Here is a 72,089-nt window from a genome sequence, read left to right as displayed (position 1 = left end):
ACTCAGAACGTAACGGCAGACGAAATACCTATTTCTTTATTGTCCACAAGGGGCTAAACACAGAGGGGACAAACAAGGACAGACAAAGGGATTAAGTCGATTACATCGACCCCAGTGCGTAACTGGTACTTAATTTATCGACCCCGAAAGGATGAAAGGCAAAGTCGACCTCGGCGGAATTTGAACTCAGAACGCAGCGGTGGACGAAATACCACAATGCATTTCGCCCGGCGTGCTAACGATTCTGCCAGCTCTCCGCCCTAGCATCCTTGTTTCAGCTACCACAACAACTACGCCGTCACCGCAACACCACCATGCAGTTAGTTTGTTTCCAACAACTTGAACTAAAGAGGAAGTCTCGGACAAACGATGCAGGATCTCTCCCCACCACCATCACCACCACCAAATAACACTCTACCACTTTAAATAATACTACATGAGGCGCGTGTGTAGATGTGTGGTATGAAGCTTACCTCCCAACCGCATGGTTCCGGGTACAATCCCTTTGCGTGGCAGATCAGGCAAGAGTCTGCTACTATAGCCTCGGCCCGACCAAAGTCTTGTGAGTAGATTTGGTAGAGGGAAACTGAAAGAGGCCCGTCGTACATGCGTGTGTGTGTGTGTGTGTGTGTGTTCGTCCCACCACCGCTTGATAGCAGGTGTTGGTATGTTTACGTCCCCTTAACTTAGCGATTCGGCAAAATAGGCTAACAGAATAAGTGCCAGACTCCACACATACACACACACACACACCACCACCACCACCACCACCACCAACCACCACACAACAACAACAACAACAACAACAACAACAACAACAACAACAACAACAACAACAACAACAACAACAATAATAATAATGTTATGTACATTATTTTGTTTTAGTATAAGAGATGGGCTACAGCAAATATTCTGCTCAATACCACAGATTTGCTTGTCAGTTGTTTGACCTTAACCAGTTGACCATGTCCCTTAGTGACTGACGATATGTGCATCTCTGATCACGAGTAGAAGTAGTGGGGGAGCATCATAGCCATGTGCTGAGAGGAATTTGGGTGGGGGGGGTGATAATTCACCTCTGGAAATATGGGTGTTTTGTTCAACATCCTTAAACAACCCTTATTCACGAACCTTTTGAGTGGAATGGCTACTTGGTCAGAAGAAAATTCTAACTGGACCTCACCTGCAAGGTCATGCGCTGTTTATTTTGATGAGATCATGTCACGCACAGATGTAGTTGTGATGCATGTACCTGGTTTACCCTTATCAGACGGGTAACCATGATGGGTATACTGGGCTTCGTATATTAGTACCCCAGTGCAGGGGCGGACTGAACCGTCTATCAATCGGAGCTCTCAGGAGCCCGCACTCTACATGTTAACTCTACTTTGATATCAATGCTAAAGGGCATTGTCATGCCCCTTAGTTATGCCCGAAGGCCCTTTAAACTCTCAGTCCGCCCCTGCCCCAGTGTCACTTTGATAGCATGCACTGCTCCCTCACTCAATAATAATAATAGCAAAAGCACTCAGAGAGCGCAAACTTCCTCCAAGGCAACACCAACGTCCTCTCAACGATTAGCTAGAGATGATTATTAAAATGAGAATATCTGGAATAAACTTGACTGCTCTCACAAACAAGAATACTAAAAATGAACCCGTCCACTCTCAAAAATTAAGTAAAAAAAAAAAAGGGGTAAAATAATCCAGAATCCTTGTCCGGTACCGGATCGACCTCAAAATCTAATCAGTTCGTGCCAGTCACGAGGCCAAACATCCCTGAGAGTTTCATCGAACGGTTCTTGAGACATTTTGTCCATGGACAAACAAACAAACAAACACGACTGAAAACAATACCTCTGCCTTCACTGAGGCGGAGGTAATAATAATAAGTTATTGGTCGACTCATTCGACTAAAATTCTTGAAGGCGGTACCCTAGCATGGCCGCAATCTAATAACTGAAACAAGTGAAAGACAAACGATGAAAGAAAGATGAATCAACCAGGGAGCTTCTGCGCAGTCATATGACCTACTAGAAATAGCAGCCAAATTTCTTCGATTCGCACCTAGACAAAAAAAAAACCGGTTTGTCGTAGTTGACAAGTTTTAATCTTAAATCCCTTCAATAAGAGCTGACCTGAGCAACAATAACAACAACAACAAGGTTCACGACAACGACAAAGAACGTAGAGCCTGATACAAAAACATGGAATGGTAACGGATGGAATACATTTGATTATGCTTTGCTTTGGAGCCTCAAAACTTGATGGAGTTGTTGTGGTGCTGTCTTAACATAGGGCTTGTCATGAGCATCCGTTCAGTCTTCTAAAAGAGAGAGAGGGGGAGAGAGAGACAGAAGAAGAAGAAGAATCAACCCGAGTACAGTGGTATTTTACTAATCGACACCGAAAAGATAAAAGGCAAAATTGACTCCGGAAGTATCTGAGTATTGGTTTCATATTTTACCAGAAAGCTAATCATTTCGGGGGAGGGATAAAGTCGATTACATCAACCCCATGGCTCAACTGGTATTTATTTTATCAACCCCGAAAGGATGAAAGGCAAACTCGACCTCGGCAGAATTTGAACTCAGAACGTAAAGAAAGACGAAATGTCACTAAGCATTTCGTCCGGCGTATTAACGATTCTGCCAGCTCGCCGCCTTCGCTACCATGAATATTTTGGCGCAATGCCAGCAATTTTGGGGTAGTGGGTAAGACGATTACATGGACCCCAGGGTTCAATTGGTACTTATTTTATAGATCCGGAAAGAATGAAAAACAAAGTCGACCCCGGTGGTATTTGAACTCAGAACGGGAAGACGGGTGAAATGTCGACCACTAAGCATTTTCACCCAGCGTGCTAACGATTCCGCCAGCTCGCCGCCTTAGCTCCATTGAATATTGCAAGACAATCTACCGACGCTCGAAAGGTGTAGCCAATTCGCTGCCTATACTTTTGAGAATAACTCTGCTTGAATAGGCAGGCCCTGGGCTAAACAGCAACAACAGTAACAACAACAACGGAAATGTTTTGCTTACCTGGGAAATTGTTGGAATGGACTTGGCTGTAAGCAATGCTAATATATCACTGGCCATGGTATGTGTGGACGTTTGCAGGAATGAACAATTACTGCCAAATCAACCGCGGTATCCCGTAACGCGTGGATCCACCGTGACAAACTAGCAACAAGTCAAGAGAGAGAGAAGGTCGGCGGAGCTCGACAAACAGATCGGTGTCAAAGTCCATAATACGCTGAAGTTGACGTCATTTTTACATTGCCGCAGTGTAAAGCTGTGAAAAGCAGCTTAAAGAGTCCTTTCCCTTATCAAAGCACCCCCGCCCCCCACCGAAAAAAAGAAAAAGAAAGAAGAAAAAGAAAAAGACTCAAGTTATGTAATCATTCTTCAGTCTGTCTGCCTGTCTAACTGTCAGTCTCTCTCTCTCTCCTCTCTCTCACTCTCTCTTTCTATATATATATATATATAATTCAACAAAGTTGAATTTTCTGCTGCTTTGAATAAAGTATATATATATACACACACACACACATATATATATATATATATATGTGTGTGGTGTGTGTGTGTGTGTGTGTGTATGTGTGGGTGTGTGTGTGTGTGGTGTGTGTGTATTTACTTTATTCAAAGCAGCAGAAAATTCAACTTTATAATATATATATATATATATATATATATATATATATATTTATTTATACACACACACACACATACGAAAGTACGCATGCATACACACATACACACAAACACACACACACACACACACACACACACATATATATATATATATTATGGAGAGAGAGAGGTGGATAGGGAGGAGAAGAGAGAGAAGTGCGAGGCAGAAATTAGTTACGTTGGTATGTCCTCCTCTGTTACAGTAAACTGTTGGTGCTGTGTCCTCCTTTTTATGCACATTCGACATCAGCTGGATACTCGATATGTAACGTGGGAAGAGACAATTCATACTAACTCTTAAGGAGGAGAATCAAGGCAATGCATTGGATGCCGTTAAAGGTTAATCTTACTGAAATATGTTCTCCGATTCATGTTCTCCAAAGTTATTTATTTTTCATTGAATCTCTGTTTCGATGAAATCAGTTCCAGGGTTTCATCTATATATATAAAAGTGAGGTTGTGTGCTGTCTGTCTCCTACGATTTAGATTCCTAACTACTCCCACATTTTGCGGTGCAGTTTAACCAAAACCGGGTATCTTATAGTCGTGATTCATATCGAGCCCTTCTGGGTATTAGCGCGCGTCTACATGAGTCTACGATTTAAAAAAAATTACCATCATTTTTTTCCATTTTTAATGCATTTTCGCTATTATATAAGGGAAGTAACTCTCTAAAAATGTCTACGATGAGTCAACGATTTTAAAAAAAAAATTACCATCACTTTTTTCCCATTTTTGATGCATTTTTTTGCTATTTTTTGGCTATAACTCTCTAAAAATGCTTATATAGTTATTTCCCTTACAAACCCGAGCAACACCGGGCGATACTGCTAGTTATTTAATAATACTACTCTATTTGGTGGCATAAAAGACGTACGGGTATATTAGCCTCACTCCATCTTCAGCAGCGCATATTTAAGAAAATAAGTTTTTTTTTGTTTTTCTTAGAACATTGAAATGTATGTTATTAGCTTATGGCGAGCTGGCAGAATCGTTAGCACACCGGACGCAAATGCTTAGCGGCATGTCTTATGTTTTAACGTTCTGAGTTCAAATTCCGTCGAGGCTGGATCAATAAAATAAGTAAAAGTTGAGCACTGCAGTCGATTGTGGAGGCGCAATGGTCCAGTGGTTAGAGCAGTGGACTCGCGGTCGGAGGATCGCGGTGTCGATTCCCAGCGAAAATATTGAGCGAAAATACCTAAAGCTCCACGAGGTGTTGTCTTGCTTACATCCCCGCAAGTACCGTAAATCCTCGAGTATAATCCGCAGGTTTTTTCCAAAATTTAAAGGTCAAATTCCCTAGTGCATACTATATACGAGGTTGAAAATGAAAAATATTTTCTAAGCAATGTCCGAGTCTCTATTTGCTATCCGGCAATGTTTATTCAGACGCATTTTGTGATGTCAGACGCAAAAATACCTTAAGCTAAGCCTGAAAGCAATGAAGTCATAAAAGAATCATCCATAACTTGCAGTAAGCAACATTTATTAAAATAAAAGTATTCAGAACACAGAAAAACATCTAACAAAAACAATTTGCAAACATATTTACATTCCCATATAACAGTTAAGAACATCACCCTTATTGTAATACGCATGCGCGGAAGTGTTTGTTCGACTAGGTGCTGCTGGCTTAATTACGCATGACTCAAGTTAGAGAAGGGGTGCGTATTATACACAAGGTTTAGGTTTTTCAGAGGTACAGCCCCCTAAAAATCCCCTGCGTATTATACTCAAGGGCGGACTATATTCGAGGATTTACGGTAAGCGGTTCGACAAAAGGTTGAGAGGACGAGGACCAGACCTAAACAAAAAATAAAGTATTGAGGTTTATTCGTTCACCTCAACTCTTTAGAGCCCCAGCGTGCCCCAGCGTGCCCCAGCGTGCCCCTGCTTCATTTGACTTTTTCACAATTTTTTACCATTCACAGAACATCCAAGTTTTTAACTAAAACCTGTAATCTTAGTAAAATATCGATTTATGCATTGATCAGTTAATTTCGTGAAGAGCTACTAACATAGCCAATCGTGTAAGCCATTATTAGTTTAACTTGTTCCCAAACTTGACAAACCGTCTTCTTTTCCTTGTTTAATCAACGTTCATATTTTGAATTTTCTGGTTACTACATTAAATAAGGCGAATCTTTTGGACTTAACCCTGCAAAGATTAAAAACCGACATCTCTTATCTCATTCCTCATATAATTTCTCGTTATAAGTTCCCAGTACTGAATACGTCACCTAGTTTCGATTTTCCCGTTTAGTATTTCGTCTCTCAAAGGCTGTTAATAACTGATAGGAACGATACAAACACCAATGAATATCGTACAGTTTTATTATCTCTCTGCTATAAAAATGTGCCCCTCACCCTCACTTTATTTTAGACCAGAGAGAAGGCCTTTAAAGGACTTCTGATATATGTATGAAAGAAGGAGGAGTGTATTTTCAAGCCAGAGATTTAGTCTAAAATGCTTTTAACAGAGTGGACTCCGCTAAAGGCACACAGAATGAGAGGTTGTGTTGTTAAAGCGAACAAGAAATTAAGTCTACCACCCATATAATGGGATTTGATCCCAAAGCGCAAAGAGCCGGGCAAAAACTGCAAGGTATCCAGTCTGCCTTTTTCGCAGTTCCACCAATCCACGTGCATTGCACAGGTATTTTTTATTTTTAAAATTTTTTTTGTCGCAACCTCGCGAAAGTAAAGTTGATTTCGATAGGATTTGAACTCGGAGTGCAGAAATTCGGAAGAAATACTGCGAGACATCCTGTTCAATGTTCTAATTACTCTGCCAATTACTAAGGCTTAAGGGGCAGAGGGCTATATTTAAATTTACAAATGTCAGGCTTCTTGTCCAGACAGTCGTGAGATTGGTGTGACACTCGCTGTGATGCCCGTTGGTCTGTGGATGATGCGATACTATAATGATTAATTAGCAGTTTTTGATACGTCACATCTTTTTTGTTGGCTTCTGTATTTTAACAAACGCATGACAATTAAATGATGAATGTTACCGCTCTCTCTCCCTCCCTCTCTCTCTCTCTCTACTTATCTCCCTTATCTCTATATAACACCTGGTTCATCCTAACTGCAACACCACCACCAATAACAACTATTATGCATTATAAACACGCGCACAACTATATCATACATATTTGTTTATAAGTATGTATATATATATATATTATATATATATATATATATATATATATATATATATATATACTCATAAAGGTTTTTTTTAATGCAAACATTACCAGAAGGCACACATCTGAGCCTGTCAAGGTTCGACCAACACGTCAGAATGTAACTCCTTTCAGGAAATTCTCCCCTGATGAAATACCCAATTAACCAGTTTCAATATGAAAGTTTTAAATTAATTTAATTTAATTTCTCTAATTGAATTAATTGGACATAGAAACGGCTGTAGGGATAGAAATTTCATTTTATATTGATTTGAATATCTTTGAATAAACTGATGCTTGTATGTCAATTTCTTCAATTTCTTCTTTTTCTCATTCATAAATATTTTAAATATCAATATACATCAATGCAAAACTAACTTATTTAGTTTTTCACAGAACACTGGTACACACCGGAGATGCAAACAAACATCCCTTAAAGGATTGTAGGTCCTTGGTATGATTATATTTATATAGTTTTATTACAAATTTGGGATATTATAAATTTGTAATAATATTACATTGCATTAGAAAAGTATAAAATAGTAAATGTCCAGATAACCTGGAATACTTATTACTCCCTGATATCTCTTATTATAAAAGGCAGATTTTATCTGCCTCCCTTTGTAACTTATAGAAATCTACAATATAGGATTTCTTCAATTACAATTTACCTAGCATTTTTAAGAGTAGAATGCATCGGGTCATGCCAGGTTCAGTTTTTAAAATTTAAACTCCAATTAAGCAAAATTTACAGAAAACTCACATTCTGGTGTGTATGTCAAATGCTTTTCTTAATGTGGTTTACACCACACGCACACGCACACACACAGTGTGCAACGAATAAAATGAAAGTAATAGCGACAGAGTGATTTGAGGAAGACTAAACTGAAAGTATTTAAACCACTACTCAAAAAATAAAAAAACACAGCAAACAGAAACAAATAAATACATAACGATTTACTCCTCACACAATTTCTTCAATTAGAGTTTACCTAAGATTTTTCAAAGTACTCCATTCGGTCATGCCATAATATATTTCTTTCAATTTCACCCCCAATTAAGACAAAATTCGAGAAAACTCAATATTTTAACATTTCACTCCGAAAGCATTGATGTACATGTGTGCGTGCGTGAGTGTGTGTGTGTGTGTGTGTGTTTGATGGGTTGTGCGACACAGAAAGTGTGGTGTGTAAGTGAAGTGCTTTTGTTAGTGTGTGTAAAGAGACAGAGAGAGTGAAAGACAGAAATAACTGAACTTTTTTTATTCACTTTTTGTAGTGAGTGACTGAGAGAGAAAAGAGAGAGAGAGGTTATGTATGTATATATGTATGTATGGCTTCAGTGACACACACACACAAAAACACATACCTACGTACACCTAAAGCACGCACACACACACACTCAAGCGGAGCGCGAACTTCAAAATTTTGGTAGTATTAATTTGCGAGCGTACTTCTAAGCGCGCGTAATTGAAAGTTTTCACTATATCATCACGTGCGAAAAAATTCGAAGGGTTTTGAACAATTGAGATACAGATGTCACGCCTGTATTGAAACCATTGCTAAGCTGCCGTAATTGCTTAATTAAGACTTTGTTTAAATTGAAAGGGGCAAATATGTGACGAGGTTGAAAAAAAATACCCCAGAAAAAAAAATGTACTGCTGGTATTTATATAATTCACTACTATTTTGCTACAATGTCATGAAAAAGAAAAAATTTAGGTATGTAAATCGAATTCGCCACCCCCTTTTTTTATTTAAGTTTTAAAAATTATTTACTTTGTTCAAAAAATATTAATATTAATTAATTTTCAAGAATTATTTAATTTTATTCTGTAAAATAGTAATTAATTCATTTATCTGTAAATCCGCGAGGTTGTTACTCAGGCACCTAGAATGGTAACCTTCAACTAACACTATCTCCTCCGAGACCCTGCGGCGCAAGTTGACCAAAATTGAGAGTATGGTAGAAGAAGGGTTGCTCTTCCTTCCGTAGAACATAAAATTCAAATCGGACCATGTTAACCCCAAAAATTATTTACATCAAAAAGATGCTTTTTTCTATGAAAATCCATATTTTTTACGATTTTTTCACTGCTGTGTCGCCACTTTTCGGTGTATTTCGACCAGAAAAATGTTCACAAAATTTTTACTTTTCAAAATTACAATTCCAGCGGGTCGAAACAAACCCGAGCAACGCCGGGCGATACTGCTAGTATATATATAAACGGCAAAATGTCTGTGTGTGTGTCCTTTATACAAATCCATATTTTTTCAGTTAGAGTGTTCGCACTTTCTATGGTCATTCAAAACCGTCCAAGGGTGGTCGTGCACATCATTACATTTGCCCAGTCATCCCGCAAAGCCATTTAAAAGTCAATTGAAGTGACTTTTTTGTGATTTTTCTATCCAAAACCCAATAAAAATGCCCGAAACTTGATACACCAATTGAATGCCAGCTAGCTGTTTGTGATTGGTCGGAGATTTGGACAGTACTCGCGTGTATGTGCGCACGCACGCAGCTGTATATGCATGCACTAGCACTATGATCCGGCGTTGCCGGGTCATAGTGCTAGTACACACACACACACATATATATATGTATATATATCAAAGGCGACTCCAGGTCATCAGCATCACTCTGTCTCATCACAGATTTCGCATATGACACATGCCTGCTCGAAGAATTTCCCGTTTTACCGCTTTATTTCTAGCCCCAAATGGGTTTTCTTTTATATATATCAGCACTATGTCTTTCTCCATTTCTTAGTTAAGGGTAAAAATAAAGCAACCCTACAAAGCATAACGGATCTTTACACACAGACGCACCAAATGGCAGCAATTAAGTAACGAGTGCAGAGTGCACAACAGACATCAGCCATCTGACTGTCGCCTGTACTCTTGACAAGGGATGCCAGTTAGTTTTTTACACCTACAAGGCTCGTTCGTATCAGCCCGGATTACTGGATAATTTTTCGTTCCTTTAAGAATTTTGTAGAACGGAAGCTTTTCATAGATTGGAATGCTTCAAGAAAACATTGAATTTGAATTAGTTTTAATTTTTACGATAATAGATAACAACTCGGGCTGTGATTTCTGAGCCCGAGTCAGGCGCGTGTGAACGATGTCGAGAGAACGTCTGCTACGAATGATATGTTTTGACACAGGGCATCTCCAAGACGACCGCCAGACGCTGAACGAAAATAAGTGAGCTGCGACCAGGCTCAATAAAAGGAGCCCAAGTTACTGGCTGAAATTACATACGTGAAATCAGCTGGCAAATACCCGTTCACTTCACTAAATTTATACTCGGGCTAAGCCCGAACAGCCCGAGTGCTGGAGTCGCCACTGATAGAAATATATATTTGTTGTGATGGTGGTTAAAATGGTTCTGAAAGTTCTATAGAGAGATATGATGATTCCTACAGTAATGTGGTAATTGTAGTAGTCTCCTGGTTTTATTTATTAGTAGGTCTTTAGAGTGGTGTCTTGCCAGTAGTAATGATGGATAGCTTTAGAAAACAATAGTGAAACCATTATCCCTGCACAAATATGGAGAATCTTCATTACTTTAAATATTGAACAACCTTCGTATGGATAAGAACAAAAGTACAATATTCTGTGATAAGGTTCTGAACTAAGTAGAAACTCACCTGTAGTTTGGTAACAGTGTTGTGGTAGAGCTCAGCTCAGTGATGGAGTACAGAACTAGCTAAAAACTCACCTGTAGTTTGGCGATGTTACAGTATAGAGATCAAACTCTCCTCACACACGAGAATGGCACATTTTGCAATCGTTGCTCTGATATTTTCTATAATGATGTGAGCTGTAGCGAAGTTGTAATCGCATAAATTAAAGTATCTACAAAACTAGAAATAGTTAACTTACTTCATTAATAACTTTCAATAAAATATAAACATCACAAACTCCAATTTCACACTTTACTAAGATTATATCATTGAGACTGATTTATTTTCAGCTAAAGAAATGAATGCTTTAAATAACCGCTGTCTCTACAAAAGACTTTTTTCTATACATCGTCCTGTGATGCACCTGGGTACACCATCTGTCATGTTTCCAGGGGTCATTGGCTGTTTCGAGTCTTTCAACATAAGACATTCTCACCCAGGTTACCAGCCAGGGTTCATCAGGCCCCAGTTTATGTCCAGACAGCACTATACCTGGATACACTTCCCCTTCCAGGACTCGTATTTCCCCTTTCCACGACCCCCTTGGAGTAACTGACGCTGCTTCCACAGCCATCTTGATGGCCTTCCGCTTATTGGTTCCTATGATGCCGAGTGTGCTGTAAGCTCTGCAGAGGGACTGGCTACAAACCTCCAGCAATCAGTGAATATTCGTCGAGAATAAAAATTTATTTAACATACCGTAAATCCTCGAGTATAATCCGGATTTCCCCCCAAAAATTTAAAGGTCAAAATCCCTAGTGCGTACTATATACGAGGTTGAAAATGAAAAATATTTTCTAAGCAATGTCCGAGTCTCTATTTGCTGTCCGGCAATATTTATTCAGACGCATTTTGTGATGTCGGACGCAAAAATACCTTAAGCTAGGCCTGAAAGCAATGAAGTCATAAAAGAATCATCCATAACTTGCAGTAAGCAACATTTATTAAAATAAAAGTATTCAGAACACAGAATAACATGTAACAAAAACAATTTGCAAACATATTTACATTCCCATATAACAGTTAAGAACATCACCCTTATTGTAATACGCATGCGCGGAAGTGTTTGTTCGACTAGGTGCTGCTGGCTTTATTACGCACGACTCAAGTTGGAGAAGGGGTGCGTATTATACACAAGGCTTAGGTTTTTCAGAGGTACAGCCCCCTAAAAATCCCCTACGTATTATACTCAAGGTCGGACTATATTCGAGGATTTACGGTACATAATTTCGAAATGGATCTAAGATAGCTCCGCCAATTTAGTAAGCTTATACAAACCAATTCTTTAGAACCAATATCAATCAATCAATCATCATCATCATCATCATCATCATCGTTTAACGTCCACTTTCCATGCTAGCATGGATTGGACGATTTGACTGAGGACTGGCGAGCCAGATGGCTGCACCAGGCTCCAATCTTGATCTGGCAGAGTTTCTACAGCTGGATGCCCTTCCTAACGCCAACCACTCCGAGAGTGTTGTGGGTGCTTTTACCTGCTACCGGCACAAGGGTCAGTCAGGCGGTACTGGCAACGGCCACGCTCAAATGGTATTTTTTTTACATACCACCTGCACAGGAGCCAGTTCAGCGGCACGGGCAACGACCTCGCCCGAATGTTTTTTCACGTGCCACCGGCACAAGTGCCAGTAAGGCAACACTGGTAACAATCACGCTCGAATGGTGCTTTTTACGTGCCACCGACACGGAAGCCAGTTTGCTGCTCTGGCATCAATATATATCTTTTGCGATTAATTTGTAGTTACGCTATTTTGGAAGTTTCAGCGCGCATGCGCAGAGTTGGATTACTTCCGGTAGGCCGCCGGAAGTTCCCTCATGCGCATGCGCAGAGAACTGCAAACTGAAAGCGTTCCCACTAAATCTTTCTTTTTGGAAGAGCAGCCCTAACGAGCGCACGTGACTAAAACTTCTCTCAGGGAAAACCCTACGCATAGAGAAGCTCTCTTCGAAGCGGGAATGGAGACAGTATTCTTCTTGGCTCACACAAGTGAACATTTGTGAACAGTCTTGTGGACTTGGCTGCCGGTTCGCCCTTAAGAAATATACATGTATATATTTTTATCTGTGAAACCCGGAAAATAAAGTGTTATTTATTGCTATTGAAGACAGTCGGATTTTGGTTCTCCCTTCGACAATTGTATGTGACAAGATAAGACAGACACCCCTCAACTGTTCCTGAGACCTTCATCTTGTTACAAATTCTATGGCCTTTGTAGCGTGGAAGATACTTATTAGTCTTTTAAAAGTAACAAAAGACAATTAAATTCATTTAAATATTTATTATTTGATGTGAAAATGCCCGTCGCACCAGTTGCATCTCGGTCACTAGCATGATTGCTCGCCACGTCGAAGTTCATGCAGCGAAAATGTTGACACCAAATAATAAAGATAAATATTCAAGTGAAGTTAACAATCTTTGTGTGTTTGTGAATGGATAATAGGCATGCCCATCGGCAAGAGGGTGCCCTGGACGGCACTTACCCATCACTATTCAATGTGCGCCCTCAGATTAAGAAAATACAGTTTACAAGAATCTTCCCACAATACAAATTGGTGCTCACCCAGAATATTCTGAAGCATCCCCTGACACCAAAGTCTGGCTACGGGCCTGCTAATGCGTTTTATCCATCGTTTTAGTTTCAACACACGGTCTCAGATCAAATCACTTGTTTGGCAACTACAGTTCCGAAAATCCGTGGGTACTCAACCGATTCACTGGCTTTATGTTTAGACTTCGTACCAACCATAGCCACAAATCGTTTTTCTCTCGTCCCAATTCACATTTTTCTGGAACTTTATCTCCGTCCTTATCTTTCTCTCTGTCAATCTATCACTACACACTCACACATACACAGACATAGACAGTCAGACAGTCCCATCCACGCGCACACTCACATTCATTCATACGCCACACATACACAGACACATTCTCTTCCCATTTTCATATCTTATCTTTCTACTTATGCTTTAGATTCACCTACTAACGTACAATAATTCAAGACTGAACATTAGCCCTTTTAATCTATACCAGTAATTCCTGTGGAACAATGAAAAAACAAATATTAAGCATTCTTCCCAGTATCTAATATTCTTGGTTATTTTAAAGACAAAAACATTTATTTATTTAGCACATTTTCGTTATTGGTGTTCTTTGGCCCTTTGGACGCGTAGCTTAGTGGTTAGATTATTCGGCTCACGGTCGTTAAGTCGTGAGTTCGAACCCCGGCGGCGCGTTGTGTCCTTGAGCAAGGCACTTTATTTTCCGTTGCTCCAGTCCACTCAGCAGGCAAAAATGAGTTGTATCTGAAATTCAAAGGAATTGCCTTGTCACGTTCTGTGTCACGCTGAATCATTCTGAGCACTACATTAAGGGTACGTGTGTCTGTGGAGTGCTTGGCCATTTGCACGTTAATTTCATGAGCAGGCTGTTGCAGTTAGTCGGATCAACTGGAACCCCCTTCATTGTAACTGGCAGAGTGCCAGCTCTTTAACCCAACAGACCCAAGAATAAAATTTAAAACTTTAATTCCATTTTATTGACTATCGCAGTGATGTGGCTGATTTTGCATTACATATGTATTATATATGTGGGGGCATATGGCCTAGTGGTTAGAGCAGCAGACTGGCGGTCGAGGGAGCGTGGGTTCGAGTCTCAGACCGGGTGATGTGCGTGTTTATGAGCGAAACACTTAAGCTCCACGCGTCTCCGGCAGAAGGTAATGGCGAACTTCTGCTGACTCTTTCGCCACAACTTCCTCTCACTCTTTCCTCCTGCATCTTGCAGCTCACCTGCGACGGACCGGCGTCCCGTCCAGGTGAGGAACCTATACGCCAAGGAAACCGGGAAACCAGCCCTTATGAGCCAGGCGTGGCTTGAGAAGGAACAAACAATGTATTATATATATTATATATACATGTATTATATATATAAAGATAATTAGATAATATATTATGCACTTTGTTGGGTGCTACTTAGCGTCCGGTCTATCACAGTATCCTGTCTACGCTGTGAAATTACTTTTAGCGTCCGGTCTACCTTTTCTTACCCTCTTAATTTTAACCATTACAATGCTGTTAAGGGATTTCTATAGACGTAAGATTTGTTTGTGGCATTCCTAAATGATATACGATGTGTGTATCGTTGATTAAGATTTAAGTGCAAGTTATTAATAAATCATTATTCAACGTTATTCAATTTGCTTTTATTATCCTGTAGTATAAAGTTCTTCTGATGCAAGTAGATCGCACGCTCAGGTGTGTAAAAGAGTAAGAAAAGGTAGACCGCACGTTAAAAAATAATTTCACAGCGTAGACAGGATACCGCGGTAGACCGCACGCTAAATTAACACCCTTTATTGTGTTTTGTTATGCACGCAATTCCCCGGTCTGAGGGGAAATCGTCTTGCCTGTATCGATCTGTGATACAATAATAATAACAACAACAACAACAACAACAACAACAACAATAATAATAATAATAATAATAATAATAATAATAATAATAATAATAATAATAATAATAATAATAATAATAATAAAAGATGGTATAGGCACACGCCAGAAAAGGTCACAGAAAACGAGAAAGCAACCATACTCTGGGATATGCCAATACACACAGATAGAGAAATTAAGGCCAACAGACCAGATATAATTGTCAGAGATCATGAAGAAAAAAAATGCTTTCTAATTGATGTATCAATACCGGCAGATGACAACGTGTCTCTAAAAGAAATGGAGAAACTTTCAAAATACAAAGACCTGGAAATAGAGGTAACCAGAATGTGGAATCTAAAAACAGAAACAATTCCTATCATAGTAGGTGCATTAGGCATGATAAAAAAAAATATTCAGACAAATACATAACAAAAATACCAGGACTTACAAACACATATAACATACAGAAAATTGCACTACTAGGCACTGCACACATCCTACGCAGAACACTTTCCATACAATAACCATCAGAGCATCACAACAAATCACAGCACATACCCAAGGCATACAGAGCTGTGCTCGGTAGTGAAGTGAAAGCACGATATAAAAAATATACTACTGAATAATAATAATAATAATAATAATAATAATAATAATAATAATAATAATAATAATTATAATAATAATAATTGAACAGTGACAATATCTGGTGATGTAAAAATTTCATGTGGCATTTTCCAGGTGACTCACTATCACCACTCCTCTTTTGTTTAGCCTTAATACCTCTCTCAAAATTGCTCAATGACGCGCAGTACGGATATAAAATGTTTGATAAAAATATAAATCATCTCATTTACATGATGAATCAAAGCTCTTTGCAAAAAATGACCAACAACTCAAGGGCTTACTAACGATTGTTAAACAATTCAGTGATGACATCAGAATGCAATTTGGCCTCGATAAGTGTGCAAAAGCTACCTTTATCAAAGGAACAAGGACAGAAACATCTAACGTTAACTTTGACAAGCAGCATGTCATAAAAGAGTTAGGCCCAGCGGAGAGCTACAGGTACCTAGGGGTAATTGAAGGGGGCGGAATAAGGCATTCAGTGATGAAGGAAAGGATCAGGAGAGAATGTTATCACAGAGTAAGAGCAATACTCAAGACAGAGTTGAATGCGAGAAACAGGATCGAAGCGATCAATGCATTAGCCATACCAGTCGTGACATAGTTTCCATATCGTTAACTGGTCAATTACTGAAATATGTAATCTTGACAGAAAAATACGAAAACTGTTGACAATGCATAGAATGCACCACTCTAAAGCAGATATAGAACAACTTTATCTGCCAAGAAAAGAGGGAAGCCGTGGGCTTTTACAACTGGCAATAACAATGAAGGTTGCTACAATTGGCTTAGACACCTACCTGAAAAACTGGATGTTAAAACTTGTCTCAAAACATAAAAACAAGAAAGCATCATACTCAGTAACAAAACAGGCAAAAGAATATCTAAGTGAATTCTGAATACCACAAATTTCGGAATTAGACATACAAGAAACAAGCACAGAAAAAGCTAAGCGCATGAAAACCCGTGCTAAAACTGCTGCCTTAGATATTCTGAATGATAAATGGCAAGAAAAACCTCTCTATGGCAAATACCTAAAGAGAGCGAATAATGCAGATGTTGACAAAGCCCTGACCCATCAATGGCTAATGGCCTCTGGCATAAAATCTGAAACAGAAGGGTTTATCATAGCAGCTCAAGATCAATGCCTACCTACAAGGAACTACCAGGCCAACATATTAAAGAACGGCAGTAGCCCAACATGTCGTGTATGTCAACAATAAAATGAAACCATCGATCATGTTGTCTCCAAGTGCAGTCTTCTTGCACCTACAGAGTATCTCAACAGGCATGATAGAGCTGCACAATATATTCACTGGGTAATTTACAAAAGCCTGAACTTGCCCCATGAAAAAAACTGGTGGGAGCACAAACCACCTCCAGTGCTTGAAAATGACCACATCTCACTCCTCTGGAACTTCACCATTCAAACTGACCGAAAGATAGATGCAAATAGGCCAAACATCATATTGAAAGACTTCAGACAAAGAACATGCCTCCTCATTGATATGACTGTCCCAATCGATATAAACGTATCTGTCAAGACCTACCAAAAACTGAGCAAATAGAAATCAGCAAAATGTGGAACCTGAAGACTAAAACAATACCTGTTGTCATAGGTGCCCTGGGAATGATAGCAAAAGGGGATGATTGCTACCTAGCTCAGATACCAGGAAACCCAAAAATGGCAGAAATTAAAAAAAATAGTGCTCATGGGAACTGTTCATATCCTACGCAAAATACTTTCTATGTAATTTCAAGTTTTAAAACAAACATAATTTTCGTATGGTTTTTTAGACATTCACCAGTACAACACTAAGTACAAAACCAAATATATGGCACCCTAGGCATAACACCAGCATGAACTTCCAACTTGTTGTCTCTTGAGGCCTCTGGGTGAAACTTGGAGCCAGCTTGTGCAAATGTAAAGCAAAAGTCAAACATATAATAATAATAATAATAATAATAATAATAATAATAATAATAATAATAATAATAATAATAATAGTAAATGCCCTGATGCAGTACCAGGCAGTGGCTCTCGTGGCGTCTGATCTTAACTGATTGGAAGTGTTATCATGTACATTGTTTTGTCTTGGCCGTTGACAGCCTCGCCTGGCACCTGTGCCGGCGGCACGTAAAAAGCACCCACTACACTCACGGAGTGGTTGGCGTTAGGAAGGGCATCAAGCTGTAGAAACACTACCAGATCGGACTGGTGCCTAGTGCAGCCTCCTGGCTTCCCAGACCCCTGTCGAACCGTCCAACCCATGTTAGCATGGAAAACGGACGTTAAACGATGATGATGATGATGATGATATGTACATATATATACATATATATGTTTATATATATAAATATATATACACACACACACACACACACACACACACACACATATATATATATATATATGTGACCTCGTGAGTACCTCTGTCTTCCCTTCTCGGGATCTTTCCTTCTCCTATGTTTCCGACGAAGAGCTCCGCTCGAAACGTTGAACCCTCCTTCTTCCCTTCTTTCCTGAGCATCCAATAATACTTTATTTGTTCCACGTCCTCGCGTTGTTGTTTTTTTTTGTGTTTTCTTGTTTGGATTAACTTTATATATATATTATATATATATATATATATATATATATATATATATATATATATATATAATATATATATATATATATATATATATATATATCAGTAACAATAAAGGGTGAAATTAATTAATTTGGAATAATTATCAATTACACCAAGTAGATTTCGGCATGTAAAAGCCCCATTCGAGGAAAATTTAAGTAATACTAAGTAATTAAGGGTTTAGCAACGAATTTCGGTGTGTTGGTGAGGCAATTCGTTGCTAAACCCTTAATTACATATATATATATATATATATATATATGTATGTGTGTACACATGTATGTATGTATGTATGTGTGTACGCATGTATGTATGTATGTATGTATGTATGTATGTATGTATGTAGTATGTATGTATGTACGTATGTTTGTATGTATGTATATTATGAAGGTGCATGACCTAGTGGTTTGGCTGTTGCACTCACAATCACTAGATCACGGGTTCGATTCCTTGACTGGGTCGTGCATTGTATTCTTCAGCAAAACACTTCATTTCATGTTGGTCCAGTTCTCCTTTCAATCAGGGGCGAATGTTGGTCTGCTAGTCTAGCCAACGGGGTGGCACCATTTGAAGGCTAAAACAATGCAAGAAGCGCATTGTGACCAGCGATGTGTAACAACATCTGATCATGTGATGTATGTATGTATGTATGTATGTGTGTGTGTATGTGTTTGTGAGAGCAGCCATATATGTACATATGTGTATATGCCTGTATGTATGTATGTATATATGTATGTATACATACATACACACACATCATGCACATTTGTGCTCGTAGAGGTGAGTGTGTGGGTGCATGTGTTCTTCGATGTGTATGTTTGTGAATGTATGTTATCAGGAAATGCCTGGTTAATGGTAGCACTGACCTAAAACCTATATACGTAGAGTAGTTTTGAGCTAGATATCACTGCCATCACCACCACCACCACCACCACTGTTACTCCCCCCTCTACCACCTCCACTACCCCCCCCGTTGTACCCCCCATCACCACCACCACCACCACTATCAATACTACAACCGCTATTATCACAATCACTGCCATTATTATCACTGGTACCTCACCATTCACACGTAAACCATTGCCACCCGCCACTCACATCAGCACAATCTCTCTGCCTCCGCCCCCCCACACCATACCACCATTACATCACCACTGCCACCACTTCCACCGCCACTGTCACCCACCACTGCCACTGCCACTATCACCCACCACTACCCTCCGCCGCGATCATCACCACCCCCGCCGCCGCCGCCGTCGCCATCCCCGATACTACCACCACCACCACCACATCTACTGTTGTCATCACCAACACCACCACCACTGCCACCACTGCCGCCACCACCACCACCACCACCACCACCTCCACTGTTGTCATCACCAACACACCACCACCACCACCACCACCACCACCACCTCCGCTGTTGTTATCACCACCACCACCACCACCACCACCACCACCTCCACTGTTGTTATCACCAACACCACCACCACCACCACCACCTCCACTGTTGTTATCACCACCACCACCACCACCACCACCTCCACTGTTGTCATCACCAACACCACCACCACTGCCACCGTCATCGCCGCCGCCGCCACCGCCACCGCCACCACCACCACCACCACCACCACCACTGCCACCGTCATCGTCGCCAACACCACCACCACCACCCAACCACCCACCCACCCACCACGAGGCCCATTCATGTCAGATGTAATCAATCAAAACGATTTATGAAGCAGTGCCATTGATAACTAGTATGCTACCGTGATAAGATAACTAGTAAGCCATTGTTGTATAATACAAGCTGTGATGGTACATTTATCTTGGCCCTTGAAATTATGGAACACTTTCCACTTACATGCAGAAGCTATCATGGTTCACTGACTTGTCAAGAGTATCAAACATCCAACCGAGGGAGACTGCATTTTGTATCCTGGCCTGAGACAAGATTCTTAACTCTTAACAGTCTTGTATACCTTGCAGTAAGAAGGTGACACTTGTACTGCACTAAGAGCAAAACCAAGTCACTTAGCTTTCAATATCCCGCTACAACCTGCATTAAATAGGTACTACCACCACTGTACTATTTACATAACCACGAAAGGCCCTGGGTTCGATCCCCGGCATCTCCAGAATATTTTTTGTCTGTGGCCGTTTGCCAGCTCCGTCTGGCACCTGTGCGGGTGGCACGTAAAAAGCACCCACTACACTCACGGAGTGGTTGGCGTTAGGAAGGGCATCCAGCCATAGAAACACTGCCAGATAAGACTGGGCCTGATGCAGACCCCAGTTGAACCGTCCAACCCATGCTAGCATGGAAAGCGGACGCTAAATGATGATGATAAGGTAAAAACTCCCTTTTGGTCATGAATGATCATGGGATTGCACCTAGAAAGTTACCCTTCGAGTCATAATTCTGTGCTAGGTTGTTTATGGAAGACCCACCAGTCGCCCATGCATACTGGCCTCCCCTCTCCACACTACTGATGTTGCCCAAGGGAAAGGCAAAGGCTGATACAGCTTGGCACCAGTGATGTTGCAACTCATTTCTACAGCTGAGTGAAATGGAGTAACATGAAATAAAGTGTCTTGCTCAAGAACACAACACACAGTCCGGTCCAGGAATCGAACTCACTACCTCATGACTGTGAGCCTGATGCTCTAACCACTGAGCCATGTGCCTTCACCATGATGCTTAGCTTGTAACTGTTCAGCACATCTTGCTGCGAATAGATGGCATCAGTGTTGTACTGTGTCTACAAGTAAGATACTCAGTTTTCAACAACCCAGTCCCCTTAGCTCTATTTAAGCTCTACAGAACATTGCATTTGAATCTCCTTTATCTGTTAGTCTTCTTCATTACTCACAGTCCATAATGTATCAGTTACCACAGGAACAATCTTTACAGATCGCATGTCCTAAATCCTTGCGATCTCAAATTTTAATGGGTTGTGTTTTTTTTCCAACTTTATATCTCCTTTCTTCACAACCCTAGTATCAAATGGACTTGATGGATCAATCAATATGCAAATTCCATTTTCCTTGTCTATTACTATATTGTGGAGGCACATGGCCTAGTGGTTAGAGCAGTGGACTCACGGTTGAGGGATCGCAGGTTCAAATCTCAGACTTGGTGATGTGTGTGTTTATGAGCGAAACATCTAAGCTCCACGCAGCTCCAGCAGAAGGTGATGGCGAACTTCTGCTGACTCTCTCGCCACATCTTACTCTAACTCTTTCCTCCTGCATCTTGCAGCTCACCTGCAACGGAACAGCGTCCCATTCAAGTGGGGAACCTATACGCCAAGAAAACCGGGAAACCGGCTCTTAAGAGCCAGGCATGGCTTGAGAGGGAACAAACAAATATTACTATACTATCTAGCTTGTTATGTTCCAAATAGTTATCTGCTTGAATGGAAAAGTCACACGAAATCTTGCATGTGCTCAATTCTTTTTACCTGATGATTGCATCATTTCCTTCCATTTTCGACAAAGTTACCAGTGTAAAACTTTCACCTTTTGCTCATGTTTTCATTTCTTATATTCTCCCTAAGACTCTCACCAGGTCAACATGGGACATTCTGCAACAATGTGTGTCATTGTTTCATCCCAAATTCCACATACTCTATATTTTGCACGCATACTCTCCTCACACACACACTTACACAAGTTGTTTCTTTGCAGTATTATTATTATTGTTGTTGTTGTCATTTTCTTTTAATCTGCATGTTTGATGTAATCATTTGCTAAGACACACCCAGCGCCCCAGGGCAAGTGAAAGTTAAGAGATGTTGAAATATAACTGAAAGCTTGGTGAAGGGAAGTGGCAAGGGCAGTAGAGAAATATCTCCATATAATACAACACATACATTTAAACTGATAGGGTTTTTCTAAGGATGTGGGCACAATCTTTTGTCAGCACAATCTTTTGGATTTCTTTGAGACATGGTTCTCCTGAGATGTTGTCTGCTTCTGGCATCCATTTTTTTTCATACCTAGGGCACCTACTATAACAGGAACAGTTTTTGTTTTAACCATTTAGCATTTAAACCGGCTATATCTGACCAAAATATTCTACCTGTTCTATATTCAAACCAGTCAGATCTGGTTCCTCATACCTACCCTACAATGTCAATCTAAAAAATAAACAATCATATCATAAAAATCTCACAGTTATGAGATTATGCATGATTAATGCAAAACATTTGAATAATTAAGCATCATTTTTGACAGAATAATCTGAATGCTAAAGGGTTACGATTTCACATCTTTTGTATTTCAATTTCCAAGTCCTTATATTTACTAAGTTTGTCAAATTTCTTTACAGGTATATTTTTATCAATGGGAACATTTACATCTATTAGTCTATTATCTCTCTCTATATAAACGGCAGTTTGTCTATCTGTGTGTCTGTGTGTCTGTCAGGTTGTACCCTGACCCTGACCACGGTTTTCAACCGATTCTGATGAAACTTGACACACACATAGCCCAATGTCATAATTCAAAACTAACGCAGCGAAAATTTTGAAAAGTTCCCCCAGTTCTGAAAAAAATTGATAAATTCGACATGGGGTCGAGAATCTAAGCTTTTTATATGCAACACATTTCCTTTGTAGTTTTCGCAACTTGCAATCGATTTTCACCAAACTCATGGTGAAGCTTAATGTTACCCTAAGAAACTTAATTCTGACGTTAGTTTTCCATGCAATACCTTACCATCAGAAAAAATCGATAAAATCATGCCATTTTGGGAAATCGCGTTCAAATTCAAGATGACATATTTTCGACAATATCTTTCACAAATTGGCAGGAATTTTTTTTTAAATTCACAGCGAGCATCATGTCTGCTCCAAGGAGCTATATGGCCCTTTTTATTCCAATATGATACTTTATTACTGGAAAAAATCGGTTAATTAAATCATATGTGGCACACATAGCAAACCGATTTGTGTATTAAACACAAACCACAGACTGTCTAGGGGATGCAATTGGTTGGGTTGAATTATCGATAGCTGTTTGATAGTTATTTGGGAGTGAAGAGAAGACATTGCAACCTACACATGCGCCTTCGTTCCCTAGAGAGAAAGGACTAGATTGAGATTAGTCGTTGCCTACTAGGGGCTCTTACATACCCGGGCAACGCTGGGCTATGCAGCTAGTTATTACTATTATTATTATTATTATTATTATTATTACGATCATCATCACCACCACCACCACCATCATCATCATCATCATCATCATCATCATCATCACCACCACCACCACCACCACCATCATCATTTTATTATCATCATCACCATTATTATTATTATTGAGTGAGAGAGCAGTGCATGCCACCAAGTGACACTGGGGTAAATATTCGAAGCCCAGTATACCCATCATGACTACCCGTCTGATAAGGGTACACTAGGCACATGCATCACAACCATATGTGTGCGACATGGTGATCTCATATCAAGATAAACAGCACATGACCTTGCAGTGGGGTCCAGTTAGAATTTTCTTCTGGTCGTGTAACCCACTCAAAAGGTCCCTGAATAAGGGTTGTTTAAGGATGTTGAACAAAACACCCATGTTTCCAAAGGTGAATTATCCAAACCTCATAGAATTCCTTTCAAAATACGGCTATGATGCTCTGCCACTACTTCTGCTCGTGATCAGAGATGCACATATCATCAGCCACTAAGGGACATGCTCAACTGGTTAAGGTCAAACAACTGACAAGCAAATCTGTGGTATTGAGCAGAATATTTGCTGTAGCCCATCTATTATTCCAAGACAAAACAATATACATGATAACACTTCCAATCAGTTCACATCTATAATTAAAATTTTTATTATTATTATTATTATTATTATTATTATTATTACTATTATTATTATTATTGAATGACAGAGCAGTGCATGCCATCAAAGTGACACTAGGGTACAAATATACAAAGTCCAATATACCCATCATGATTACCTGTCTGATAAGGGTACACTAGGCACATGCATCACAACCATATGAGTGCAACATGGTGATCTCATAGCAAAATGAACAGCACATGACCTTGCAGGTGGGCCCAATTAGAATTTTCTTCAGGTCAAGTAGCCCATCTCACTCAAAAGGTCCCTGAATGATATTTGGTTAAGGTTGGTGAACAAAACACTCATGTTTCCAGAGGTGAATTATTCAAACCCTAAAGAATTCCTCTTAATACATGGCTATGGTGCTTCCCCCACTTCTTCTGTTCATGATCAGAGATGCACATATCGTCAGCTCAACTGACAATGCTCAACTGGTTATGGTCAAGCAACTGACAAGCAAATCTGTGGTATTGAGCAGAATATTTGCTGTAGCCCATCTTTTATACCAAGACAAAACAATGTACATGATAACACTTCCAATCAGTTAAGATCAGAAGCCATGAGAGCCAGTGCCTCATATCATCTCTAAAACAAAGATTTTGGAAATTGTTGCTTGTGAGATAAAGGGAATATTTAAAGACTGTAAAGTGTTTCATAGTAAATTTCTGACAGGAGTCTCGACAAGAATGCTTGTACTGTGAAACATTGTTAAAAGATTAAAAGACTGTTCATGCTAGCATTTAAAGGAGTATTACATGTTTAAAATTATAAAAAATCTACACATTGAGAGTGAGTGACAGAAGAAATCTAACACGAAACCTACAATCAATCAACCCCAGCAGCCAGCAGATATGGAGTGTCATTTATTATTTCCTGTGGAACGATTTACCCTCATACTCTTAGCATTGAACACAAGGAAACTGCATGTACAACAGTAAAAGACAAATATATTTTTGAGAAAACTTTTCAAGAAAAAGAACAATCACCAAATGCAAGCAAACCTCTGTTTCAACATTGCTACATAATTTTTGTTCAAATGCCTGGCACACAACAACCCAAAAGACTGTTTTACAATGAATTGATGGAATGCAAGAGCCCACAAGATGGGCAGAAAAAGCACTTCAAAGTTACACACAAAGTCTCACTGAAGTGCTTTCAGATCAACTCTGATGCCTGGGAAATGCAAGCATATGACTGCCTTGCCTGGCATAGCTGCACCAACAAAGGTACCACCTCCTATGAAGAGAATAGGTTCACAAGAGCACAAAGAAAATGTGAGCTTTGCAAGGCCAGAGCCAACTCTTTGTCTTCATTCCCAGCAGACCACCAATGCCCAACCTGCAGCAGAACCTTTTGAGCATGCATTGGCCTGATTAGCTACAGCTGGACACTCTGTGACCCATCTTCTTCTCCCATGTGATGTCCTGGTCATTGTCAACAACAGCAAATGAGCATTATTACTATATGTAACTTTCAAGCCTAAAGATGACAGTCTAATTTCATTATTCTGTTAGGTATTTTAGTTGAGCCAATTAGAGACTAGTAGCCTACCTGACATGTTTCAGTTTGTTAAATGGATTGCATAACCATTTTTTTTTTCTGTTGCCATGTGTACTATTTCAGCCAACCATTAATTTTAGCCAATCAGAACTAGCACCCTGTGGGCCATGAATTAACCTATTTAGTACTCCTGTCTCTGTCTGTCTTTCTCACCCTCTCTCTCTTTCTCTGTCTCTCTGCCTCTCTCTCTCTCTCTCTTCCTCTGTCTGTCTGTCTCTCTCTCTGTCTCTCTCTCTCTCTCTCTCTCTCTCTCTCTCTCTCTCTATATATATATATATATATATATATATATATATATAGGTAACCTGTGGAAAAGGTAAACCCAGGAAGACATGGGACAAGGTGGTGAAACAGGATCTTCTAATGCTGGCCCTCACATAGGTGATGTCAATTGATCGAGATCTTTGGCAATATACTGTGCATAAGAAGACTCGTCAAGCCAAGTGAAATTGTAGTTGTTGCTGTTGCCAGTGTCATGAAAATGGCACCCATGTTGGTGGCATGTAAAAAGCCCCCATTATGCTCTTGGAGTGATTGGTGTTAGGAAAGGCATCCTGCCATAGAAAATGTACCAAATCAAACTGGAACCTGGTGCAGCTCTCTGGCTTACCAGTTCCAGTGAACCTGTTCAACCCATGCCAGCATGGAAAGTGGACATTAAGCTTGCTTTCTAACCACATGGATCCAGGTTCAGTCCCACAGTGTATCACTTTGGGCAAGTGTATTCTGTTATAACCTTGGGCCAACCAAACCTTGTGAGTGAATTTGGTAGATGGAAACTGAAAGAAGCCCATCGTATATATATATATATGCATATATCTATGTGTGTGTGTATATCTTTGTGTCTCTGTTTGTCCCCCTATTATTGCTTGACAACTGGTGTCGGTGTGTTTATGTCCCTGCAATTTAGCAGTTCAACAAAGAGACCGAGAGAATAAGTACAAGGCTTAAAAACAAGTCCTGGGGTTGAATTGTTTGACAAAAACACTTCAAGGCAGTGCTCCAGCATAGCCACAATCAAATGACTGAAATAAGTAAAAGAATAAAAGAATAAATATATGCAGAAATATATAGAAGACCCAACTAGCCAAGTAGGATCATATCTGCAGCTGATGCCAGTGTCACATAACTGACCCATTTAAAAGTACCCTTCAATCGTTGGGCAATATGCTGTGCTTGAGAAGACCTGTTGAATCAAATGAAATCATTGTTGTGGCTGATGCCTGACTGGCACCTATACTGGTGACATGTAAAAAGCATCATTCAAGCGTGGCCAATGCCAATGCTGTCTGACTGGCTCCCATGCCAGTGACTTGTAAAAAGCACCATTCAAGTATGGTCAATGCCAGTACCACCTAACTGGTTACCTTGCTGGTGGCATGTAAAAAGCACCATTTAAGTATGGTTGATGTCAGTGCTGCTTGACTGGTTATCATGCTGGTGGCATGTAAAAAGCACCATTTGAGCATGGTCACTGCCAGTGCCGCCTGACTGGCCCTTGTGCTTCTGGCTTGTATATATATATATAAAATAATAGTTATCGCCATACTAATATGGCATTCTTATAAAAATAAGAAAAAAGCTGTCCGCTTATTAGCTCCATGAGGCCATCGCCTTAAGTTATATGGATACAGTTTGTGTATCAAATAGCTAACTTAAGGCGATGGCCTCATGGAGCTAATAAGCGGACAGCTTTTTTCTTATTTTTATAAGAATGCCATATTAGTATGGCGATAACTATTATTTTATATATATATATATATATATATGTATATACATACATACATATAAGCACCATCCGATCGTGGCCGTTTGCCAGCCTCATCTGCACCTGTGTCGGTGGCACATAAAAAACACCATCCGAGCGTGGCCGTCTGCCAGCCTCGTCTGGCACCTGTGTCGGTGGCACATAAAAAACACCATCCGAGCGTGGCCGTCTGCCAGCCTCGTCTGGCACCTGTGTCGGTGGCACATAAAAAACACCATCCGAGCGTGGCCGTCTGCCAGCCTCGTCTGGCACCTGTGTCGGTGGCACATAAAAAACCATCCGAGCGTGGCCGTCTGCCAGCCTCGTCTGGCACCTGTGTCGGTGGCACATAAAAAACACCATCCGAGCGTGGCCGTCTGCCAGCCTCGTCTGGCACCTGTGTCGGTGGCACATAAAAAACACCATCCGAGCGTGGCCGTTTGTCAGCCTCGTCTGGCACCTGTGTCGGTGGCACATAAAATCACCCACTACACTCTCGGAGTGGTTGGCGTTAGGAAGGGCATCCAGCTGTAGAAACACTGCCAGATCTGACTGGACTGGTGCAGCTTTCGGGCTCCCCAGACCCCAGTTGAACCGTCCAACCCATGCTAGCATGGAAAGCGGACGTTAAATGATGATGATGATGATGATGATGATTTCCCTCTTAGCTAGATGCCACCAGCCTTGGTCAAGCTAACAGATGTTCTTCAGAATAATTTCAACTAGTTTTAACACATGTACATCATTTGTTATTTTTCTTTACTGAAGGCTATTTATCTGCTGACACTTGTTTGGTACTACAACCAAGACAATAGACATGAACATGCTTTACAACATAAATTATACAATTAATTTTCTAAATTACAACTGCACATTTCCACATAAGTATGTAAATTTAGGATTGAGTTATCTTGTGAGTAAAGACCTGTTATATTCTTAGCTGAAACTCTGTGCTTGGGAAGTATGAAATTATTTCACCAACAATATCTAAAGAAGCCAATTTTTCGCTGGTGGTATAAAGGAAATAAAAGGTAATGTTCTATAATTGTTTTTATGTCTGAGTACAATATTACTTCTTGGCCTTTTGACTAAGATCAAAATGTGTTATATCTGACAGATTACTCTTTACTCTTTTACTTATTTCAGTCATTTGACTGCAGCCATGCTGGAGCATCGCCTTTAGTCGAGCAAATCGACCCCAGGACTTATTCTTTGTAAGCTTAGTACTTATTCTATTAGTCTCTTTTGCCGAACCACTAAGTTACGGGGATGTAAACAACCACCATCGGTTGTCAAGCGATGTTGGGGGGGGGACAAACACAGACACACAAACATATACACACACATACACACATATATATATATATATATACATATATATGATGGGCTTCTTTCAGTTTCTGTCTACCGAATCCACTCGCAAGGCTTTGGTCAGCCCGGGGCTATAGTAGAAGACACTTGCCCAAGGTGCCACACAGTGGGAATGAACCCAGAACTATGTGGTTGGTAAGCAAGCTACATACCACACAGCCACTCCTGCACCTATAAATAGTTTAAAAATTTTTTAAAATCAAGATATGAGGCAAACACTTAATATCTAGGCAATTTCTATTGTAGTAGACCTATTTTCAAAGGCATTCAACTGTAACCACTAATCTTTCTTTCTTCCTTCTTTTCTATAATAAATTTTTTTCTTTTCTTCTTTTTCTTATATAATAAAAATATTTCAAGAAAGATATAACCTTTACTTTATAAAAGTGGAGGCGCAATGGCCCAGTGGTTAGGGCAGCGGACTCGTGGTCGTAGGATCGCGGTTTCGATTCCCAGACCGGGCGTTGTGAGTGTTTATTGAGCGAAAACACCTAAAGCTCCACGAGGCTCCGGCAGGGGATGGTGGTGATCCCTGCTGTACTCTTTCACCACAACTTTCTCTCACTCTTACTTCCTGTTTCTGTTGTACCTGTATTTCAAAGGGCCGGCTTGGTCACTCTCTGTGTCACGCTGAATATCCCCGAGAACTACGTTAAGGGTACACATGTCTGTGGAGTGCTCAGCCACTTACCCGTTAATTTCACGAGCAGTCTGTTCCGTTGGTCGGATCAACCGAAACCCTCGTCATCGTAACCGACGGAGTGCTTCCACACACTTTATAAAAACAAAAAATCCTGAAGAGATTCTACCACATACTGTTTAAAATGATAACCAATTCTTAACATTGGATTTAACCCAAATGCTTCGAATTATGAATAACAAAGGGGCCAGAATAAAAATATATGTAGGTTATTTGAGATCCTTTTGTACTTTTTAAGATTTATTTGTATTTAAATTTTAACTTCAAACTATGATACAAATAAATTGACTATACATGCTCAGCGCTCCAGTTCCTTACCTAATTATTAATAATACTTATTATAAATAATAATCCCTAAAACATTGAAGAAATTTTCTTCTAATGTGATGGCGATTAAACCAATGAAATTTTGGATTTATTAATGAGGACATGAATCCTTGAAATGACTGTGTGTGTGTGTGTGTGTGTGTGTGTGTGTGTGTGTGTGAGTGAGTGTGTGTGTGTTAAATAAAATGAGACAACAAAACGAAGGCTATGTGGAATTTCTAGGACATTTATAAAGAGAAGGTGGTCTTACAACTGTTTCTGGGATATTAGAGATGTCCCTTCATCAGAGATGATACGAGAAAGTTAACTAGAGGGAAACAGTAGAGTTCTATATAAGGAGTTGTTTTGGGAAAGGAAGAATAAAGGGAAATAAGAGAATAAAAATAAAAATAAAAATAAAAGTAAAAATATATGTAGGATGCTGCAGTTGCAGTTCCATTATCCAAGGAAAGCGCTGTGTAGAATGGGTAGAAAGGCTTCTTGTCCATGATATGTAGATTCCGATAGGTGTTCATATTTTGTTATTATGAGTGGATAGTGTGGAGACATAAATTCTGTGTGCTGTTCATTCAAATGGGTCTTGTGGTGTAAATAAGATAATCATAATACCTATTTCTTTACTGCCCACAAGGGGCTAAACATAGAGGGGACAAACAAGGACAGACAAACGGATTAAGTCGATTACATTGACCCCAGTGCATAACTGGTACTTAATTTATTGACCCCGAAAGGCAAAGTCGACCTTGGCAGAATTTGAACTCAGAACGTAATGGCAGATGAAATAAGGCTACGCATTTCACCCGGCGTGCTAACGATTCTGCCAGCTCGCCGCCTTATAATCATAATACCTAGCATGGCTTTCAACCAGGAGGGAGCTGCCTGGCTCAGCTCCTATAGCAATATAAATGGGTGTTGAGGCAGTTACTTGACAACTCAAATGTAGACGTAATATATCTTGACTTTGCAAAAGCTTTTGATATAATTGATCATGGTGTGATATGTCACAAACTGCGTGAATCTTGGGATAACTGGAATATTTGGAAGTGGTTACATGACTTTCTGAAAGATAGACGTCAGGCAGTTTTGGCCAATGGAACCAGCACAAAGAAAACACAAATAGTGAGTGGTGTTCCACAGGGCACTGTCTTGGGACCACTGCTTTTCATAGTGGTTCTCTCAGATATGCCGTCAGATGCCTGGATAGCCACCCTTGCTAGCTATGCAGACCATACTAAAGTCTTGAAGAAAATACAAAACTTTTGCGATGTTGCACACCTGCAGCAGGAGTTGGACTCAATTAACAGATGGGCTGAGGATAATAATATGCAGTTTAATGCTGGAAAATTCCAAGCCGTGCACCCAGAACTGAACAAAACTGAACTACCAGCACCCAAAACTGAACAAAAAAATTACAGGGTACACTGGCCCATGGCGGTTTACAATCCCAGGACCTAAATCAGTGCGGGACCTGGGTATTGACATGAATGAGGCAGCAAGCTGGCAGAAACGTTAGTACGCTGGGTAAAATGCTTAGCAGTATTTCATCTGCTGCTACATTCTAAGTTCAAATTCAGCCGAAGTCGACTTAGCCTTTCATCCTTTTGGGGTCGATTAAATAAGTACCAGTTATGCACTGGGGTCGATTTAATAGACTTAATTCTTTGTTTGTCCCATCTATGTTTAGCCCCCTGTGGGCAATAAAGAAATAGATGTTACCTCTTTCCAAGTGCACATTACCAAGATGGTGACAAAGTGCAGACGGATGGCTGGCTGGATCCTAAGAATCTTCAGAACCATAGAGAAGGGAACGATAATGGTCCTCTGGAGGCCATTCGCCCTCAGTCGCCAGGACTACTGTTCCCAGCTATGGACACCCCACAGTGTAAAATTAACAGAAGACCTTGCAGCAATCCAGGGAAGCTTCACAAAGAAGATCGTTTCATTGCAACAGCTCAGCTACTGAGAAAGGCTGAAACAGCTAAGACTCTACTTCCTGGAGCAAAGGCGGGTGAGATACACAGTAATATATAAGGGATATAAGGGATTTTGTCAAATTTTGACCTTGAAACCTACACATATGCTAGAACGGGTCGCCACTGCACAGTGCCAAAGATCCCAGTAATGCCATCGTGCTTCAGGACCAGTTACAGCAACAGCCTGGGTTTCAAGGGCCCACAGCACAAAGAGCCTGAGGGACATACACAAAGTGGATGTAGCTGTTTTCAAATCAAAACTGGATCTCTTCCTGTCATGAGTCCCAGATGAATCTACCTCGCGGCAGGAGGCACAAATGAAGGCAGCAACATCAAACTCCCTTATTCACCAAATACCACGTATCAGAGGTGGCTCTCAATAATAACAGTGTAGCAAAACGGCGGTGCCCCTGCATGGACACAGCTTTGAGCTGAAACTAATAAAAAAAATAAGAAAATATTATTAACTTCCTTAACACCATTTTCTTTTCTTCTTTAAAATTTTTATACACACACACACACACACACACACATACATATCAATTTTCTTTCTTTTATATGATGACAGGGTATAATTTGAGGGAGATTTGTCTGTTATTTCTGAGGGGGAGGTTTCATTATTGTGCAGAACATTTAACTATTTTTGACATGGTGGTTTTAAAAGTGAAACATTTTAAAATAATACTATTTTTTGTTTCTAGCTTTTGTTCGTAAACCAAAGACAGGACAGCGTGTATGTGAGCATGTTAATAATTTTAAGCAATTTAACCCTTTCGTTACCAACCCGGCTGAAGTTTTGAATTAAAATCTTCCACCAAACCTTAGTCACAATTTATGTTCCTAACATTGGCTGAATGATAACTAAGTTATTTTACAAAATTCTTTGTAATATTTAAAGTACTTGAAAGAAACACAGAGCATCTCAACAGAAATACAGTAACAAAAGGGCTCTTTGAAATAAGTATAAATTAAACCCGTTCTCAAAGTTTAAGATCTTGTTTGAAGTCAAAATTTATGATGTTTCTCTCGTTTATTTTTATTGTCTTTGCTGGAAAGTTACTTCCCTTGAAAAATAGTTATCTCCCTTGGAGTGGCCTATAATTCTTTTATAGTATTCAAAATGGCGAAGGAACCTTTGGTGAACAACTTTGAAGTCCCGTCCTGGTTAGTAGAGAGCCTTTCTTTCTTGGTTTTACTTCGTCATTACAATGCTAGCTTAGAGGTGTTGCAAAGCACTTCTCATTGTGGAATTTAGTGGAGAGGCTTATTTGTATGCTTGCTCAACACGTTTCCCTAATTCAATGCATTTACCGGTCATTCAACAACTTGTATTCGTATATTTACGTGTTTTTGTATGTATATATATTATATATATATACATAGACACCTACACTGTCACCCATATGTGTGCATATATATATATGCTTGCGCATATCCGTGCCTGGTGGTATCTTGTATTATTGATCGCCCTACCAGATCTGTTGTTATGCTCTCTGTATTGTTTTGCTAGAGTCAAAAAGATAGACGAAGCAAATAGATGTATGACATGCACACGCTTGTTTTCTCGAATCAATTAACTTCACTGAAATATGTGTTGCATGTTTTACCCCACAACCTTTGTTTACACTTAATCTGCACACGAAATCCTCCAATTATTAGCAGTTACTCAGTCATGCTATTTCCTGCTTTGAGGGCAGGCATCTGCCTCAGTACCCTTCTCTCTGAAGTCATCATCATCATCGATAATTTCAATGCGCACAACTTGCTTTGGCACCCGCTCCTCCAACACTGACCCCACTTTTACTGAGGTCATATCGTTTACCTCTCGTCCGTATCCCTGGCCAACACAGCAACTCTCCGAACACTCTTCTTGATCTTTTTCTCACTTGTACAACGCAGCTGTGTCCATCTCTGCCCCATCTTATCGTCCGATCACACTACCCACTGGACCTCCAAACTGTCAAGTGGGTCAGTCACAGTTGCCACCGCTTACAACTCCTGGAGGAAATCACTCACCATCACAACTTGAGAAATGTTTAACCACCAACTCAACGCTTACGTTATGCAAAATAATTTGTGGCATGCATTGCAAGGTCTGAAAGTTTCCATATCTTATAAATAGGACCCTTACCAAGAGCGTCTCCTCTAACTTTGCATAATCTGAATCTTCTTATCTTCAGTTTGTCAACAAGATGCTCTGAATGCATACACAAACACAATAAAATTTTTCTCAAATTCTTTCCCACCATTTCACCTGTTTCACTTTCACGTGTGTTCACTTAACGTCTACAGATGCTGTACATGGACCCATCATCAGTGTTGTATCCTGAGAGTCATTGGGTGTTTTTTTTCCTTCTTAGTCTTACATTACCCCTTCATCTAGGCAACCTGATCGGGGTTGATCAAGTCAAGGCCTGTGTCCATGCAGCATTCTGCTAACTCCACTGATCAGCACTTATCATCCAGAGCCATCTGGATGCTCTTATAACAGCCTCTTTGTTGTTCTTGATGGCTCTTCTGCTCATTCCTTTAATGCTCAGAATTCCACAGGTCTTACACAGCTCATAACCTTCCCTGGCAAACAGCTCGTTCTTCACCAACTCCGGTTCTTCGCTCTCTTCCAATGTTATTATATTTCCAAACAATTAAGGCAGCAAGCAGCCAGAATTGTTAGTAGGCTGGAAAAAATGCTTAGCATCATTTCTTCCAACTTAACAGTCATCAACATCATCATCATCATCATCATTTAGTGTCTGCTTTCCATGCTGGCATGGGTTAGATGGTTTGACTGGAACTGGTAAGCCAGAGAGCTGCACCAAATTTCAGTCTGATCTGGCATGGTTTCTATGGCTGGATGCCCTTCCTAATGCCAACCACTCCAAAGTAAAATAGGTGCTTTTTATGTGCCACTGTGACATGGGTGTCAGTTTCATGACACCAGCATTGACCGAGGACTGATGTAATTGGCATCCGTGCCATGGCATGTAAAAAATCCCCCATTAGTCTGAGTTAAAATCCCGCCATGGTCAGCTTTGTCCCTCATCCTTTCATCATCATCATCATCATTATTTAGCGTCCGCTTTCCATGCTAGCATGGGTTGGACGTAGATTGGGGTCTGGGAAGCCAGAAGGCTGCACCAGGCCCAGTTTGATCTGGCAATGTTTCTACGGCTGGATGCCCTTCCTAACGCCAACCACTCCATGAGTGTAGTAGGTGCTTTTTACGTGCCAGACGAGTCTGGCAAACGGCCACGATCGGATGGTGCTTTTTATGTGCCACCGGCACGGGGGCCAGGCAAGGCTGGCAATGGCCACGAACAGATGGTGCTTTTTACGTGCCACCGGCACGAGGCCAGTCGGGGCGGCGCTGGCAACAGCCACATTCGGATGGTTCTCTTACGTGCCACCGGCACTTGTAACACAGCTGCAATTTCCATTGATCAATTTTGATTCTGATTCAGCGTCAATAAAATAAATGCCAGCTGAGCCCTGGGGTTGATTTAATCAACTTACCCCATCCATCAAAATTACTGGTCTTGTGCCAAAATTTGAAATCAATATATCCAAACAATGAATGGATCAACTTCAGTGGTGTCCTTTCTGTTACCCTCAACCCTTTAGCATTCAGGTTTCTCTGTCAAATCTATTCCTTATTTCTTCACATTATTTTGAATTAAGCATGCATTATCTCATAACTTCGTGATTCCGATGATGTGACTGTTTATTTTTATGATGATATTGTAGAGTTTTTGTGAGAGGCTGGATCTGGCTGGATTAAACATAAAACAGAATATTTTGACTGAATATAGCCAGTTTAAATGCTAAAGGGTTAAACAGTACACCCCTATCTTCAAACACCCCAGTTTTTCACTTTTTATAGAGACCTATCTCAATCAACAGAAATACGTAATGGCACCTCCTTCTCCGTCTCTAAAATCTCCCCTCATTCTCTTACAAAACATATCCCTATCCCTCTCAGTGCCACATATTCGCCCAGCCATACATTGTGTGTATGTCCCAATGCATCTCCAATACCTATTTCTCTCTCTCTTTCACTTTGTCTCTCTAACTCTCTCCCTCCTTCCTCTCCTTTCTTTTCCTACTAGCATAGCCAAGTATCTCCTCTATAGTAAGACACCTCTCTCCATCCCTTTATTATACTTTAACCTTTTAACTGACACAAAGCCACTTCCCTCAGTACCACTACCTCTTCCAGCCAAGGGTTTTTTGCCTGGCAACTCTGCTGGTGCTGATGCCACACAAGAAAGCACCCAGTACACTCTATAAGGTGGTTGATGTTAGGAAGGACATCCAACCATAGAAACCATGCCAAAGCAGACACTGGAGCCTGGTGCAGATCTCTGGCTTGCCTGCCCCTGTCAAACTGTCCAACCCATGCCAGTAAGGAAGATGGACAGTAAATGATGATGATGAAGCTAAGATGTTGATGCTGGTGCACAATTTAGGAGGTTGGCTAAAGGAGAGTAGATATTAGGGTATTAGAGCCTATGGATGAGATAGTGAGAATATAGGACTGTGCAAAGAGAACAGATTTTTAACCAATGTTAAAAAAAGAGAGAATTGATTGGAAAAAGTACAAGTGGGACAAAAAGTGAATTCAAATATCATTTTCATCCTTTAACGTCTGTTTTCCATGCTAGCATGGGTTTGACCAGAAATGGCAAGTTGGGCAACTGCACCGGACTCCAGTCTGATATGGCTTTGTTTCTATGGCTAAATGCCTTTCCTAATGCTTACCACTTTACGGCATGTGCTGGGTGTTTTTAATGTGCCACCACATGAGCACTTTTACATGGCACAGGACTCTTGCAGGCCAATCCTATTCGCCAGGGATGTGGCTTTGCTCCATATATTTGTAAATAGATGTCTTTGAATATTCTTTGGGTGTAATGGCATGGCAGACTCACAAAGCCTTGTGGGAAGAGGTAAACCAGCAACCTATTGAAACTCAGCTCAAGAGGAGGAAATGAGGTTGGTTAGGATACACCTTACAAGGCAAGCATTCTTGAGAAAAGCCACAGAAATTGAAGCACTAACAGGTGGTTACACCAGGGGACATCTACAATCCATTGTCAAAGATAAAGACAAATGGGCTTCTCTTATTGGTGCCCTATGTTCCATATGGAGTCAAAGGAATTAAGAAGTGATGATGATACAATAGCAGCCAGAGTGCCCTCAAATTGCATCCTACTGTCTTAAAGGATACACTGAACAATGTAGTTACTGATATACAAAATAGTGAGATGGCCATGGCCATCCCAACTGAGTTTCTGTCTTTACCTCTTGTATATCTCATAAGTCTACCTCCTGAATGCTATATCTTCAGCTCTTCTTATATTCACTTAAAATTTTTTTTTTTCTTTTACTGAAACTTATTCTGCATGTTCCATTCTTTCTATGTTGTTCTTCAGCAATGAAAATCAGGCCATTGGCAACAAAAAGTGTTCCTGTGACTATCAACTCTTTAGTTCTTATAATTGTAATGCTAGTGGCTATGGAACAGAGAAGAGGGAAGGGGACAGAACTTTGGAGACATTGACCTCTACACTGCCAAGCTGAGGAGCTGCACCAGACTCCAGTCTGATTTGGCATGGTTTCTATGGCTGGATGCCCTTCCTAATGCCAACCACTCAGCAGAGTGTACTGGATGCTTTTATGTGGCACTTCCACAAGTGCTTTACCCCACCCCACATAAATGTTTACCAGCCAATCCTCATTGGTTGGTATGCCACCAAATTTGGAGCCATATGAAGTCATTTGTTGGACACCAAAACCTTATGACCTCATCAGTAATAAACATTAGACTATTAATATTGATTTCCTGAAAATTGCCTACTTTGATGGAAATCCCACTTCTAACCTTTATTCAATTTACATAATGGACAGTTGATAACAGAATACAATCTAAGCCACTTTCAATATCCTCCACCCACTTACCAGTTCCTGTACAGACTATGTAACCAGCTTGTCATGTTCCTTAGCACAAGTACTTCATGAGTTTCACTGTATTAGTTGGAAGTGAAGCTTATGATCATATTTATAGGCGCAGGAGTGGCTGTATGGTAAGTAGCTTGCTAACCAACCACATGGTTCCGGGTTCAGTCCCACTGCGTGGCATCTTGGGCAAGCGTCTTCTGCTATAGCCCCGGGCTGACCAATGCCTTGTGAGTGGATTTGGTAGACGGAAACTGAAAGAAGCCTATCGTATATATATATATATATATATATATATGTATGTGTGTCTGTGTTTGACCCCCTAGCATTGCTTGACAACCGATGCTGGTGTGTTTACGTCCCCGTTACTTAGCGGTTCGGCAAAAGAAACCGATAGAATAAGTACTGGGCTTACAAAGAATAAGTCCCGGGATCGATTTGCTTGACTAAAGGCGGTGCTCCAGCATGGCCGCAGTCAAATGGCTGAAACAAGTAAAAGAGAGTATGTAGGCGTGGCTATGTGGTTGAGAGGTTTGCTTCCAGCTACATGGTTTCAGGTTCAGTCTTACTGTGTGACAACCTTGAGCAGGTGTCTTTTACTATAGTCCCAGGCTGCCCAAAGCTTTGTGAACAGATTTGATAGACAGAAACTGAGAAAGCTTGCTTTGTGTCTGTGTTTGTTCCACACCACTACTTCTTAATCAGTGTTGGTGTTTTTACATCCCCATAACTTAGCAGTTTGGCAAAAAGATACCAATAGAATAAGTACCAGGCTTAAAAAAGTAAATAAATACTGGTCATTGATTTGTTTGACTAAAATTCTTCAAGGCAGTGCCCCAGCCTGGCAACTGTCTAATGACTGAAACAAGTAAAAGATAAAAATGAAAAGATGAGTGTGTGTCCTTCTTCATTTTGACATTGTATGATAACTGTTAATTAATTTCACTATCATTAATTTCTAATATTCTGTGAAAACATGTCTGTATGGCCATGGGAAAATGTTAACTTATTTGGAAACAGGTGAAAATTGGTAAGAGGAAGTGCACCTGATCATGGAAAATCTGCTTCTATAAACTTCATTCAACCCATTGCAAATCTAGAACTGTGGATGATAAAGTGATGAGATGATGATATAATAGTTTTGCAACTGTCTTGGAGAAACTTGTATACCAAAGCAGACTGGAACTTGGTGCAGTTCTCCGGCTTACCAGTTCCAGTCAAACTGTCTAACCCATGCCAGCATGGAAAGAAGACACTAAATGATGATGATATCTTTGGTAGTTTACTATCTCAGAGCTACTGCCAAGGACTATTCCATTTATAAACTGACTCTGATATCTGAAAAGGAAATGTCGACTGAGTCTTTCCCACTTCTCTACTGATTAGCTTCACAGTCACATTACAATAGGGTAGGTTGCTTGCACATTGCATTCTGTACTCGGTGCAGTGTTTAATACATGGGACTGACATTACAAGTCTATTATTATAAATACAGGCTATATCATTACCTGTACTAACCAAAGAGCATTAATTAATTTTCTTCAATAGATGTTGCGTTACCATTAACATGGCATTATTATATCATGAACACATCATTTTTGTTGAAAGGACTCCATGGATATTTTGGGAAAAATCTAACATTAGATTTTCCCTCATGGATGACAGCTGTGAAGCAACACACTAGTGGACAACATGTAGTACTGTGTATAAATGTTCACGAGCATTGCTTTATTGAGATCTAAGCACCACAGATTGTGACATAGAATGGTGAGAACTTTGAACACAGTTTACCCAACTTCATGTTGTTGCTTTTGTTTTGTGATGCCAACACTTTAGTGTCTGATCAAGAACCTGTATATCATCTTATTTGCCGAACATGGTTATCATGCATTATATTACTAAAACCCCATTATGTTATTAACTTAACATTCTTAATTCTTTGCCAGTCCAAAGCATTTTCATAAATTTCTCCTAAACATCCAAGCTTGTTCTCAGACTTTTAAGCTAGTCCTTGTTTCATATGTTCCAAGTAATGTAAAGTTTGCATTTTCTAAGTTCCAAATTAGTTAGTTAGTTAATTTTTTGGCTCAAAAAGCAAAAAGCAAGGCCATGTAGGGGGACATGGAGTTATGTACAGGGTGGTGTTCATGTAAAGAGTTCAGGCCACTTGAGGTCAAGGGAGACTTTGAACCGAGCGGTCGTCGGCATTTTCACCATCTCGTCTGGCAGCTTATTCCATGGATCCACAACCCAGACGGAGAAAGCCCCTCTCCTTCGATTGAGATGAAATTGTCGCAGATAGAGCTTTTCGGAATGACCCCGCAGCCAACGCTCTGGAGTAGGAGTGAAGAACAGCTCTTTCGAGAGGTTACACTTTCCGCCTATGATGTTGTGAGCAAGAATTACTCTGGTGGTTGAAAACAATTTGTAATGTGTATCATGTATGATGCATGGACACGGGGAAATATGTGCTGTGTATCGCATATGATACAAAGGGACACAGATCTGTGAAGGTAGTAAAGCATTTATAGATGTTGATGGCAAAGGTTAGGTTTTAGAAGAATCGTTTGAAATATAAAAAAATTTTGAGATAAATTTATTATACAAGATGGAATACATGAGAGTAAAGTTTTTAAAACCAAAACCTTCATGCACCCCTAATTAGTTTCTTTGTCAATTTTTCTGTCAATCCCTTCATGACCATATTTCTAATAAATCATATTCCTTAGGGATTTTTAATTTGTTTTGAAAAAATCCAGAATTTGGAGAAATTTTGCAAAATAACTTTTCATTTTTTTAGTGTTTAGAACGTTTACTCTCTTTTTACTCGCCTTTAGTCGAGCAAATCGACCCCGGGACTTATTCTTTGTAAGCCCAGTACTTATTCTATTGGTCTCTTTTGCCGAACCGCTAAGTTACGGGGATGTAAACACACCAGCATCGGTTGTCAAGCAATGCTAGAGGGACAAACACAGACACACAAACACACACACACACACATACATATATACGACGGGCTTCTTTCAGTTTCCGTCTACCAACTCCACTCAGAAGGCTTTGGTCGTCCTGGGGCTATAGTAGAAGACACTTACCCAAGGTGCCACGCAGTGGGACTGAAACCAGAACCATGTGGCTGATTAGCAAGCTACTTACCACACAGCCACTCCTGTGCCTGTTTATCACCACCACTACCATCATTATTTAATAAAAGCTTTTATCAATTTTGTATTACTGTTATTGGTGTTTAGAACATTTATGATTATCATAATCATCATAATTATTATCATCATCACTTAATAAAAGTTTTATTTATTTATTTTACATTGGATTTTATGAACAATAGTGTTGTTAGTTACAGCTTTCCAGAGGGATTCCTGCATTTCTTGTGGATGAGGAATGACACTAGTTTTTAATTTCTCATCAATGTATAATATCAGTGAAGAAGCATAGGCGTGGCTGTGGGATAAGAAGTTCGTTTCCCAACCACATGGTCCTGGATTCAATCCCACAGCATAGCACCATGAGCAAATGTCTTCTACAACAGCTCCGGGTCAACCAAAGCCTTGTGAGTGGATTTGGTAGGTGGAAACTGTGCGGAGGCCTGTCATATACTCTTACTCTTTTACTCTTTTACTTGTTTCAGTCATTTGACTGTGGCCATGCTGGAGCAACGCCTTTAGTCGAGCAAATCGACCCCAGGACTTATTCTGTGTAAGCCTAGTACTTATTCTATCGGTTTTATTTCTGCCGAACCGCTAAGTTACGGGGACGTAAACATACCAGCATCGGTTATCAAGCGATAGTGGGGGTGGGGACAAACACAGACACACAAACACACACATATATATATATGACAGGCTTCTTTCAGTTTCCGTCTACCAAATCCACTCACAAGGCTTTGGTCGGCCCGGGGCTATAGTAGAAGACACTTGTCCAAGGTGCCACGCAGTGGGACTGAACCCGGAACCATGTGGTTGGTAAGCAAGCTACTTACCACACAGCCACTCCTATGTGTCTGTATGTGTTTGTGTCTGTGTCAGTCTATGTATGTATGTATATGTGAGCGTGTAAATGTTTGTGTTTCTTTGTCACCTGATAGCTGGAAGTGAGTGTCACTGTCATACAGGCAGTGTCATCTGTTTCCAATTTTCTTTGAGAACATGTCTGGTCATGGGGAAATGTTACCTTGCTAGGAACCAGGTGAGGGTTGGTGACTGGAAGGACATCCAGCTGTAGAAAATCTGCCTCAAATAATCTCCACCTGACCCATGCAAGCATGTGAAGGTGACCATCAAATAAGGGTGGTGGTGATGATGATTGTGTGTACACGTTTGCACCCTCCAACTTTATATTTGCTGCCACCCTCTGCAGTATATATATATGTGTGTGTGTGTGTATATATTTGTAATTATCATTATCATCAACATTTACCATCCATATTTAGTAAAAAGCACCCACTACACTCATGGAGTGGTTGGTGTTAGGAAGGGCATCCAGCCGTAGATCAAACTGGGCCTTGGTCAGCCCGAGGCTATAGTAGAAGACACTTGCCCAAGGTGTCACGCAGTGGGACTGAACCCAGAACCATGTGGTTGGTAAGCAGGCTACTTACCACACAGCCACTCCTACACCTATATGAGATGCATTTTGTTTTCCAAGAATATAAATTAAAAAAAAAAAAAATTTGCCCAAGGTCCTATATGTGAAGTTGGGATTCCACCTCCAATAAGCTAATATTATATGCTTTAATGCATGTAATATTAACTTAGTGAAGGCGCATGACTTAGTGGTTAGGGTGTTCAGCTCATGACTGTAAGGTCATGAGTTCGATGCCTGGTGGCACACTTTGTCTTCTACTATAGCCTTGGGCCAACCAAAACCTTGTGAGTGGATTTGGTAGACGGAAACTGAAAGAAGCCCATTGTGTGTGTATATATATATATATGTATGTGTGTGTATATGTTTGTGCCTGTGTTTGTCCCCCCCCCCCAACATCTCTTGACAACCAATGCTGGTGTGTTTACATCCCCGTAACTTAGCGGTTTGGCAAAAGAGACCGATAGAATAAGTACTAGGCTTACAAAGAATAAGTCCTGGGGTTGATTTGCTCGACTAAAGGTGGTGCTCCAGCATGGCCACAGTCACATGACTGAAACAAGTAAAAGAGTATATGCTATCAAATACAGTATAATAACCTTTCTACTAAAAGCCCAAGGCCTGAAATTTTGGTGGGGAGGTGGACCAGTTGATTACATCAACCCCAGTGCATAACTGGTACTTAATTTATTGACCCTGAATGGATGAAAGGCAAAGTCGACCTCGGCGGAATTTGAACTCAGAACGTCAAGACAGACGAAATGCCACTAAGCATTTTGCCTGGCATGTTAACGATTCTTATTTCTTTATTGCCCATAAGGGGCTAAACATAGAGGGGATAAACAAGGACATTAAGTCGATTACATCGACCCCTGTGATTCACCGGTACTTAATTTATTGACCCTGAATGGATGAAAGGCAAAGTCGACCTCGGCGGAATTTGAACTCAGAACGTCAAGACAGACGAAATGCCACTAAGCATTTTGCCTGGCATGTTAACGATTCTTATTTCTTTATTGCCCATAAGGGGCTAAACATAGAGGAGATAAACAAGGACATTAAGTCGATTACATCGACCCCTGTGATTCACCGGTACTTAATTTATTGACCCTGAATGGATGAAAGGCAAAGTCGACCTCGGCGGAATTTGAACTCAGAACGTCAAGACAGACGAAATGCCACTAAGCATTTTGCCTGGCATGTTAACGATTCTTATTTCTTTATTGCCCATAAGGGGCTAAACATAGAGGGGATAAACAAGGACATTAAGTCGATTACATCGACCCCTGTGATTCACCGGTACTTAATTTATTGACCCTGAATGGATGAAAGGCAAAGTTGACCTCGGCGGAATTTGAACTCAGAACGTCAAGACAGACGAAATGCCACTAAGCATTTTGCCTGGCATGCTAATGATTCTGCCAGCTTGGCGCCTTAAATACAGTATAATAACACTGACTTAATTACTGTTGTATGTAATTTTTTGTTGTTTAATCCATTCATTGTTTTCAACTATGAAATGTCATTATTTTTGTAATATTCTCTGCACTACTACAGGGCTGGTAAGCCTCCATCAGGACTCCATCTCGATGTTCTCAAAGAAGGAAAAATGATTCAGGTATGTATATTTGTTGTTGCAGTTTTTATCATTTTCATTTCATCAGCAACTGAACTTAACTGTGTTTTCAGCAACTGTACACCCATATCAGCCAACAGGGTAAATCAACTATTCTTAGGAAAAGCATTCTTTCACATTCTTTGTGTTTGTGTGTGGCTGAGATTCTGTTCATTACTTATCGTCTACTTTTATTGTATGGAGTTAAAATTAAACTTAGGTTATCAAACGGCGTTAAAATTAGCTTAAGAGAAATGAAACCATTGTTCTAAAGAATGCATGCTAGATTTTCAGATATACTTCAGGAAAAAAATAATTACATGCTCGCATATGGCGTAGTGGTTAAGAGTGCGGGCTATTAACCCCAAGATTCCGAGTTCGATTCCAGGCATTGACCTGAATAATAATAATAATTTTGTCCGTTGCCAGCCTCGCCTGGCCCCCGTGCCGGTGGCACGTAAAAGCACCATCCGTTCATATCCGTTGCCAGCCTCGCCTGAACCCCGTGCCGGTGGCATGTAAAAGCACCATCCGTTCGTGGCCGTTTGCCAGCTCCGTCTGGCACCTGTGCGGGTGGCACATAAAAAGCACCCACTACACTCACGGAGTGGTTGGCGTTAGGAAGGGCATCCAGCCGTAGAAACACTGCTAGATCAGACTGGGCCTTCTGGCTTCACAGACCCCAGTTGAACCGTCCAACCCATGCTAGCATGGAAAGCGGACGCTAAATGATGATGATGATGATGACATCAGGAAAATGGTTATTAGAATATAGAGGAGGTGCTTCTGCTTATGGCCGTGTAGCCAGGGTGTTAAGTGTTAAGGAGATTCAGGCCAGTTTGGGGAGAACTTCGGGTAGAATGTTTTGCAATGTCCATTTTAAATTCTGTGGTTTGGTTTCAAATCCTGTCTTTTCCTTCTCTCTTGGTCAATAAATGAAGTACAAGTACGATCCTGAGGTTGATTCTTCTGTCTGACTTCCTCTTTCTCTCCACCCCTATGGTCTGTCTGTCTGTCTCACACTCTCACTCTCTCCCCCCTTCCCTCCATCCATCTACTCCTCTATCTATCTATCTATCTATCTATCTGTCTGTCTGTTTATCTATCTATCTATCTATCTATCCATCCATCCATCCATCCATCCATCCATCTATCTATCTATCTATCTGTCTGTCTGTCTGTCTGCTTATCTATCTATCTCTCTATCTATCAATCAATAAATCAATCAATCAATCAATCAAATTAACTGTGATGAGACCTAGAGAGGGGTGGGCATTGTTAGATTTAAGACCTTCAAGATACTATGTAAGTCAGAATGGTATCCCTAGGACACCATCAGGAACTGTAGACCCAAGGTAAGTCAGGAAGTATATTTATTTATTTTTTATTGCCTGTGAAGAAATTTCACAATTTTTTTTTTGCTGCATTTGATTAAATGAATAAAATAGACTGATTAAATATAGAGAATTAATAATTCATTAACATAGGTAAAATTAGTTAAGAGCTACCAGAGTACATGTTTACATATAGTGTTATTAATATTGCATCTGATGATGTAAGGTAATAGGCACATACAGTTAGTATTGCCAGCCTCGCCCGGCTTCCGTGCCGGTGGCACGTAAAAAGCACCATCCGACTGTGGCCGTTTGCCAGCCCCGTCTGGCACCTGTGCCGGTGGCACGTAAAAAGCACCCACTACACTCATGGAGTGGTTGGCGTTAGGAAGGGCATCCAGCTGTAGAAACACTGCCAGATCAGACTGGGCCTGGTGCAGCCTTCTGGCTTCCCAGACCCCAGTTGCACCGTCCAACCCATGCCAGCATGGAAAGCGGACGCTAAACGATGATGATGATTGACTCGCTGTGGGAACGAAATTTGCTTCGTGGGTGCAAACCCAGTTTTTTGAGGAGGATGTTCAAAGCATTTTCATTGCCCCACAAAAATTTTAGAGGTGTGCTTGTGTACCTAAGCCTAAAAAGCAACTTAGTACAACTAAAAAGCAGGGATGTTATAGCTGCCTAATGAAGATCGGCTATAGACAGTGTTTCAGTTTAATAGGTACATGTGTAATATAATAAAAGTATAAACAAGTAAACAACTGGTATTGGGTCAAATTATGAAATTTATATATTTGAACATAAGGGTAGAATTGTTAGAGGAGCATAGATTACAAGAGCTTGATAAAGGATCAAATGAGGAAGGTTCATTTAAATTGGTTAGGGTACATGCTAGTATTCTCCCAGAATTGTTCCATGGTAAGTCTGAATTATTGGTTGAGAGTGGGGAAGAGAGGACAGATGTTTTTGAAAAGTTCACAAAATTATTAATTTTAGCTGCAAACAAATTTTATGGACATCAATGTGTTTGTATTGAATTAGCATTTGTCAGAATCATCATCGTCATCATCATCACCGTTTAACATCCGTTTTCCATGCTGGCATGGGTTGGACGGTTTGACTGAGGCCTGGAGAGCCAGTGGCTGCACCAGGCTCCAATCTGATCTGGCAATATTTCTACAGCTGGATGCCCTTCCTAACGCCAACCACACCGAGAGTGTAGTGGGTGCTTTTTACATGCCACTGGCACAGGAGCCAGTCAGGCAGGCCTGGCATCGATCACATTCAGATAAGGCTTTTTACATGCCACTTGAATGGGAGCCAGTTAGGCGGACCTGGCATCAACCACATGGGAAAAACAACATCCCCCATGTGGTGTCTATTTTCATTGATGCATTTCTGAAGGCATTCTTGGAAGTTGGCCTCCACTCTCTCCAGCATTGCTCTGTCGATTTAGGCTTCCATGTGAATAGCTTCCTACAAATCATCCAGTGTATGGGGCTTATGCACATACACATGTGCCTTGAGGTTTTCCCCTCCAGAAGTAATCACACATGGACAAGTCAGGGGACCGAGCGGGCCAAGGAATGATAGCAAACCTGGAAATGTGGTGGCCACCAAAGAGCTAGCAAAGAACATCCATTGATGCTCTGACTGTGTGGGCCGTCGCCCCATCCTGCTGAGACCACATATGTTGAATAGGCATACGTCTTCATCATAATTCAGGCACAAAGAAGTTGTTCATCATCTCGATATAACACTCGGAGTTCACAGTAACAGCATTTCCATAATTGTCTTCAAAATAATAAGGACCAATGACATTAGCTTTTCTAACAGCTGTGCGGTTGTCTTTCGTGCAGTTCTCTCGGATTTTCAAGAGCCCAATAATGAACAGTTCTGTTGATTCATTACTATGAAAATGAGCTTCATCACTCATTAACAAAATGTGGTTGTCGTTTGCCTCAAAAATTGCTTCCATCTGACATGTGAAGTTAAGCCACTGTGCATAGTCCCATGGTTTCAATTGTTGCCCAGCGACCAATTTGTATGGGTGGAAATGCAGGTCTTCATGCAAAATATGCCTTACCGATTGATTACTGATGGCAAGTTCAGTGGTATGCCTCCAAGAAGAGTGATTCAAACTCCATATCAAAACTTGTCTGATGCATTCCACATTTTCTGGAATTCATACCATTCGCGGTGCCCCGACCAGTCTCCTGTTCATTACTGTACCTTGTGTACGAAGTGCATTCACCCAACGTAAGATTGTGTTACAGGTGGAAACAGCCTGACTTTGTTGAATGTTGAAGTGGTGCCGACACTCATGCTGAACTGCTGTGACAGACTCATTATTCTTCACATAACTGTCGTAGGCAAACACGCGATGCTCTATTGTCCACAGCACCATAGCTTCACCTGAAAAGAAAAGAAAATGTCTAGACACCATGGACCGAATGGTACCTGTCGAATATATGTCCCTCCTCCTGGGGCTGAGTAATAGACATTGCAAAAACGCCCATTCTCTCTGCCCTGGCCTGTATTAGGTAAAGCTGGCCATTGTTGGTAAAACCTAAAGTAGGATGAGCAGAAAGGCGCTAGGAAGGTAGGTGTGCAGATAGTCTTTTACAGCCATTTCAAGAATAGATGCACAAATGGTGCATTTCCCTGCAGATGATCGGCAGTCAGCATTATAGTTGTGGACTCTTTTACTCTTTTCAGTCATTTGATTGTGGCCATGCTGAAGCACCATCTTTAGTCGAGCAAATCGACCCCAGGACTTATTCTTTGTACTTATTCTATCGGTCTCTTTTGCCGAACTGCTAAGTTACGGGGATGTAAACACACCAGCATCAGTTGTCAATCGATGTTGGGGGGGACAAACACAGACATACAAACATACATACACACATATATATATATATATATATATATATATATATACATATATATATACATATATATACGATGGGCTTCTTTCTGTTTCCGTCTATCAAATCCACTCACAAGGCTTTGGTTGGCCCGAGGCTGTAGTAGAAGATACTTGCCCAAGGTGTCACGCAGTGGGACTGAACCCGGAACCATGTGGTTGGTAAGCAAGCTACTTACCACACAGCCACTCCTATGCCTATTAAATATGTTTTTCCAAATATTTTGATGGAAAGTTCATCCAAGCATGTATCAGCAAAATTGATGATCGCAACCTTCAACTTTTATGTAAGTCAAGTACTGAGCCAAGAATGTCGTATTTAGAATGAGAGTGTGAGCTACCTATTGGTGTGACTTATACACAAGAAAATGTGCATGCCATGCCTGCAGGTATCCCTACTCATGGGTCTCCATGCCAAAGTCTGAAGATTCATGCTTTTCTTGGGAAATATACAGCAGTGCTTTCCTGTTGCTTTCTGCTGGTTTACTTCTCTGGTTTCCAAATCTCCCAAGCTTATCCCGAAGAACAGGGTCATTTTATCCCTAAAGCAAGGAGGACTGGTTCATGCGATATCAGAACATGTTCACACACCAATGGGGCTTGTGTGACATGTGCCTGTGGACTGTGCCTTCCTCTAATATCTTAGCTTCAGAACCATCTTTTGTTATTTGGCCCATCCTACCACCACAAGCCATAGCACATCTCCAAGTAGTGGTGATTAAAAAGAAATCCTATACTCCCCAAAACTCAGTAACTCTTAAGTTGGAACTTCAACAGCAGATGCAGTTTAATGTGTTGTACATGTCAATGTCAATCTCTGTTTGTTTCTCATCATCATCATCATATGTCTGTTCTCCATGCTAGCATGGGTTGGACGGTTCGACCGGGGATCTGGGAAGCCAGAAGGCTGCACCAGGCTCCAGTCTTATCTGGCAATGTTTCTACAGCTGGATGCCCTTCCTAACGCCAACCACTCCGTGAGTGTAGTGGGTGCTTTTTACGTGCCACCCGCACAGGTGCCAGGCGAGGCTGGCAACGGCCATGGTCGGATTGGTGCAATTTACGTGCCACCGGCACGGCAGCCAGTCGAGGCGGCGCTGGCATCGGCCACGATTCAGATAGTGCTTTTTACGTACCACCAGTCCAGGGGTCCTGGCATCTGCCGGGTGCCAGTCATAGGATTGGTTCAATTTTGATTTCGATTTCACTTGCCCCAACATGTCTTCACAAGCAAAGGGGGTTGGCATGGGTAATGCGTGTGTATGTGTGTGTGTTGTTGGCATTATAAGAATTATATAAATTTTCAAGAGAACATGAAATAATTATTATTCGAAGTAGTATATTCGAAGAACACACAAAACTATAAATAATAGCATGTAGAATATTGGGTTGAAGAAGGCTGGATAGGAGTTGAAGGCTGGGTCCAACCTTATCTATCCAAAAGGGGTTTTCAACCCAGGGTTTATATGCTGCTATTAATAGTTTTATGTGTGCTATGAGATGTACTATTGTTACAAAGATATATATATATATGTGTGTATGTTTATATACCATCATCATTTAATGTCTGCTTTCCATGGATTGGACAGTTTGACTGAGGACTGGCAAGCCAGGAGACTGCACCAGGCTCCAATCTGATCTGGCAAGGTTTCTACAGCTGGATGCCCTTCCTAACACCAACCACTCCCATGAGTGTAGTAGGTGCTTTTTAAGTGCCACCAGTCAGGCAGCACTGGCATCAACTACGCTCGGGTGGTGCTTTTTTTACATGCCACCGGCACAGGATGTATACACATATGTACATATAAGACTTGGATTTTCTTTTCAGAAATTAATGATTGATGAGAAAAAATGCTACTTTTTTGGCCGCAACAAACAGCTGTGTGACTTCTGCATCGACCATGCTTCCTGTTCTCGTGTTCATGCTGCTTTAGTGTGGCACAAACACCTCTCTAGACCTTTCATCATGGATCTTGGCAGCAGTAAGTAGTCGCCTTCTTTTCTCCCTATTCTCCAAGAGGCTGTAAAGGGTCTCTTAAAAGAGATCAACTTTGTGTTTTGTTCAATGCTGTTTTATTTGTTGTCTTATTTTATTTCATAGCACATGGTACTTTTATTGGTCACATACGGTTGGAATCTAAAAAACCCCAGCAAGTTCCTGTCGACAGTGAAATCCACTTCGGTGCCTCAACTCGTATATACATTATTAGAGAGCGTCCACAACCTGTTAGTAACCTTAGTGGTCCTGAAGAACTCGAAAAAAGGAATGATGACATTGAGGGTGGACTTTTAGGTCTTCCAGAATCAGAAACAGAACTCGATGTAAGTTAACTTAACCCTTTAATATTCACATTATTCTGTTAAAAAAAAATTATGCTTATTTACGCACATAAGCGCAGGAGTGGCTGTGTGGTAAGTAGCTTGCTAACCAACCACATGGTTCCGGGTTCAGTCCCACTGCGTGGTACCTTGGGCAAGTGTCTTCTACTATAGCCTCGGGCCGACCAATGCTTTGTGAGAGGATTTGGTAGACGGAAACTGAAAGAAGCCTGTTGTATATATGTATATATATATATATGTATGTGTGTGTGTTTGTGTGTCTGTGTTTGTCTCCCTAGCATTGCTTGACAACCGATGCTGGTGTGTTTACGTCCCCGTCGCTTAGCGGTTCAGCAAAAGAGACCGATAGAATAAGTACTGGGCTTACAAAGGATAAGTCCCGGGGTCGATTTGCTCGACTAAAGGCGGTGCTCCAGCATGGCCGCAGTCAAATGACTGAAACAAGTAAAAGAGTACATGTTTTGAATTAACTTTGTATTATTATTTAGCTTTGAGATTTTAATGAGGTAACTGTTAATTTTTAGAATGATGTTGTAGGTTTGGTGTGAGAAGCCAGATCTGGACAGTCTGAACTTAAATCAGGTAGAATATTTGAGTGGGGTTAAATATTAAAGGGTTAAACTAGTCTCGTAACCTTTGTGGTGTCACTCTGCTGGAAACAGCACCCTAATTCTCCTCAAACCACACATTTCCACCTAAAAGTGAAGGACACATTGGGTAATGTAGTCATGAACCTATTGTCTGTATATAAGTTGGAATGGTCATGACTGGAATGCATTATTCCTAGGTTTATGTTGGATCTATGTTAACCCTTTAGCATTTAAACTGGTCATAGGCAGCTCAAATCTTCTGCATGCTTTGTGTTCAAAATTGCCAGATCTGGCCTCTTACACCTACATAGCAATGCCATTTTAAAAATAAACAATCATATCTTTGAAATCTCAAAGCTAAAAGATAATACATGGTTAATTTTTTTAAAATTGTGCTCAGGCACAGGAGTGGCTGTGTGGTAAGTAGCTTGCTTACTAACCACATGGTTCCAGGTTCAGTCCCACTGCATGGTACCTTGGCAATTGTCATCTACTATAGCCTCGGATCGACCAAAGCCTTGTGAGTGGATTTGGTAGATGGAAACTGAAAGAAGCCCATTGTGTGTGTATATATATGTGTGTGTGTGTATATGTTTGTGTGTCTGTATTTGACCTCCCCCAACATCACTTGTCAACCAATGCTGGTGTGTTTACGTCCCAATAACTTAGCAGTTCGGCAAAAGAGACCAATAGAATAAGTACTAGGCTTACAAAGAATAAATCCTGGGGTTGATTTGCTCGACTAAAGGTGGTGCTCCAGCATGGCTACAGTCAAATGACTGAAACAAGTAAAAGAATAAAGAATGGCTGTATGATAAGAAGTTTGCTTCCCAAATATATGGTTTCAGGCTCAATCCCACTGCGTAGCACCTTGGGCTAGTGCCTTCAACAATAGCCTCAAGCTGACCCCAAGCCTTGTGAGTAGATTTGGTTGATGGAAACTGAAAGAAGCCTGTTGTGTGTGTCTGTGTCAGTGTTTGTCCCTCATCACCACTTGACAACTGGTGTTGGTGTGTTTACATTCTTGTAACTTAACAGTTCAGCATAAGAGACTGATAGAATAAGTAGCAGGTTTAAAAATATGACTAAACTCTTGAAAGGTTTAGTTGATCTATTCAATGAAGCCCTTCAAAACAGTGCCCCAGTATGACTGCTACCCAATGATTGGAGCAAGTATAAGAGAAAAGATGATTAAATGTGTTCTTTTTTATTTTAGACTGTAAGCTGTGATTTGAAGGAGATTTGGTTACTGTTTCTCTTCGGTCAAGTAGAACAAGGAGACACCCCAGTGGTGGCTTGCTGTCTGGTTTTCCAAAATTATTTTTGAAATGTAATATAGAATTGTTGCTATTGTTGTTAGCATTTTGATCCTTGTATTTATTTATTTAATTTTTTTTCCTTTCTGATTTCGCCAGAACTTAACAGAATTCAATACAGCTCACAACCGTAGAATAGCATCACTTGTAGACATACCTGACCACTCAGTACCAAATCCTTTGAAAAGGAAGCGAAAAAGTGGTCATGTTTTATTCAGAGATGAAGATGAAATAATCAATCCCGGTAAGTTCTATGATGATGATGATGGTCCACTTTATCTGTCATTCTTTCGGGGTCAATAAAATAAAGTACCATTCAAATGCTGCTGGTCAATGAAACCGGCTTGCCCACTAACCTGAGGTACTTAAATGTAAAAGAACCTGGATAAATATTGTAACATATTTTATCTGACACTCTACTCATTCTACTAATTCACTGCCTCATTGTTTTAGGTTAGGGGGCAGGCTGATTGCCCCATAATCTAAAACTGCTAGCCTTGTGTCAAAAATTTGAAGCCATCGCAAGCACCTGATGCTTCTTATGTCCAGCATTTCTCTCAGGGCGCTTACACTCTGTCGTGCATGCACACTGACATTACACATCCAGTGGATCATGCTAGCTTCATTTCTTTCAAGTCTACGCATGTCCTCTGCAGTCACGGCCCATGTTTCACTACCGTGAAGCATGGCAGTTCACACACACATGCATCATACAATCTACCTTTCACTCTGAGTGAGAGACCCTTTGTCGCCAGTAGGGGTAGGAGCTTTCTAAACTTTGTTCAGGCTATTCGTATTCTAGTGGTGACACTCTCTGAGCATCCACCTCCACTAACTAACTTGGTCACCCAGGTAGCGGAAACTATCAACAACTTCTAGTTTCTTCCCCTGGAGTGTGATGGAATCTGTTTTCTGAGTATTTGTGGTGTCTATTGTCCCTGTGCATCTGCCGCACATGAAAGCTATCTTATCAGTTAATTTCCCTTTGATGTTGCTGCACCTCTTATGCGTCCATAGCTAAATCATTAAAAAACTGAGAAAATGGATTGTCAGAGATGACAGTGATGTTTGACAAAAACAATAAAGATGAGAAACAATGAGGCAATGAAATGGTAGAATGAATAGAGTGTCAGATGAAATATGTTGCAGTATTTATTTACATTTCAGTTTCTCATTGTATTTGTCCTGTCACTTTGTGTTCTTAGGTTTTAATCCTACAGAGGTTAGCTTCGTTTTCCATCCTTTTGGGGTTGATACAATAAAAAGTTACGAATGCAGGATGGTTGATTGGCAGAGCTTTAAGAACATTGGACTGGATTCCGTGTGATATTTGTCTCAAATCTTTGTATTCTGAGTTCAGATCCTGCCATAACCTACTTAACATCACCACCTAACACTTTGGGTGCCCTTAGCAGCATCCACTTTGTTACAAGCATTTGAGCCTGACCCCCAGTTGCAAGCTTTCAGGTTTGGTTGCCTCCCTCCCTCTTGCTAGTCTAAGAGGCCATGTCATGGTCCCTGCTTTCCTGCCTGACCAAAAGGAATAGTTGCAGGTGGAGGCATTCGCTGTAATAGCACACCGCTGTATCCATCATTTGTTGGTGATTCCCTGCTCCTGACAGATGACACCTTTGCACCCACTCAAGTGACAACCCTCCATCCCATGTTTGGAAAGTTATTGCTGATGAGGGTTTAACGAGGTCAGAGTGCAAATTCTGCCTCAACCTCTTTCAGTCACCTTTTATGACACGCTAAAAGAATTGTTAGGTCTGTTCTTTGACATTCCAGACCCCACACTGCACTAGAGCAACATACAATAACGTGTTTTGCTCAAGAAACAATGCACTGCTAGGCCTGGGAATTGAATCCATTATCTGGCAATCATGAATGCAACACCTTAACCACCAGGCTACATGCCACAGCAAAAGATGGAAAGCAATTTCTGGGTTTTAATTCTGTTAACTTTATCTTTCATCCTTCTACTTTGATAAAACTAGTGCCATTCAAGTTTAATATAATCCTCTCTACCATTAGCCCTTTTCACACCAGCTCACTCAATTTAACTAAGGTTTCTTACATATCAATAATGCCAAAAAATAATCAATGATTAATGACATAAAAAATATTAATAGTGATATTAATAATCTTTCCTACTGTAGGCACAAAACTCGAAATTTTGTGGTTGTAGAATAGTCAATCACATCAACCCCTGTATCCAACTGGAACTTGTTTGATCAACCCTGAAAGGATGACCATACCACCAATGTTGTTGTGATGGTTTCATGCATGAAATATTTACTTGAGCACCCTGTGCAAATATGCACATACATAACTGATTTTGTATTACAGAATTATTCCTTGTTTGATTTGTAGTGTGTGATATATATATATATATATATCATCATCATCATTTAATGTCCGCTTTCCATGCTACCATGGGTTGGATGATTTGACTGAGGACTGGCGAACCAAATTGGCTGCACCAGGCTCCAATCTTGATCTGGCAGAGTTTCTTCTGCTGGATGCCCTTCCTAACGCCAACCACTCTGAAAGTGTAGTGGGTGCTTTTATGTGCCACCAGCATGAGGGCCAGTCAGGCGGTACTGGCAATGACCACGCTCAAATGGTGTTTTTTACATGCCACCTGCACAGGAGCCAGTCCAGCAGCACTGGCAATATATATATATATATATATATATTTAAATTATTATTTCTAAATCTCTGAATGAGAAACATTCAGTAACAGTATTCTAGAGTAAAGATTATTTGCCAACATCATGTGGCAGTTCTAGTTAGAATGAACGTTACTGTTTTTTAGCCCCAGGAAACATCGTCTCCAGCTGGCTTTCGACACACTATCTACATCCTTATATTTTCAAACAAGGGAGCTTAGTGTCCCCACTCTCCCTTATTTGAAAATATATATATTTTTTATTTTCTCTTTTGTAGAGGATATCGACCCAAGTATTGGTAAATTCCGGAATCTTGTGCAGACAACTATTATTCCTAGCAAGGTTAGTATTTGACTATTCACATTTCTTTTGGTTGTTTAAATCTCCTATTAGTCTTGTTCTGTTGTTTAGTTTTCATCATCATCATCATCATTGTTTAATATCCATCTACCATGCATGCATCGATAGGATGGGTAATAGGAGCTGGCCAAGTAGAAGACTACCCCAGGCTTCAGCGTCTGCTTTGGCATGGTTTTTATGGCTGGATGCCCGTCCTAACACCAACCACTTCTCGGGGTGGAGTGAATGCTTTTTATGTGGCACTGGCACAAGTGAGGCCAGTTTTGTGTGTTAAAATATTCAAAATTACAAAGTGTACCTTGGGTACAACCTAATCACCAGCTATGTGCCTCACCAAATGATGGAAAGCAATTTCTGGGTTTAAATTCTGTTAACTTTACCTTTCATCCTTCTACTCTGATAAAACTAGTGCCATTCAAGTACAACGTAGTCCTCTCTACCATTAGCCCTTTTCACATATTGGTATATTGGTGATTGATTTTGTGCCAGTCAGCTGGATGGTCATCTGGATTAAGTCTAGCTCTAGGAGATTTGGGGGTAGCAGCAGTAGCAGCACTCTCTCATACCTGTGTAGTACTCTGTAGTATGTATTTTACTTAAACTTTGCAGATACACAGTAATTGATATGGGTTCAAATATTTTCGGGTTTCGACCCTTTAACATTTAAACCAGCCATATCTGACCAAATAATTCCACATGTTTTATATTCAAAGTGGCCTGATCTGGCCTCTCACATCTACCCTACAGTATTATTCTAGAAATAAACAATCACATGTCAAAGTCTCAAAGTGGTATGATAATCCTTGATTAATCCAAAACAATGTGAATAAATAAGCATTACATTTGACAGAATAATCTGAGTACGAAAGGGTTAAAGAGGAATCCTAGACTATGTGATGTGATTTTGACAATGTGATGTGAGAGTGGTTGCCATGAGAGATCACAAGGCCTAGCAATGAGGGTTTTAACTTAGCAGTAAATGTCACCAGTTTTGCCACTAAAATTGACTGACCTATTACTTAACGGTAGACTGCAATAGTTGTAGCAGTCTAGTAACTCTATTTCATTGTCACTCCACTTCTTTATTCAATTTTTATTTATTTATTTTTCAAAGTTATTGTTTGGCCTTTTAGTTAAATGATAATGTCTATTATACACAGTGCGTATTGTTGAGCATATAAGAAATTGACAACTAAATCTGTTACCTGCTTTTGACACCTAGTGGCAACTACTATGTTTGATCATCATCACCATCATCACCATCATCATCATTTAGCATTCATGTTCCATGCTGGTATGGATTGGGCAGTTCAACAGATTCTGATGGGTGCAAGGACCACATCATGTTCCAGTGTCTACTTTGGCATGATTTTTATGGCTGGATGCTCTTCCTTAACACCAACCACTTGACAGTTTGTACTGGGTGCTTTTCTCATAACACCAGCACTGGTAATGTCACCATGCAGCTCGGAAGCCTATGAAATCCCGGGGAAGTGGCTTTATGCTAGCAGATGAGGGTTAAAGCATAAAAAAAAGGTTGTGGGGCAGAGAAGGTTCTTGTTTTAGGGGAGCTACATGGCTACTCACATTTAGGAGAGAGAGAGAGAGTTAGAAATGAATCAGTAGACGCTGTGTGGAAAAGCATCAACATCTCAACTTCTCATTTCATTATCCCTTCTACAAGTTCCTAAACACCTTTATATCTCCAGAATTGTTTCATTTATTGCAGCACAAAATAAGGGGCTGTTAAAGCCAGGATTACAAATTTTTAGTGAAGACTTACTTTTACAAACATTAGGTGCTAACAGGGGTCACAACTGTCCAAGTGATTATATTGCCCGTGTACTTGCTGAATATGTGACTAGTAGTACCTACACCATGGTAAGTACCATAAAGAAGTACTGAATAATTGGTAACTGTTCCATCAATCAAATCCTTGCAGAAACAAAATCTCTCAAGTGGCTAACACTCTGTCCCTATTTTGCAACAGCTTAATATCGGTACAATAGACATGTGATTAGAATGTTGTAGGAAAAAAATCACAAAATGGGTTCTTCAAGCCAACTGGCAGGAGGAGACCTAAGGGTAGACTAAGAAGGAAATGGTTTAAATAATGTTCAAAGTTTCAATTGATCACATTTGGGAATCTTGTCAGAAAGTCTAATGAGAGTTGTTTCTGATTGGACCCTATGGAGGACCCTTCTAGGAATAGTAGATGAAGAAGATAGATTGATAAACACCATGAAAATCAAAATAAGTTTAATCGTTTTGCAGCACCCTCTGATAATGGTGTTTCAATGAGTTGGGGTTGTGTGTCAGAATAAATACTTTACAGTATTTTGTTCCATCCTTTTACATTCTGAGTTCAAATCCAGTTGGGGATAACTTTACCTTCCATCTTTCTGTGTTGATCAAATAGGTACCTGTCATGTACTGAGGTCAGTTTTGTGGCAGTGCTGTTGTCAATGTCGAAATTGTTATTTAACCATATTTTATTTGATTTTACTTAAGTTTCAATAAATATATTTTCAGCGAAACAAAGTTGAATCCAGCACAGGTTCTTCAAATATGGGAGTGGAACCGGTAAAACGCTCAGCTAATTTTCCATTCAATGCTCCCAGTTTGTATGGTGATCTTCCTCCAGGTGGCACCAGCGATGGCCAAAGCGGCATGGGAAGTTCCTACAGCATAGCAGCCAAACTTGGCCTACCAATTCCGAACTTGGCGCCAAGTCTTGAAGAAGAAGAAACAGTGGTGCCAGTAGTGAAAGCAAACCCAGTGGTTATGAATCCAGAAGAGGCAGCCAAGGAACCAAAGAAGAAGAAATATGCAAAGGAAGCGTGGCCGGGCAAAAAGCCGTTGCCAACATTGCTTGTGTAGAGACTATAGTGTGTGCATGTATGTACGTATGGCCTGTAAAATATATGTGTCTGTTTTTGTTCTGTGTGTGTGAGTCTGTGTTGGTCTTATGGACAACGGACGGACAGACAGACAAACTGACAGGCTACTGCTATTTTGGCACTGTGAGCTATGTTGTTGTTGATGTTGTTGTTGTGGACAGTGCTGTTCCTCTTAATATTCCTGCAGTAACTGCACCAGCTCCTACTGCTCCACAAACAGAACTCTGTGTGTGTGTGTGTGTGTGTGTGTGCTAGGCACTAAGTGTATGTGTGTGTGAGAGAGATAGAGAGAGAGAGAAAGCGATAGAGAATGAAAAAGCTCACTTGGAACTGTTCCCTGAACCACTCTGTAACTGCTGCACCTGTTACTACTGCTACTACTACTACTACTACTACTACTACTTTTACTCTTGCTACTACTACTACTACTACTGTTACTGTTCCTACTAATATTACTACTACTACTACTATTTACCATTGTCCGTGAGCTTCTCTGATACAACCAACTGTATCGATGATACCAATACGTCCACCCCTCCTTCCGACGACTGTTGTCAACAACCTCACCACTACCATCACCACCACCACCACCACCACTACCATCAACATTGACAGTACTTCTACCACAACTGTTATTAGTTGCAACTACTATACTGTTTTCACCACCACCACCACCACCACTGCAACTACTAGTACTTATCCTACTTTTACCAGCACTACCACCATTCAGAGTTACACTACCTCTGTTATGTCTACTAAATCAACCACCACCATCACCACTACCACTACCACTACTACTACTACTTATGTAATCATAGTTGTTACTACTTTTACTACATCCACTCCCGTCAACATCGGTATCCATTCTTTCCTAACTCCATCACCACCACCACCACCACCACCACCACCACCGCCGCCATCATCATCAACACTACCACCAACACTACGACGATTACAGCTGCTGTTGCTCAGTGTGTGTCATTACAAGCTGTGTACTACTTTAACCCATACTGTAAATTTTGCATAAAGAAAAAAGATGTAACTACAGATTTTTATACAGTGCTTGTACATATGGTTATTTATATACATGTATGTGTGTGTGTGTGTGAGTGTGTGTACATACGGTTCATGTACATGTATGCGTACTTAAGTATATGCATGTGTATGTGTGTAAGTATACATGTGGTTACAGTGAAATGTATGTGATGACATCAGTGTATGCCTGAGAACTCGTAAGCATCTCTATATGTGTGTACACTTACAATAATATAGGCGTTGTCACGCATATGTATGTGTTTGTGAATGCGTGCACGTGTACTTCTATCTACATGCGTATATGCCTATGTTCATATGTATGTATGAGAGAGTACTCAATAATCGTAGAGTTTATATAATTTATTTATAGTAACAGATTGAAGCTTCAGTTTCAAATAATTGAATGTGTGTGTGTGTATGTGTGCACATATGCATCTGTGTGGGTTTGAAGATATGTGTGTGTGAACTTTTGAATGTGCAGTTGTATGTTTTGGATATGTACGTGTATTGTGAGCTAGGAAGGTTTGTGTAAGATTGCTTGTGAAAGCATATTTGTAGCAGCCAAAATGTTTGCCTCCGAGAGGAAGAGTGTGTTTTTGTTTTAGTTTTTATTTTTATTTTTCATTTGTACTGATTTTTGTTTGAGGAGTGAACTGGTCTGCCTGGAGGCAAGACAGACAAGCAATGGAAGGAAGTTAGGCAAAGAAAGGTTAAAAAAAAAAGAGAGAGAGTGAGACAAGGAGTGGAATGGAGAGAAGTGCTGAGAAGAGAAAGCGACACTATACATCTGAATGTATAAATAGACAACTACAAACCTGTCTCAAGTCATGCTCATATTTATATGGAAAAAAAAAAGCTGTTAATCTATATTTATATTCTTGAAGTTATTTCTTGTTATAAATATCAAATGAAAGGATTATACTTTGCTAATTTGGACAGTAATAGAATACTATCAGCCTATCCACTGAGGGCTTAGTGACTCATGAATTATCCAAAAAGTAAACATGATGTTGTCGTTTAGTTCTTGGTCAGCTCTGATGAGGCAAACTTATGATCAAAGAATTCCATCCATGACCATCCAATTTTATTTTCATACATAATGCATCCAAAACCACATTATCTAACATGTGTCATTCTTGTCTCAGTCAATAATGTGTAATTTGAGGGAAAATTTAGCTGTTATCTCTAGTTGATTGAGTGATTACATGGAGGCATCCTCATTGGTTTATAAATGTGATATTTATGGAGGTAAATGTTTTTATAAGAGTAAAACATCCTGATTTGGCAACAACAGTTTATCATCTGTGATGGTCACTTGGAATAGGATCCATAAGAGGACCAGTCCTTAATCTGCCCCAAGTTAGTTACGGTATATATATATATATATATATATATATGCACATGTGTTGCTGTGTGGTTGAGAAGCCTGTTTCCAAGTCATGTGGTCTTAGGTTCAGTTCTACTGTGAAACATGATACATAGGAGGAGCAGTCCTTATTCTGCCCCAAGTTCGTTACAGTATATATATATATGTATATATATATAGGCATAGGAGTGGCTGTGTGGTAAGTAGCTTGCTTACAAACCACTTGGTTCCAGGTTCAGTCCCACTGCGTGGCATCTTGGGCAAATGTCTTCTACTATAGCTTTGGACCGACCAAAGCCTTGTGAGTGGATTTGGTAGATGGAAACTGAAAGAAGCCCGTCATATATATGTATATATATATATATTATATATATATATATATATATATATATAGATATAATATATATATATATATAGATATGTATATATATATATGTATGTGTGTGTTTGTGTGTCTGTGTTTGTCCCCCCCAACATCGCTTGACAACTGATGCTGGTGTGTTTACGTCCCCGTAACTTAGCGGTTCAGCAGAAGATGCCAATAGAATAAGTACTAGGTTTACGAAGAATAAGTCCTGGGTCGATTTGCTTGACTAAAGGCGGTGCTCCAGCATGGCCACAGTCAAATGACTGAAACAAGTAAAAGAGTATGTATATATATATACATATATACACACACACACACGTGTTGCCATGTAGTTAAGAAGCTGGTTTCCCAATCATGTGGTCTGGGGTTCAGCTCTACTGTGCAACACCTGGGCAAGAATCTCCTATAGCCTTGTGAATGGATTTGGCAGATAGAAACAGGAAGCGGCCCATTGTATGTACATATGTGTGTTGGTTTGTTTATGTCCCTGTAACTTAATGGTTCAGTAAAACAAACCTATAGAATAAGGACCAATAAAATAAGTACCGGTGTTGATTTGTTTGACCTTCAGGGAGGTGCTTCAGCATGGCCACACATAAAAGCTGAAAGACACACACCGTCATACTGGCTGCTATGAATTTAGAACCATTAAGTAGATTTTTGAATTTTTTATTGTTTTCAAATAGTATAATCAATACATATTGATAATATGAAGAAATTTATCAGCACCTAAAACAAATTATAAAAATTTATTTGAATAATATTTAATTTGAATAATTTTTTCAAAAGTCTTCCATGGTTTTAAATTTCACAATTCCATTAATTTAGAACCACAAGTAAAGAGTTGCAAACTTTAATTAAAATTCATGATGAAACCATCATACATTGTTACAGTATTATACTAGTTGCTACACAAGAACACTGTTTATTACAGAGCATTACTTTGTATCTCAGGTGTTGTCAGGTGTGAAAGCTGTATCACCTACAGAGACACTGTCATTATGATTGTCCTGGATGTATTAGACCATTAAAAACATCCTCAACAGCAGAGATATTTATTCACAGAATGTTAGAAGTCAACTACTGAATATGTCTGCAGTTGATATCAAGTAGAATGAAGACTTGCACAGCATTAAAGCAATCAATGAGAACTGTCTGCAAATGAACCAAGTAGTCTGGATTAATTGGAATGTGTCACAAGCAGAGTGCCAATAATATCTGAGGAAAACTGTAAAGCATGCTTTGAATTCATCAGGGCTCAAATAGATTGGCCCTTACAGAGTGGATTCTTGTGGGGTGAATGGCCTAATCCGAGTTTTGCTGGTTTGGATTTGCAAAATGTGTGTGAAACATCCTAATGAGAAATAGAATCTCAGCTGTCTGCAGAGCACTGTAAAGAAAGGCAGAAATAGTTCATGGTCTGGGGAGTGGGTTTTTCAGCTCAGATGAATCATAATTCATAACAACAACCTTAAACACACCCAGCCATTCTGTAAGCTGTTCATTTCTTATAAACATAACCTGTTTCCTTGTTCAACACCCCCATCTGATGGCACCTTTGGTACTTTTAGTGGTGTTCACTTTGTTGCAATCAATCGTGCCAGATCTCCAGTTTGAGAATACCATTTCCTTCCCTCTTAATATTCTTGGAAGCTCCATAAGACTTCTTGAATAAAAGATACAAAAAAAGCGTATATTTCTGATATACTTGGATCACATCAAATGAATGCACATCTTTAATATGAAAATTGGCTTTCTTCCTGAAGTTGTATTATGTATACTGACAGTTGGGAAGGAGCTCCTATACAACTTTGTTGTATAACTATTTTTGGTCTGACATCATACTTGAAATTTTAAACTAAGTCCTTTCCCTAGTTACAGCAATGTTAGACTCATGAAAATTCAGAGCTTTTATTCTCATAGAAACATTGGTCCTTATCCACTACATGCCAATAATGGATATTTCATCAGTCACATATGCCAATGGTGGGTATTTTATCAATCACATTACTAATGTATTTCATCTAATCACACAAAATATTAAGTCTTTCTTTCATTTTCTTGAAAATGTTCTGCTGGATCAATCCAGCACACTGCATTATAGATCTTAGCTGAATTCTTGTTAATGTGTTCCCACAGAAACTCTGTGCTATGTCAAATTATAGAACAATGGTTGGCAGGTTACTGGAATCGGAATGCCACACTGACAACCTTTCTGACCTGACATGCCAAGTCGAATTAATTCAATCGAGTGTGAAAGTGTTCATGTGTTCATTATAGACTTTCATAATGTTTCTCTCTGTTTCACATATAATGAAACTATTTGTACTATTTCAGAAATATAAAAAAGACTAAAAACAAAATAAATTTTTAGTTATTAGTTTCTGTTATCACAGTTTGTTTTATCACAAGTAGTGTCATGTTTTTCAAAGTAAAATAATTTTTTAAATTATTAACCCTTTCGTTACTGTATTTATTTTGAGATGCTCTATGTTTCTTTCAATTAATTTAAAATATAACAAAGAATTTAGTAAAATAACTTAGTTATCATTAAGCTAGTGTTAGGAACATGAATTGTGACTAAGGTTTGGTGGAAGATTTTAATTCTAAACTTATGAAAACAAGTTATTTGTACTCAGAGCCAGAGATGGTTTCAGCTGGGTTGGTCACGAAAGGGTTAAACTCCACCTTTCTTTGTTTCTTTTTAAAGATTGGCCAGTTCAGCTTTGTGGATTATAATAACTGGATTATTGAGTACATAGTCATTGTTATCATTTATCATCATCATCAGCTGTAGAAACACTGCCAGATCTGACTGGGCCTGGTGCAGCCTTCGGGCTTCCCAGACCCCAGTTGAACCGTCCAACCCATGCTAGCATGGAAAGCGGACATTAAACGATGACGATGATAATCATCATCATCATCATTTAATGTCCATTTTTCATGCTGGCATGGGTTGGGTTTGGTAGAAACTGGCAAACCAGAAGACTGCACCTAGCTCTACTATCTACTTTGGCATTGTGTCTATGGCTGGATGCCCTTCTTGATGTCAGCTACGTTGCAGCATCTACTGGATGGCTTTTACCAGGCACCAGTACCAGCGAGGTCACTAAATAACTTGCTCAACAAAGATCTCTTAACTGCGAGAGGGAATGGTATTGAGGGAGGTGACTTTGTGCCAGGGGATTTTTTGGAAGCACTCCGTCAGTTACGACAACGAGGGTTCTGGTTGATCCGAATCAACGGAACAGCCTGCTCGTGAAATTAACGTGTAAGTGGCTGAGCACTCCACAGACACGTGTACCCTTAACGTAGTTCTCGGGGATATTCAGCGTGACACAGAGAGTGACAAGGCCGGCCCTTTGAAATACAGGTACAACAGAAACAGGAAGTAAGAGTGAGAGAAAGTTGTGGTGAAAGAGTACAGCAGGGATCACCACCATCCCTGCCGGAGCCTTGTGGAGCTTTAGGTGTTTTCGCTTAATAAACACTCACAACGCCCGGTCTGGGAATCGAAACTGCGAGTCCGCTGCCCAAACCACTGGGCCATTGCGCCTCCACTTGCCAGGGGATAAGCAGTGAGGCTATGATGGAGGGACAGAAACAGGTGCCTTACTGTAGAAGAAACCCATGGTTATCCCAGTCAGAGGAAGAGAGGGAGAGGCGAGTTCAAATTTTAATAACTTTCTTTTGGCCCTATAACAATGTACCTCACCCTGTTTGCACCATTTACCCTGATAAAAATTAACTTCCATGGTGGTGAGATGTGGGCCCTGAATACAGGTGACCTGTGAAGACTAGAAAGAAATTAAGGAAGCTGTGCCCCCCTGGATATATAATGTATATTCCAGCTATAAATGTCTTGTATTTAGTTATCCCCCTTTAATTTTAGAGTCAAACCCTTTAGTATTCAGATTGCTCTGTCAAATGTAATGCTTATGTATTCATGTAATTTTAAATTAATGATACATTATTTCGTAGCTTTGAGATTTCGATAATGTGATTATCTATTTTTTTTTTTTTTTCATTTTTAAAATGACATTAGGGATAGGTATGGAAGGCCAAATCTAACCAGTTTGAAGATAAAACATAATATTTTGGCCAATTTAAATGCTTAAGTGTTAAATGTCATTTCACCAACCATCTTTCCTTGGTGAATTTATTCAGCTGTAATCTCTCCAAAAATACATAGTTTCTTGGGGTTTTTTTTCGCATTTAGAATAGGGAGATGGCATCATTCTTGCAGATTCCACAGTACTAACCAGGAGGTTTGAGCCAGTAGTGATACTTGGACACAGGTCAGGGCTTCATCAACCCTGGCTGGGTCACCTGGGTGAAGGTGTTTGATTGTTGCAAGACCCAAATCAATGACACCAGGAAACATCACTAATAATGTATCCAAGCGCATCACAGGGTGATGTATACTTATAGATATGAACAACAGACGTTACATGATAATATATATATATATATATATAAAGGGTCAAGATAGGATGTAGCAGTCCCCTGCTGGGTATATATCCTTCTTGAAGCCTGAAAGTTTTGGTTATATCACCAACTCTTTGATGCTGCCTCACTAAATTGCCACTGACCAGTCACTGTTGATCTTCTTACTCATTTTAGCCAGCTGGGTGAACTGAAGCCACATGAAGTAAAGTGTCTTGCCCAAGGACATAATGCACATTCTGGACAGGGAATCAAATTCATGACCTAATGATCAAGAGCCCAGTTGCCTAACCACAGGGCCATCTGCACTCCTTTACAGTGAGATCAATACGGTTGATATTAAACATTCATCTAAAAGCACTGCACTAGCAGAATAATCAGCATGCTGGACAATATGTTTAGTGGCTATTCCTCTGACTTTATGTACATTCCAAGTTTTAATTCTTCCAGGGTCAACTTTTACCTTTCAAGTTGATAAAATTAGTACCAGTTGAGCACTGTGGTCAATACAATCAACTACCCGTCTCCACCAATTTTTCAGGCTTTGTGCCTCTAACAGAGACAATATTAAATCCTCAGTCTCAGATCAATGTAGTTGATGTGGTATCTTACACTTAGTGTGATATCTTCTCTTGCAGCCTTCTTGCATTTATGTACTGAGATGAGTACAAAAAGTAACTGGTTCCTAATAACACAGAATTATAATAATAATGAAATTTTTTTTATACAGTGCTCAGGTGCACCACAACTTGTCAGAAAGTGCATATAAAGTACATGCAGTAATGTAAAAATGTCTGGAAAGCGAACAATGTATGAGTCAGATACATGCTTGTGTGTGTATGGAGGGGAGAAAATCAGGTGTAGTATTGGCGAATCTTAGAAAGCATGGAAGTTTTGAAGGATGCAGTGCTCTGACAACTAACAACTGATGCCGGCAGTTTGTTCCAGGCTTCAGCAACTCTCAGCATGAAAAAATGTTTCCTGAAGTCATGGGAGCTGTGCTGTTTTCTAACTTTGTAAATATGTCCATGGGTGTTAGATGGGTGGAGTTTGAAAAAATGCTCAGAGTTATTGTTTGTAAGATGGTTAATAATTTTATGGGTGTCTGTCAAGTCAGCTGCCAGACGTTGGAGTTTCAATGTGTCCATGCCCAGGGAAGTAAGGCGTTCAGGATATGGCAAATGCCTGATGGAGGGTATTCTTTTGGTTGCACGTCACTGACCAGCTTCCAGACGATTGATATCCTGGGCAAGATAGGGGTTCCAGACCGGTGATGCAAATTCCAGGTGAGGTCTTGCCATAGCTATATAAAGCTGCAGATAGATAGCCAGAGAGCGGCTCACAAAGGATTTGGTGAGTGATGCCAAGACACCCTCAGCCTTCTTGACAATTTTAGCGATGTGTTTTGTCCAACGCAAATCACTGTCGACAATAACACCCAGGTCACGTTCACATGAAGACTTTTTGAGACTAGTGTTGTGGAGGGAGCAGGTGGACGCTGGGTTTCTCCTCCCAAAATTATACTACTGTCATGTGAAAACCATTACTGTCACATGTTGGAAGTAACTAATAAAAACATTTGAATGAATTGGGTGGATGGTGGAATTGGTAGAAATGTCAGCTGAAATATCACGTTAGAGGACAGCAAATTTGAACATAGCTTTTGTGAGTTAAATTTCATGTTTTGCTATTGACTTACTTTTAAGGTGCAAGCATTTCTGTGTACTTGTGAATTATGTTTTGCAACTCTGCTGTTTCAAGTTTGGTCCCACGGTGTGGCACTTTGGTATGCATCTTCTGCTAATGTCTCAGGTCAACCAATGCCTTGTGAGTGGAATTTGGTTAATGGAAACTGAACAGAAGTGCCATTTTATGATACCCACCTCCCATCAACACACACTACACTTTGATTTTTGCCAAACACCTGAGGAGCAGCCTTTTCACTAAAATCAATAAAATAAGTACCAGTTGAGATGCAATCAATTATCTTCCTCCCCAAAATTTTGTTTATATATATATATACACAACAGAACATTAATGTAAGTACAAACACACACACACGAACACATACTCTTTTACTCTTTTACTTGTTTCAGTCATTTGACTGCGGCCATGCTGGAGCACCGCCTTTAGTTGAGCAAATCGACCCCAGGTCTTATTCTTTGTAAGCCCAGTACTTATTCTATCGGTCTCTTTTGCTGAACCGCTAAGTGACGGGGACGTAAACACACCAGCATCAGTTGTCAAGCAATGCTAGGTGGACAAACACAGACACACAAATATACACACACACACATATATATATACATATGTACGATGGGCTTCTTTCAGTTTCTGTCTACCAAATTCACTCACAAGGCATTGGTCGGCCCGGGCCTATAGCTGAAGACACTTGCCCAAGGTGCCACGCAGTGGGACTGAACCCGGAACCATGTGGTTGGTTAGCAAGCTACTTACCACACAGCCACTCCTGTCCTGCGCCTATATATACATACATTAGCACACAGGTTTATCATTGTTTTTGTTTACTTTTATACCCTGTAATTCAAGTTTGCCAAATATGTATTGATAAAATGCATAACAGACTTAAGAAAATCCCTGCTGGAGTCGATATGGTCAACTAAACCCATAAGGGATATTTTTCAGTTGTGCCGCCATCCAGCAACAGAAACCAGCAGAAAGAATGAGTATCTAACATAAATTACCCATTTTGAAAAAAATTCTATTTTATTTAAAAAAAAATTTTTTATAGGTGCAGGAGTGGCTGTGTGGTAAGTAGCTTGCTTACCAACCACATGGTTCTGGGGGTTCAGTCCAACTGCGTGGCACCTTGGGCAAGTGTCTTCTACTATAGCCTTGGGCCAACCAAAGCCTTGTGGATGGATTTGTTTGACGGAAACTGAAAAGAAGCCCGTCGTGTATATATATATATATATTATATATATATGTATATGTGTGTGTGTGCATATGTCTGTGTGTCTGTGTTTGACCCCCCACCCAATATCGCTTGACAACCGATGCTGGTGTGTTTACGTCCCCGTAACTTAGCGGTTTGGCAAAAGAAACCGATAGAATAAGTACTAGGCTTACAAAGAATAAGTCCCGGGGTCGATTTTCTCGACTAAATGCGGTGCTCCAGCATGGCCGCAGTCAAATGACTGAAACAAGTAAAAGAGTAGGATTATTTTCTGATCACAATTTTATTTTATCTGTGAACTGGCAGAATGGTTAGCATGCTAAACAAAATGCTAAGCAGCATTTTATCTAACTTTATGTTCTGTGTTCAAATCCTGCCAAAGACAGTTTTGCCTTTCATCCATTCGGAGTCGATAAAATAAGAACCGGTTGAGGACTGGGGTCGATGCAATTGACTTTCCCCCTATCCCAAATTTCAAGGCTTCGTGCCAATAACAGATGAGATTATTTCTTCTGCTAGTGTAATAGTCACAGTCTTCGATGTTTAGCCCTTGGTCTGTCTTGATTGAGTATGACGAAAGACATTCTAACTGTAATCATCGCACCACTTTTTAAATAAATGAAAGATATAGTGAAAGATTACACAGGAGTGGCTGTGTGGTAAGTAGCTTTCTAACCAACCACATGGTTCCGGGTTCAGTCCCACTGCGTGGCATCTTGGGCAAGTGTCTTCTGCTATAGCCCCGGGCCGACCAAAGCCTTGTGAGTGGATTTGGTAGACGGAAACTGAAAGAAGCCTGTCGTATATATATATATATATATATATATATAATATATATATATGTATATGCGTGTGTGTGTTCGTGTGAGTGTGTTTGTTCCCCTAGCATTGCTTGACAACCGATGCTGGTGTGTTTATGTCCCCGTTACTTAGCGGTTCGGCAAAAGAGACCGATAGAATAAGTACTGGGCTTACAAAAGAATAAGTCCCGGGATCGAGTTGCTCGATTAAAGGCGGTGCTCCAGCATGGCCGCAGTCAAATGACTGAAACAAGTAAAAGAGTAAAAGATTACATAAACTAGTTTAGTTACTTCAGAACGACCTGGACCACTTACGGAAAGAAACGTGGAAATAAATATTTGCGAAAAAGATTTTGATCTGATTGAATATTTTCTATTCAGAAAAAAAGCCCTTTAAAATAAATGTCATAATATATTTAACTTATTAGCTTCTTTCTAGCAATTAACTCATTAACAAGAATTCTTGTGTGATATTCACGCTTACAAGTAAAAAAATAAATAAATCAAGGGACGTAAATCTAACTAATGTAACTTTCAGTTACTAAGTAAAGTTGTTTCCCTTCCTTTAAATCCCGCGCGGATCTTCCCTCATTACTGTAAATTATTTGACGTTAAATTTTTTAGTATCATTTATAAGTTCCGTGAAAAAAAAAAAAAAAAAAAGAGAAAGTTCAAGTGTATTAGTATCTATTTTATCGACCCCGAATAGATAATAGGCAAAACTGACCTCGATGGAAAACAACAAGAATAATATTAGCTTCAAATTTTGACACAAGGCCAGCAATTTCATGTGAAGGGGTAAATCAATTACATCGATTCCAACACTCAACTGGTATTTATTTGATGATGACGATGATGATGATGAGGAGGAGGATGATGATAATATTTTCTTTATTAATCAATTAAGGTTCATAAAAAAATATATAAAATAAACGTTAGGTCAATACAATGTGGGGTTACATAAAAGGCATGTAAAAAAAAGTACATAAAAAACAGTAACAAAATAAAATTACAACAATAAATAAATTCCTCCACAGAGGGAAACTTCCTGGGGCTGCTCATGGAGAGGACGCAAAAGCACGTTGTCCAAACAACTAAGGTAAGTGCTCTCTCCACATCATTCGCACTCAACCTAAAGATATGTACAAAATAAAGGAAACACTTTGTTCAGTAGAAGCTTTATTTATTATTCAACACGAAGTTGGTTCATCTTCGGCATCAGTCAAAACCTTACAATGTTGAGGAATTGGCTCGTACATCTTGTAAACCAGGGGTTCTGAACTATATATATATATATATATATATATATTATATATATATATATATTATATTATATATATACCGGAGTAAACACATAAATGTGAACAAGGTGGAAAAAAGAGTACTCAAATACCAGTGGTAGAGTAATATGCTTTATTCAAAGCAGCAGAAAATTCAACAAACCTAACGGAAACTCAGAGTAACAGGTTTTGTTGAATTTTCTGCTGCTTTGAATAAGTATATATATATATATATATATGGAACCCTTTGATAACTATTTTATACTAGTGGACCCCTACAGCCATTCGATGTCCAAAACCAGTTTTATAAATACTTCTTTTAAAATTCCTTTTTTGTTTTTCACACCTTGACTTCTTTAGGTTGAACTATGTAAAATGTTAGAGAAAGAAACTGAGCTGTTTCTTGCAATACATACTAATATAATACATCTAAAGCAAAGCTTTTTCAGTGGCCCTTAAAAATACTTTTGTGGGTCCCTAATTTACTATTTTGCTTTAGCTCTTTCAGTAACGAATGGTAGAGGGAAGCGGATCCCCACTTGCAGTTCCAAAATGCACCATTGTTTTGTTGTTGTTTGTTCCTTCTCGAGCCACGCCAGGCTCATAAGGGCCGGTTTCTCGGTTTCCTTGGCGTATAGGTTCCCCACCTGGACGGGACGCCGGTCCGTCGCAGGTGAGCTGCAAGATGCAGGAGGTAAAGAGTGAGAGAAAGTTGTGGCGAAAGAGTTAGCAGAAGTTCACCATTACCTTCTGCCGGAGCCGCGTGGAGCTTAGGTGTTTCGCTCATAAACATATAGATCGCTCTGTCTGAGATTCGAACTCGCGATCCCTCGACCGCGAGTCCACTGCTCTAACCACTAGGCCATGTGCCTCCACAAAATGCACCATAACTGTTCGTTTATATCAGGGGTTCCCAACCTTATTTTGCTTGTGGACACCCTGAGAGCTATCTTATCATTTGTGGACTCCATATATGCACATGTAAATTTTTGAAATAAAATATTTGTTTGTAGGTTAGTAATAACTTACAATGAAACAATTTCGTTATAGTCATAACATAAATTCGAAACACAAATCTTGAAAATTTCTATAAATACAGGTACCTCTCCTAATAAACAAAATTTATGCATGGATCCACAAATTTACAATTTTTTACTCGTGGACCTTCTTAAAGCTTCTGTGGACCCCTGGGTTCCATGTGGACCACAGTTGGGAACTCCTGGTTTATACTGAGATCCGGTGATTGTAGGGGCCAGCCTGTTGAGGCAGATTTTCAGTGGCTGGAAGCCCTTCCTGTTGCCAACCACCATCTGTTTCCAAGTGAAGTAATATTTCCCCATCACCAGATATCTTTTCTCAAAATTTTGGAAACAAAGGGCACCACTCACACGACGGTGACACTCGTTTACAACTCTCATAAAATGTGACGGCAAGGCGACAGTAACACG

The 72,089-nt window shown here is 40.1% G+C and overlaps 2 protein-coding genes across 3 annotated transcripts in view; one reads left to right on the top strand and one right to left on the bottom strand.

The window, feature by feature from the left end:
* LOC115215240 (serine palmitoyltransferase 1) overlaps nucleotides 1-3,350 on the bottom strand; it is a 55,774-nt gene extending 52,424 nt beyond the window's left edge. The window contains exon 1 of one of the 2 annotated variants that reach the window (XR_005000472.1): nucleotides 3,042-3,350. Coding sequence is in view for 1 of the 2 variants with exons in the window: in XM_029784479.2 (XP_029640339.1) it covers nucleotides 3,042-3,098 (57 nt within the window). In the remaining variant the exon portion in view is untranslated. The remainder of the gene's footprint in view (nucleotides 1-3,041) is intronic. The other variant, XM_029784479.2, reaches the window with a different exon arrangement.
* Nucleotides 3,351-32,898: 29,548 nt separating this feature from the next.
* LOC115215141 (nuclear inhibitor of protein phosphatase 1) lies at nucleotides 32,899-60,309 on the top strand. The gene is made up of 7 exons (XM_029784314.2): nucleotides 32,899-32,987; nucleotides 43,932-43,992; nucleotides 50,081-50,234; nucleotides 50,354-50,574; nucleotides 52,598-52,742; nucleotides 55,448-55,512; nucleotides 58,063-60,309. The coding sequence occupies exons 1-7, from the start codon at nucleotides 32,944-32,946 to the stop codon at nucleotides 58,408-58,410; spliced, it is 1,038 nt and encodes a 345-aa protein (XP_029640174.1). The 5' UTR covers nucleotides 32,899-32,943; the 3' UTR covers nucleotides 58,411-60,309.
* Nucleotides 60,310-72,089: the final 11,780 nt, after the last annotated feature.

The sequence above is a fragment of the Octopus sinensis genome, linkage group LG8, assembly GCF_006345805.1.
Source record: "Octopus sinensis linkage group LG8, ASM634580v1, whole genome shotgun sequence".
NCBI classification, from domain to species: Eukaryota; Metazoa; Mollusca; class Cephalopoda; order Octopoda; family Octopodidae; genus Octopus; species Octopus sinensis.
Note: the sequence above shows the minus strand (reverse complement) of the source record. Positions and strands in the feature narration are given on the sequence as shown.

What these genes read in the sequence shown, in the direction of transcription:
- LOC115215141 (XM_029784314.2), top strand. Translation starts at nt 32,944, where the DNA reads ATGGCGAAGGAACCTTTGGTGAACAACTTTGAAGTCCCGTCCTG. An exon ending in AAGAAGGAAAAATGATTCAG is followed by an intron (nt 43,993 to 50,080) that starts GTATGTATATTT and finishes TTTTCTTTTCAG; the next exon opens with AAATTAATGATTGATGAGAA. An exon ending in AATCAGAAACAGAACTCGAT is followed by an intron (nt 50,575 to 52,597) that starts GTAAGTTAACTT and finishes TGATTTCGCCAG; the next exon opens with AACTTAACAGAATTCAATAC.